The sequence below is a fragment of the Myxocyprinus asiaticus genome, chromosome 34 (assembly GCF_019703515.2).
Source record: "Myxocyprinus asiaticus isolate MX2 ecotype Aquarium Trade chromosome 34, UBuf_Myxa_2, whole genome shotgun sequence".
NCBI lineage: Eukaryota > Metazoa > Chordata > Actinopteri > Cypriniformes > Catostomidae > Myxocyprinus > Myxocyprinus asiaticus.
In genome coordinates, this window is record NC_059377.1 from 31661056 (window position 1) to 31722003 (window position 60948).

At 36.4% G+C, this 60948-nt stretch overlaps 1 protein-coding gene, 1 long non-coding RNA gene and 1 pseudogene across 4 annotated transcripts; 2 read left to right on the forward strand and 1 right to left on the reverse strand.

Moving 5' to 3' along the window:
- The first annotated feature begins 15635 nt into the window (after positions 1-15635).
- On the forward strand, positions 15636-16202 carry LOC127424976 (cytochrome c-like; annotated as a pseudogene).
- A 2733-nt stretch (positions 16203-18935) lies between these two features.
- Positions 18936-50839, forward strand: LOC127424896 (oxysterol-binding protein-related protein 3-like). 3 transcript variants are annotated; one of them, XM_051670431.1, is made up of 22 exons: positions 18936-19239; positions 35708-35848; positions 36361-36468; positions 36672-36725; positions 36852-36965; positions 37131-37259; positions 39365-39449; positions 40539-40642; positions 40728-40811; positions 40936-41086; positions 41206-41291; positions 42038-42175; positions 42360-42453; positions 42836-43077; positions 43342-43479; positions 46120-46183; positions 46286-46364; positions 46501-46651; positions 46894-47038; positions 47239-47365; positions 47497-47619; positions 47708-50839. In XM_051670431.1, the coding sequence occupies exons 2-22, from the start codon at positions 35723-35725 to the stop codon at positions 47802-47804; spliced, it is 2439 nt and encodes an 812-aa protein (XP_051526391.1). In that variant the 5' UTR covers positions 18936-19239; positions 35708-35722; the 3' UTR covers positions 47805-50839. The 3 variants fall into 3 exon arrangements, with proteins under 3 accessions (XP_051526391.1, XP_051526392.1, XP_051526393.1); XM_051670432.1 differs by having other exon boundaries at positions 18936-19134; XM_051670433.1 differs by having other exon boundaries at positions 18947-19056.
- Positions 21280-60433, reverse strand: LOC127424902 (uncharacterized). The gene is made up of 3 exons (XR_007894537.1): positions 59867-60433; positions 42013-42164; positions 21280-22021 (listed from the first exon to the last, which is right to left on the reverse strand). It is a non-coding gene; the product is annotated as an uncharacterized LOC127424902 (long non-coding RNA).
- Positions 60434-60948: the final 515 nt, after the last annotated feature.

The following is a 60948-nucleotide window of genomic DNA, read 5'->3' on the forward strand; positions in this document are numbered from 1 at the left end:
CTTGTACATTAAGCACACTTTGGCCTACATCTTTTAACAAGCGATGTAAAAGGCAATAGAATGTCCATGTTTAACACTGTTTATGGGGCATCTGAAAAAACATTGAGGCACATTGACGTGGGAAAAAAAAAAAAACACCAAGTGGAGCCTATATTGCGTGAGAGTTATGAATGAAAAAGCTTATTTTCAATAGGTAAACTCTCCATTCATTTCTATGTATAGTATAAAATTCGAAATGGTCTAGTAGTTCATACAAGGATAGTTTGTAGAAGGTAATGCCATTAGCCAAGCACAAAGATATGACCACACCCCAGGTATAAATTATCATATACATTTCTCCTGTTTTTTATTTATTTATTTTTATTTATTTTTTGTCTGTGGGCTGTGCTGTGCGTTTTACAGTTTAAATTAAACGTTTTTTTTTAAACATTCCAGCAAAATGTGTTGTAAATAATTAGACTAAATTAGTAAAAACTGAATTACCATAAACTTATGGTACTGCATATAAACACAATTCCAATTCTTATTGTAGTTTTGCCTGAGAGCGTTGTAATGTTGCACTGCCCCCTGGTGGCTAAGAAAGGCCTCACCATGACCTCACCCTATAACAAACATTATCAAGTGTGAATTGAATTAATTTATTTCTTATTATCATTGACTGGACTATCTATTACTATTCTAATATGCTTTATAGTTATATGCTGCCTAAATTAGAAACTTTGTATTGACTTTCACTATGTTGGTATCCATAAAGGCGATTTTAAGGCGATTTTACATGGGACACGGTCACCGCGCTTTCCCTATTTTCAATGAGAGAGGTGCAGCAGTCGAAGCGGTGTCGCTTTCCAAGCTCGTTCACGAGAAACCTGCCGCTTTGATGTGCAACACTGCTTGCGGCACACACCTCGTATACAAATATTTTATCTCTCTACCGCTTAATTTAACTGAATTTATTCTCAACCAATCAACGACATGTAACTTTTATGTAGTCAAACATAAAATGGAGAAGAATAAACGCGCTGTTGCTGAATTTCCTGAGCTATATAACGTTTCTTTGAGCGTTTATATAATTAGAATTAGAATTTTATTTATTTATCACACATTATACAGTTGCACATATACAGTGAAATGCTTTTTTTCACATATCCCAGCTACGCTGGGGTCAGAGTGCAGGGTGCAGGGTCACTTTATAACATTTATAACTCTATTATAGAGTTATAGAGTTATATAACTCTATTATAGAGTTATAAATAGGAAAACAGCCGATTCGGTGTATCCGTTGAAAACAGGCTACGGATACTTGAATAGTTTATGTTTGGAAGACAGACGACTGTGCGATATGTGCAAATGGACCATGGATCATCTACTTAAATGTTCTCTTCAGCAGCAGGTGTCTGAAACATCAAATTTAGATGAACAGAAAATACAATTGCCCAGGCGGTTTATTAGCAGAGTTTTTAATGTTCATTTGTTGTCCTCCCATTTTAATGACTGATGTTATTTATAGGCCTACTATATTAATTTGGCAATAGAAATATAAAGTAACGCAGTCTGTTTCTCTCGCCATTAAAAATGCGGAATTCATCAAATGTGGTAAGACGCCATCAATACTTAGAATTATATTATTTTGCTATTTAACCTTGATAATATTGTACATTATTAAAAATAAAAATAAAATAAAAAAATAGTTTTACAATATTTCTATTAGGCCTATAACAACTTATACTTATTTATTTTTATTTATTTATTTATTTATTTATTTATTTATTTTTGAGAAATAAGTGCCATTTTATTTATGTACAATAACTTGCATGAAAACTAATACAAAATTTACAGTAATCACCTCCAGACCCAGTATCTGAGCAGAAGCAGTAGGGCGCATTTCGTCCCGCTTCTCGTGTGAATGGAAAACGCCTGTACAAAGGAGAAGCTGCAAGCTCACAAGCAAATCCTGCTGCCCACCACGTCCCGTGTAAAACCGCCTCAAGAGTTATGAGAGCAATATGATAGGTGTGGATGAAAAACAGATCAATATTTAAGTCCTTTTTTTTTTTTTTTTTTTTTTTACTATAAATCTCCCCTTTCACTTTCTAAATGTGAAAGAACGTGAAAGGGAAAGTGGAGATTTATAGTAATAAAGGACTTAAATATTGATCTGTATGTCACCCACACTTATATTGCTTCTAAAGATATGAATTTAACCACTTAGTCGTATGGATTGCCTTTATATTGCCTTTATGTGCTTTTTGGAGCTTCAAAGTTTTGGCCACCATTCACTTGCACTCTGAGGAACTACATATCTGATATATTCTTCTAAAAATCTTTGTTTGTGTTCAGCAGAACATCTGGAATGGCATGAGGTTGAGTAGAATTTTCATTTTTTGATGAGCTGTACCTTTAAGTAACATGAAATTTGCTTCATCATGTAACATCTAAATTAACTGGTTTTATTCAATTTTAAATGTTATTTAGAATAACCAGGCTAAATGTGCAAAATAAATAAATAAATAAATAGGCTACACCAATGAAAGTAATTTTTTTGGTTAGATCAAAGAGAAATAAATAATTGAGGTAACAATTGCAGGTTAACATAATACTGTCAACTATATGACAGATGGTTAAAGTGCATGCTACATTATATGTTAGTATGATGCCAAGCATATGGCATCATAGTTTTTAAAATGATGTGCTATACTGTATGTTAATGTGCTGCTAATTATAACCTATAATCATTTTTTTTTTCATTTAACCCTTTCAGGAACAGTTTACTGTGCGAAACCACCTCTTCTTTATTCATTTATAGTTTTGCATTAGAGTTTAAAGTAGGAATCTTTCTATTTTATGAAAATATTTGATGTTGTTTAGCATAACAAAAAGAAAGTAGCACACAAGTGATGTAATAGCTGTAGTTTCTCTGCAAAGCTGGGTCCTCGTTGTTGATGCTGGTGTTCCTCAAATTCTGCCTACCACTTTAATCTGGGAAGTTTTTTTGTTGTTGTTGTTGTTGCTTTTTTTGTATTTGTTTTTTTTTCACAATCCTGTAAATTTTATTGAAGGTTACATATTACAGAATGAGAATTTGTAAAAAAATAAATAAATAAATAAATAAATAAATAATAATTAAAATAATCATAAAACTATACAATACATTAATATTATTAGGTAAAATGTGGTGGTTTTGCAGAGTAACATCTATGCATTTATGCAAAATAGACTGTCACATGAACAAAACATGGTGGTTCACAGTAACCACCATGCAAATACAGAAAACACAAAATCACATGGAAAAATGGTTCTGCTTTCTATTTTTAGAGAGCCATGCCATCAGGTTATTCAAGTAATGAGAGAGAGCGAGTGCAGTTAGGAAGATGATGAGGAAGAGCTGAATAGTGATGGAATGCAGGGAAATGAAGGCAGTGATGCTGTGTGTAGGGATGGAGATCAGAATACTGTTGAAGATCAGGAGAGTGAACATAGAGCTGGATTTGAAGGGTTGAAGAAAAACATACAATATGGCAGTGAAATAAAGATGCAGTGACCATTCTTATCACTGAATGGCAATCAACATACTCATGGGTGTTAAAAACTCACAGTTGTATGGAGACTACTGTTCCTCCCATGCAGAGATGCGAGACACATACATATCTTCTCTAATGTCATCTTTAGCCCTTTATTGCGCGGTGGTTACTTGCTGAAATCACCTAAAAAATTACCTTTGACCCAAACCATAAAAAATCTGACGCCATATTGGTTAAGTTTTGATAGTGTGTAACATGTTCATGACAACAACAACACATTTTTTTTTAAAGAATTTCTCTGTCTGAGCCTGAAAGGGTTAACCCTTAAATGCAAGGGAATTTCCCCAAACACTCTACCTGGCATTTATATCTATCACAAATGGATCTACAAAATGCCCAGATAGTGTCAAAAATAGTGTCAAAAAAAGACAATTAGAAAATAATTGAATAATATATTTGTATATATTTTATGTTTTATTTTTCATATATCAAAGAGAAAATGCAAAAAATCAGGACAAATCAAGAACATGATTACTTTTACACAGAAATGTCATGAGATGCAACTGGCTGTGAAAAAAAATATTGAGCTACACATAACACATATGATACACATACAGTTGTGCTCAAAAGTTTGCATACCCTGGCAGAAATTGTGAAATTTTGGCATTGATTTTGAAAATATGACTGATCAAGCAAATAAAAACTGCCTTTTATTTAAGGGTAGTGATCATATGAAGCCATTTATTATGACATAGTTGTTTGGCTCCTTTTTAAATCAATGATAACAGAAATCACCCAAATGGCCTTGATCAAAAGTTTACATACCCTTGAATGTCTGGCCTTGTTACAGACACACAAGGTGACACACACAGGTTTAAATGGCAATTAAAGGTTAATTTCCCACACCTGTGGCTTTTTAAATTGCAATTAGTGTCTGTGTATAAACAGTCATAAACAGTGTATAAAGAGTTTGTTATCTCTCATGTGGATGCACTGAGCAGGCTAGATACTGAGCCATGGGGAGCAGAAAAGAACTGTCAAAAGACCTGCGTAACAAGGTAATGGAACTTTATAAAGATGGAAAAGGATATAAAAAGATATCCAAAGCCTTGAAAATGCCAGTCAGTACTTTTCAATCACTTTTTAAGAAGTGGAAAATTCAGGGATCTCTTGATACCAAGCCAAGGTCAGGTAGACCAAGAAAGATTTCAGCCACAACTGCCAGAAGAATTGTTCAGGATACAAAGAAAAACCCACAGGTAACCTCAGGAGAAATACAGGCTGCTCTGGAAAAAGACGGTGTGGTTGTTTCAAGGAGCACACTACGACGATATTTGAACAAAAATGAGCTGCATGGTCGAGTTGCCAGAAAGAAGCCTTTACTGCGCCAGTGCCAAAAAAAAGCCTGGTTACAATATGCCCGACAACACCTTGACACGCCTCATAGCTTCTGGCACACTGTAATTTGGAGTGATGAGACCAAAATAGAGCTTTATGGTCACAACCATAAGTGCTATGTTTGGAGAGGGGTCAACAAGGCCTATAGTGAAAAGAATACCATCCCCACTATGAAGCATGGTGGTGGCTTTCTGATGTTTTGGGGGTGTGTGAGCTCTAAAGTCACAGGGAATCTTGTGAAAATTGATGGCAAGATGAATGCAACATGTTATCAGAAAATACTGGCAGACAATTTGCATTCTTCTGCACAAAAGCTGCGCATGGGACAATCTTGGACTTTCCAGCATGACAATGACCCTAAGCACAAGGCCAAGTTGACCCTCCAGTGGTTACAGCAGAAAAAGGTGAAGGTTCTGGAGTGGCAATCACAGTCTCCTGACCTTAATATCATCGAGCCACTCTAGGGAGATCTCAAATGTGCGGTTCATGCAAGACGACCAAAGCATTGCATGAGCTGGAGGCATTTTGCCAAGACGAATGGGCAGCTATACCACCTGCAAGAATTTGGGGCCTCATAGACAACTATTACAATGCACGCTGTCATTGATGCTAAAGGGGGCAATACACATTATTAAGAACTAAGGGTATGCAGACTTTTGAACAGGGGTCATTTCATTTTTTTCATTGTTGCCATGTTTTGTTTTATGATTGTCCCATTCTGTTATAACCTACAGTTGAATATGAATCCCATAAGAAATAAATGTGTTTTGCCTGCTCACTCATGTTTTCTTTAAAAATGGTACATATATTACCAATTCTCCAAGGGTATGCAAACTTTTGAGCACAACAACTGTAAGTTACACATAAGTGTTTTCTCAGGCACTTCTAAAAAATAGTCCAAATAGTACACCAAAATGACAATAGTCATAACATACTGTTCATGTGTTGTACTTGCTATAGTTTACATCCATGTTATTTCTTTATCAAATAGCAATGTCAAATGTAAATAAAGTCAATCACTGAAACAACAGTGCAACCTTGAGTAAGAAATAACATGTATAATATGTTCAGTATGTGTACACGTATATGGAATACTGATAATTCAGTATTGTTGCACAGAAAATCAACGTGATACAGTAGGCTATTTATTTGTATGAATATAGTACTTATTTCTCTAGTAATAAACAAAGAAATGTATATCATTTGATAGTAAATATAGATGTGAAACAATCAGAAAAATACAATTCATGAAAGTGCAAAAAAAAACCAAAAAAAACAACAAAAAAAAAAACAACGACACTCACATAGGGTCTCTAATGATCCTACACACTTTTGGTACTTAAACTATTCTATTTTGGCATTTAATTATTGTGTTTGTTACACTATTTATAAGAGAGAGATTGAGGAATACTAAAGAGTACAATACAATGTCACTGAAATGCCCTTAAAAAAAACCTGTATTTTAAACAGTATTCATGGAATATATATATTCATTATTAAATATAACATTAGTAAACTACACACACTAATAATTAGACTCATTTTCTAAATAGTACCAATTATAGATTTAAAATATCCCCACCACTCACTGCCATGGATGTCATCTGCATGACAGTAATGCAATTAAAATCCATCTTTGATTAAATAAAATACCAAGCCATTGATGAGGGCAACTCTGTGGTCTTCAACACCTCATCCAGACATTTCCTGCATGTCAACATCTTTCATCTTTTACGTGGAAAAGTGTCACACCTTGCTCACTTACAAAAAATGTCTGAGTGGTAACTGAGGTCTTAATGAGCTTCACAGTTAATTAATTTCAACTATTGCGGCATGGAATGCTTCTTCATCTAATGTGGAGTGAGCCCTATGGTTTTGTTTTTCATGTGAATGCACATAACAGACTGCTAATACAGAGTGGAATAGATCTTATCTATCAGTATTTATGTTTACAACTGTTGTTTGCTGTATGTTTGTTAGTGTTACACTAAATTTAGCATTATGAAGTGCACTTTTTTTGTGCGATTTTTTGACATCCTCATTGGTTGTCCTTTTTGCCTTCTCTGAATTTGTAAGACCACAAGGAGATACATTTTCAGTTGTTGTCAGCATCAATTTTCCACACGGAATAGTTATTATTTAAGGCATGGGCAGCAACTAAAATAAATCAAACACCAGCAGGAATTAAGAAAATATATGTTTTATCCAGAAGTGTAGAGTTATCAGATCATTGATGAAATTCACTTTTTGAAAATATCCTCTGAATCTTAATCTTCTGGACAATGTAGAGAGACCTTAAGCACCATTGGTAACCACTTTTGTTTCCTTTTCAGTTGGACCTGTCACTGTGTTGCTATGAAACATTAAAGAAGGTCATTAGTGAATGAATGAAGGTAGGCACTGTGTGTGTTATTAAGTATTCAATGCTGTGAGTGGAATGTCATTTTGTGGAATGTCATTGTGAGCATGCTACTTTGCACATGTCCACATGTATAAAATCCCTGTGATGCATGTGGACTTCAGTGAAAGACTGTAAGATGTCCTACTCCACTCTCCTCTCTTTAGCCCTTAGCATCCTGAGCAGCTTGATGGTGAGAGGGGTTACTGCTCTCAGACTGCCCCTTCCAAGTGACATTGATCCTAACAGATTTACATGGGGGGAGTCTCCAGGGGTAAGTGTTTTACTCTCTCTCTCTTTCTAACGTTTCTCAGGCCTTTATTGTCTGAGCAGTCAGGAAATGTTGGGTGGGAATTCACAGATGTGCCAAATGATGGGTCCAAAAGTCAAATGTAAAGCAAAGTTTATAGAAATGTGAACAAATGTTGTCAGCACAATCTGAGTGGGTTGTCTAAAGGAACATTTCTGGAGAAATTTAAATGACATATGATTCACTAAACCTTTTGACTAACATAGTGCTGGTTTTTCTTCTATGTAATAAATAATGTTTTTCAGGTAACCTAATAAATGTGCTTTATGTGGTAGGGTACAACAGGGCTAAAGGCCCCCCCAGGGTAAAAGGCTATTTTGATTTTATTTTCTCCCAAAACATTAAACAGTATCGAAAACTACCACTGAACTTTCCTTAACACCTGCTTAGTCATTCACTATAGACTGCAAAATATTCCAGATCCATGAGATCATTACATGCAATATCTAAAGTTTGATTTTGAGGTAATTCTGTCTAATATTTAATCATATTTCAAATGTTGCAAATTTATGTAGCTAATGAGAATGCCTGAAATGATCACATTTATTTTTAGACAAAATACATATTTATCATTTTCAAGGTTTTCCCATTTCCATTTTTGTTCAAGGTGATTAAATCAAAGGTTTTTTAATAACTGTACAATAAGTGAAAGGATAGTGTTTGGGGTAAAAAGCCCCCCTGTTGCAGGGGCTAAAGACCCATATAAAACACATTGTTTTTCTTAAGTGTAGGGAATAGATTTATTATGAAAAATGGCTCACATGACTGATCCAATCACAATGGAGATAAATTTGTTTATAGAATACTTGAGACTTGTTAAATAATATTTAATAATTGATATGTTTAAAAATTAACTGGCTTAATTAGGCCTATTCAAGTCAGATATATTGACTGAATCGACCTGTCTACGTTAAGTAACACAAGGGTCAGATCAGACAGAAATGGCACTGCAGGTTTACACCTTTTACAAGTACATTTTTATTTTTGTTTTCAAAGATCGCTCAAGATATTCCATGGAGTCTGGAGATTGTGGACTTTACTCTTAATGTTGCCCCAACCAGTGTTCGTGTGAGTTCTCCCACCATCTTCCGACTTCACCCAATAACTGTAAAACCAGCACATCTGCACGGCAATCTACCGCTTCGCTTCAGCCGTGATGCGCAGGCGGGCGCAGGTGACCGTGCACTCAAGTCCACCATCAACCTCCCTCAGCGGTTCGGCCGGTCCTGCACTATGTGTGCGCGCTCAGGGATGGGGCCCTCAGCAACACTCCCGCAAAGGTTCGGGAGGCGGAACGTATTCAGTGTAAACCCCTTTCGTGCCTTTACTTTGTACAGACGCACACCTGAATCACCATTTCGAAAAGAAAGGTAAATGTTTTGAAATTCAACATTGTATGGAATTACTGCAACCAATGCAAGGAATTATTAAGTGTAGTCTAACAATAAAATAATAAAAAGATAAAATAAAATAATTATAGCGTAGGCTACTTTTAAAATAATTCGAATTCCATTGGGACCCTTCAGTGCAAACGTGTTCTTGCGCTGAAAAGTTCAAGACGCAGCCCGACGAAAGACCAGGGGCTGGATTCACCAAATGTTCTTAAGAAGAAATTTCTTCTAACTACCATTCCCTTCTTAATGTGTAACTTAAGAAAAAACTTAAAGAAATATCAAATAACTTCAGAAATATCGATTGCCTGCCTCCTGCATATTAACGCCTGCAATCTTTGTTACGTTAATTGCTGTATTTTATTTCTCTCACAGGACTCAAGTCCGCGACTACTTGTTTGAAACAGAAGACTCAGAAGAAATGGTAAAGAGCACAGAATACACGGCTCTAGACTAATGTAGCCCACAGAAATGACAGCGGTTTATGGGAGATGTTTTGTTCGTCAGTATGATGAATTGATAAACTGATGTTTTTGCATCTGTACTCTGCCTGCTTGTAAATGGTTTGAATAAAGTAAATTGTGAATTAACCTGATATGCCTCCTGATTGCTGAATGAGCAAGCTATCAGTGCATCCATCTATCAACACTAGGAACAAGAACGCTACAGGTTAGGTAAAAGAGTAGGCACACTGAAAAAAACTGCTTTGAATTTACACGATTTAATCATGTACATCGGTTCCACACGAATCAATGAAGTAACATCAACATATTTTTTCTTCTTGGTTTAGATAATTATTTCTATGTCAGAAAATATCATTTGTTCACATAATTTCAACATAATTGAATAAAGTTATTTATAAAAGATCCAATTAAGAAGCCTCAAAATGATTTTGTGTCCCTAACATGATTCATTTCTTTAGTTTTACATTTTATTTTTGTCACATTACTGATTAATGTTGTAAGATTATGCTAGTTAGCTAACTTATCTAGCAATATCATACAATAGCATGTTAAATGCTAAGTACTAAATGCTCCTTGAATAATGCAACATACGTCTTGTGTACCCATCCCTATAAGCAAAAGCTCCAATCTTCTCCACAGTGATAACCCAGCATAACATTGTCGCTTCTAAATCCCAAAATAACAACAATAAAGGTACACTCAGCGATTCCTGAGAAACACTGTTGATATATGAACTCTACTGCCAAAACAAACACACCCCTCCCTTCAGTGCTCCTTTGGAAGCTCCGCCCCCCAAATTCATGCACGCGAGATGGTTTTACACACACCAGCTCCAGACACTCACAACTCTCCTGCTACTAAATCTAACATCACAACAACAGCAAATGTGGGATCTGTGAAACATAGCGAAATTTATTTTACCCACCTATCGAGAAGAAAAACAACAACTTCTGCATCATCTTCAAGCCTTCTATCTCTCGGAGGTCTCTCCACTGCTGAAAAGTGTCGCCGATGTCCATGCGGCTCCTAGCCATCAACTTATCGTAATCTTTCTTTTTTAGTTTATATTCGTCTGACCTTTTTCTTTTGGTTTGTTTCTCAACCATTTGCCCTCCTTGGAGTTTAGAAAGTTCACATCAGCCAGATTTGCCATCGCTCTACTCCTCTGGCTTTGCCCCCACCCCCCATCCTGTGAACGAGCAAGAACCACCCCCTGTTACTGACTGGCTGGAGAAGTGTTGTGTGGATCGGTCTGTTCCACTTTGTTTTTGTCTCATTTACAGAGCCAGGGCTGTGTACAAATACTAGATTTTTTTTCAGCCCACCCACAGAACAGACAGCTAGCAGACTGTGAGGAGATATTTGCAGAATTTGACAAAAATGTATTGGATTAGAATTACTGAGTGCACCTTTAAACACAATCAAGTCTCCCCTTTTTCTCATCCTTCTCAAAAATGCATAAAATAACTAATTTTTACTCTCTGCATCAAGTCCCGTACAAAGCATGCTGGGAACTACAAATCTGTTTGCCCGTGCTGAAGATACATGATTGGTGCACATTTTAGAGAATGACATTAATCGAAGAAAACAAGTTTAGAAGAGAAACACAGTTTTGTTGTGTAGATCACAAATAATATGATTTATTAAATTGGACAACCTGCTTTTTCCCATTTTTCCAGTGCATTTTGAAGTTGAGGCATGCAACACACAATTAGTGATGCCAATTCGTTTATTATTTAAAGAAATTATAAAATATTAAGAAATATGGATACAGCTCATTCTCAAAATAATTTAGACTTTCTGACTTACAAAATATTGACATTTTTAAATCAGTTCAGTTTGGCTGAAGGCAATTTTTTAAAAACATATTTACACTATTTTTATTTACAGGACAACTTGACTGTTGTTACTTATTTTTGTTTCACAAATTTAGCAAGAGTTGTAACACCAGTAATGATAACACCAGTGACAAATTGTCTTAAAATATTAATTTTCTAAGATGTTGTGAATAGCATTACAAAACATACATTAAATCAATCATATCATTAAATCATTTTTTTAAATAACAATCTTCACATGAACATTAAACAATGTAACACCAATGACCTTTTAATAAACCATGCATGTGACAAAATTGCAGTTAAAATGTAAATTAAATAACTTTTTCAAAATGGTGGGGGAACAATATACACTGTAAAAAAAAAACAAAAAAAAAACATACAAATAAAAAAGTGACTTCCGAAAACAAAAGACAAGGAAAGCACAGGGCCAAGATGGCGTTTCACCCTTGTGTCTTAGATTCTGTGCTAACCAGCTGGCCCATCTTCACATTGATTTTCAATATCAATTTTCTTGTCCCAAAGAAACCAAAAATCACAGGACTTAATGACTACAGACCTGTCGCCCTGACGTCTGTGGTCATGAAATCATTTGAGAGACTGGTGTTGGCCCACCTGAAGAACATCACTGGACCCTTTCTAGATCCCCTTCAATTTGCTTATCGAGCAAACAGGTCTGTGGATGATACAGTCAGCTTGGGATTGCATCATATCCTGCAACATCTGGACAGACCAGGGACATATGCAAGGATCCGTTTTTGTGTATTTCAGTTTGGCTTTCAACACCATCATCCCAGCTATACTCCAGAATAAATTACACCAACTCTCTGTTCCCATGTCTATCTGTTAGTGGATTACCAGCTTTCTGACAGACAGGCAGCAGCTTGAGAGACAGGGGAAATTCACTTCCAGCACCTGTACAATCAGCACTGGTGGCCCCAAGGGATGTGTGCTCTCCCCACTACTCTTCTCCCTCTACACCAATGACAGCATGGCCAAGGACCCCTCTGTCAAGCTCCTAAAGTTTGCAGACGACACCACTGTCATCGGCCTCATCCGAGATGAGTCTGCATACAGAAGGGTGGTTAAACAGCTGGCTGTCTGGTGCAGTCAAAACAACCTGGAGCTGAACACGCTCAAAACAGTGGAGATGATTGTGGACTTTAGGAGGAACACCCCAACACTGACCCCCCTCACCATTCTAAACAGCACTATGACAGCAGTGGAGTCATTCAGGTTCCTGGGCACTATCATCTCACAGGACCTGAAGTGGGAGACCCACATTGACTCTATTGTGAAAAAGGCCCAGCAGAGGTTGTACTTCCTTCACCAGCTGAGGAAATTCAACCTGCCACAGGCGCTGCTGATACAGTTCTACTCAGCTGTCATTGAGTCTGTCCTCTGCACTTCAATAACTGTCTGGTTTGGTTCAGCTACGAAATCAGATATCAGAAGACTACAAAGTAATGTTCGGACTGCTGAGAGGATTATTTGTTGCCCCCTGCCCTCCCTTCAAGAACTATACACTTCCAGAGTGAGGAAAAAGGCAAAATCACTCTGGACCCCACTCACCCTGCCCACTACCTTTTTGAACTGTTACCTTCTGGCCGACGCTTCAGAGCTCTGAGCACCAGAACCGTCAGGCACAGGAACAGTTTTTTTCTCTCAGGCTATCCATCTTATGAACAGTTAAAACTGCCTCACTGAACAATAATTAATGTGCAATTCACAGTCTAATCTTTTTTATACTTATCCAACACATCCAACCTCTTCTGCCATTACATTCCCTTGCACTGTATATAACAGATTTGTATTTAAATTTGCACTATGTATGTGTATGTGTGTGTGTATATTTGTATGTGTGTGTATATTGTCTTATTGTGTATTCTATATATACCTTATTTTCAATACAATTTTCTTTTTATTTATTTTTTATTTTTATTATTATCTATGTCTTGTTGCTGTTTTGTATTGTTGTGCACTGGAAGCTCCTGTCACCAAGACAAATTCCTTGTATGTGTAAGCATACTTGGCAATAAAGCTGATTCTGATTGTTAATCCAACTTTAGCATGACATTTTTTGTTGTGTCAACTCAAAAAATCTAGTTGATACAACTAAACCTTAAAATCAGTTTTTACAGTGTATGAACATTTGAGCAGCTTTTTCTTCCTCTGAACTTTGACTTTGGAAGTTCTTTTTCACAACTTTTTATATTTTAAGTTATTAAAATTAATTATTTTGTTTAGCTTTTTTTTTTTTTTTGTACACTTGTTAGGCCTTGCACTAATGCTTGACCTGAGAAAACAAAATGAGTAAAAAATAAACAGATAAATAACTGTAAATGTCATAGAAGTGGTGTACCAGCTGAAGGGGACAAAGTTTTTTTAGGATACTGAAATACATTCAAATACATTTTAAAATGTTTTATTGTAAAACAATAGTCACACCATTTCAAATGATTTAATTAAAGGTTAATAGAAGGATGCATTTTAAATTGGGTGGCTTCACAATTTTTAATCTTTTTCATGACTGAAAACTCAAGGGACACCATATTTTGATAATGATGCATAAATATAGGAAATGTTGAAACAAGCCAACTCGAATACATCACATTTGTTTTTTCTTTCCCTTTTCTTCATTAGTTTATCCGGTCTTTCCTCAATGTTAAATACGTTTAAAAAATAAAAATAAAAATAAAAGCAGACATGGCACTGACCTTCATCTACAATGCTGGTACATTAAACAAGAACCCCCAGGTAGCACAGAAAGAGTTAATCAGCATTTAAGCAAATACTATAAATGCTATTCACACAAATCTAGCTCTTATTGTCCTTTGCTCTCTGCCACCCACTCCTGTCATGACATTGGCCAGCAACAGGAGAGTTGACAATCAATTTGTCAGCTTTATAATGTCACAGCTCTGATTAGTTGGCCTACTAGTTCCAAAAATGCCCTTTGGACCAGGCTGAATACGGAAGGCCACTTAGCTTTCACCTGCAAATGCACTCAGCAGTACGATGCTGAATAAGACTGAGGGTGTGAGGAGGACAAATTAGGCTCTCTAATTAACTGGTATGTTTCATTTTGATCCATAAAATGGCCCGCTACAAGCTGCCAAGGAACCGAGGATGCCTCAACAATCACCAGAGCAACATAGTATTTTTCAAATTTTCTAAACACACACCCACACACAGGAAATATTATATAAAACCCTTTCTTTTCTTTAGAATCCATAGTTGATGCACAGAATGGAGGTGTGATTTATCCCCATTTCCTCTGCTTACTGTAAGAAAAAACACATGCAATCATTTGAGAAAGAATATTGTAATTAATGCAATACGTCAGAGTGATACAGTCACCCCCCTAAGACAAGCATTCCCCAAGGAACTAATCTCTTCCAGAAAATGTAGCCCCTCAAATCTAAACAAAATATGAAATTTCAGGTAGGCTATTCATACCCATGGTCAGGTTAGAAGTGCTTTTAAGATGTTATTTGTTAAATTCAAAACTCAGAGTTTGCTTTCAATTGAACAGAACTGAAAGCAGGTTCCCATGTGTCAAGTGTAAGGTGAGAGTTTAAACAGATCATAATGTCATGAGGTTACTGATTTGAGCTGTAGTAAAGACACCGCTCAAAACATTTGAGAAGGGCACCTTTAGATTTGTGAACAAAATGGCAGGGGCTCGCAGCCCTGTAGCCCCTGTTCTGTGCACGTCAGTGGCTCCCATCTTCGTTGAAGCAGCCGTTAACGGCAAGCATGTGACTTAAGTAAGCGACCTCGCATCATGGCTCTCTGGGTGTCGACATTGTTTCCGTCAGCATTTGAGCAAAGCCAGTGACCTTAACAGATATGAAATAAATTAGCTGCCAAATCAGCTTGGTATTACGTTGATGTTGTAATAAAAATAAATACATTTAAAAAAACAAAAATGATCATGTGAGACAACAAAAGTTGTTCCTGTCTGTACAGTAATGACTGATATGAATACAAGTGAATACAAACCTTAATTTTATTGAGGAAGATTCCCCTCAGGACATTTTCTCAGGACAGGAGGCAAAAATGACAGTTGAAAACTGGGTTGACCATGGTGAATTTTACTGTCGGTGACAATGACCCAGCCATTAATCCAGCAAAGTTGGGTTAAAAACTACCCAACACTGTGAATATAACCCAACAAAATGACCCAGCAGACTCAACCGAACAATATGGTTTAAAAAATAACCCAGCAAAATTTAGAGTGTACTATCCCTAATACATGCCCAATGTAATATCATATCTTTTTGCCAAGCCCATCTGTTGTATTTATGACATTAAAATGGAAGGAGACATAGCAAAAAGAAAGAAGATCTTTGTTCAGAAATGATCTAGGTTCCACTTGGTAAGCACAAGGTTGACCCAAACCTACACTGGCTCTTAGGTCACAAGAATGGCCAAGCTCCTGGCTACTCCTACATACAGGCCAACATGGAGAAGAGTGAGTGTGGGCGAGAGAGAGAGAGAGATCTAACTGTGATGAACATTCTTTCAATTTTGTTCAAGCTGTCTGTATTGCAATTCTTGACAAACAGGTATAGTTGCATAGAAAGAATACTTTCAATGATATTCTTTCAGTTTAACCTAAGTTATATTTGTAACCTCACATTAAAGCATATCCATTCTGCATAATGAAGTAATAGTGTGCATTCAGTTAAAATATATAAAAAGCATTGGTGTGGTTAGTTTAGGTATTATCTGGGATGAAGACACACTTATGGAGTAGTTATAGAATCTAAAGTAGTACATTCCTGGAACAAAGTTGATATTTGCTGGAATCCAAGAGGAGGAGGACAGGGCTGATCTTATAGCATATTTGAAGAAATCTAGCTCAGCCACGTCAACTTAAAACATGTTTTCTGTAACACAGTTTAAACACACATACAGACAACTGGGTAATATTTATTTAAGAAACTCACACCCAATTACACTTGAACTGTGATTAGATTCACTAAACACAGATACAAACATGCATAGTGACGCTTCTGCACCTAACAATTCTCCATTTCACCACCAGAGTTCACCATCTCCCTGTTGTAATGGTTCATCACTACGGTTACAGTTAACACCTGTTCAATGTTTGTTCGCCTAGTCACATGTTCATTTAATGTAAGTGTATGTTTCCAGTTGCTTTCATGCTCATATTTTGGAACGTTCTATTAAATACTTTACATATTTCTAGAAACAGTTTACGTGTTCTGTGCTTCTGTGGTATTATAATCCCATATATATTTGTTGCCTGTTGAAACAGCACGTAGGATGCCACTAATTTGCTTTTGTAAAGCAGGCTGCTATCCTATGTTGCTGATGCATTGTGTGAGTTTAATATTACATTTAATAGATACAACTCTGTGTTTTAGACCTTTTTAAATAGGGTGACCAGATTCCTGCTTGTGGAAAACAGGACAGCCCCCTCCCAGCAAAAATGAAATTGACAAATCCTTACCTAGGCGTAGATCAATACGAATTAGAGGGTGCATCCGCATCTGTAACTGCTGTCACCTTTTACTTTTCGCTGGCAGCAGTTTATCTCAGTGTGCACTTCTCTTTCGAGAGTTTATCATAAAATGCAGAGCAGTCCAGTCCAAAATTAAGACGTACGAAAAGCATTGCCTTCATGACTGTTACACTGAGTCGAGATTTATCCACTGTCCATGCTGCGTTCGTTAAAGGAATAGTTCACACAAAAATGAAAATTTGCTGATAATTTACTCACCCTCAGGCCATCCAAGATGTATCCGAGTTTCTTTCTTCATCAAAACAGAATTTAAGACTTTTAGGATTTCATTTCAGGCCTCCTCCTGTAAACAATGCAAGTGAATGTCCTCCATTTTTTTGACGGTCCAAAATGCATATTTAGGGTGCACCAAAATAATCCACATGACTCCAGTCGCCAAATAAAGTTCTTCTGAACGCAAACGATTGATTATTTTGAGAAATAAAACAATACTTATATACTTTTTAACTACAAATGTTCGCTTCCGTACATCTCTGTGATGTGCGCTCATGAGAGGGATGACTTAAGCTCGTTTGTAAGGTCACGCGTCACGTGGAGGAGGAGTCAGGAAGCGCATCATTTTTTTATTATTATTATTATTATTTGGAAATTATTTTTTAGTTTATTCTATATTGTTTTGAAATTGTTTTGGACTGTTTTGGTTTGTGAACGGCGCTTGGTCTGTGTTCTGTGCAAGTTTCTATTGTAAACAATGACGTGCTTCCTCATTTATACAGCCCTATACAAGTCTATTTCAAAGCTACTTGAGATGTGGCACATACCTACACACAATAGCTTCTGTAATGCTGCTAAACTACCAGCAGGTAGAGCCTCTCTGGAAGTATTACAAAAGATGTGCCAACTTTGAGGAATGTGCCCGGAGTTGGTTAGAAGTCGTTAGAACTTCCCAGGTTCTGTTTAAATAGTCTATCTTATAGTATCTTTTAGACAGTCTTTTCAGTGAAAATGTCTAAACTGCTTCTACATAGACATTATGATTAATTTGACAAACTTTAATCAGCAGATGAGGGGGAAATGGCATTTGAAATTCTAATGCCAGGGATTTGATTTAGACATTTTGCATACATGCTGCACTTGTTGCCCATTGTTATGGGAAAACCATTTGCTTTACTCTGTACTCAGACTCTGAGACTTCCCCCAAAGCTGACAACATGACATACTAATCTCCATCATGCAAAGCAGCACACACTACTGTGTTGAAAGTGCTGCACTTTAGTGCACTGGCGCGTGAATGTGTCTAAAGTGACTCCCTTTTAAAACATACGTGAGTCAGGCTCAGTGGTTTAGTGCATACCACTGATGGGAGGATTCTCTAGAAGAAGGGTGTTGGCAACGTACTAAAGTCTCTTTTGTTAGGGCAACACTGGGATGACATGCAAAGTAGATTTGTAGATTTGCATTTAGGTATAAAATTGAGATGATCTTAGGTTTTTATACCAAAATCTACCTTTAGGGTATGGTTTTAGTGTTTACGGCTTTACGTTGTCATGGTAACGAAGTCGTAAATTTGGATATAACTTAACACATAAAAGGTTAGCAAGCGATTTTCTGACGTATTGTTTACGTCTTGTTGCTATACTTTTGAAACAATGAGTATTTTAACGTTAACATTTACAGATTGGCCCCATTCATTTCCACTGTAAGTGCCTCACTGTAACCTCGATTTTTGCTTCTTCTTCAAAAAGAAAAGAAAGGACGACTAGAAACTAATTTTTGAAGTAATCAATATTATTAGATGGATGGACAGACAGACAGACAGATAGATAGATAGACAGATAGATTGGTTACTATTATTATAAGTGTTGTATAAACTTCTAACTTCTATACCTTATTGTATATGTTTTTATAGATGTATTCAATTAATTCATTAATTCTGTTTAAATAATTCATTTTGAACTCCTTTCCTAGATTTCCCTGAACTACGTAGCATTTGCGTGGTCTATCTGTTGCGTGTAAAATTGCTGTCTTTCGATAGGCTACATGTCACTCTTCACAGAATTTCATTGGCTGTCTAAACGTCAATCAAAGTGAATCCCCGCCCTGACCTTGTTCACCTCACCGCGGAACTCAAAACACTACACGAGAGAATACGAGTTTGAAGCTGTAAACTAAAACCTGTATCTACTACTTTCCGCTTCACTCTCGGATTACAGCGACGGTTGTAATCATGGATACTTCGGTCTAGGTAACCTTCCTCGAAGCGAAGTTACCGAATATCAGTCCTCGGCAGGTAGAGGAAGAGGGACGGTGAGCCCGGTGACAGGTACAAAGTGTAAATGTGCTGAAAAGGCGTTTTAATAAGTAGACCATCAGTGACACGACGACAGACCAGACTCGCCACGCTGTCACTCTGAACTTGGCGACTGTGGTAGGAACTGAGTTTGTGTTCATTTTACGCACGGAAAAGTTTAAGTATGTTTTTTTTTAATGATCAAAAAGCGCTAGCATGTTGTACTTTAAGGGAAGGTGATAAGGTTTGGAAGATCGTATTGTATCTGTGATTCATAGTCACTTTAACTCTGCCCCGTAACCATGAGAAACCGTCTTAAGACACATTCCATGTATTCTCATTCTAATATACGGATATGAAAGTGTGTTTTGTCCATAATTTCCAAGCCACGATCTGACGATCACCAGTCAACGTTTGTTGTCTGATTAACCTCCATTGTGTACTGTGTCTCCTTAGAAACCCTAAATAAATAATTTCTTCCAACGTCTACAGGATGGATAGACTGACTCATGTGACCCTGTTTATCCTTCACTGAATCTATTTCTCTCTCTGTGTGAGTGCTTCCAGGCAGCTTTGCGTTTGGTCTGTTTTGAGAGGTTTAAGGTTTTGTGTTGTATGGTGTGTCATATGAGTTGCAGCGGATGTGGTAGGTCAGAGACTCATTGGCGCATCGCGTTGCTGCGGGAACGGAAATCATTCGGATCCACACAGCACCAGCAGACTTTCATATCGCGCCACAAATGCAAATATTGTTGTGTTGCATGATCATTTGTCAGCTCGTTGTATGTAGCTTTGGTTACAACCTTAGCAGCTTTTGTTGTTGTTTTTATTTATTTAGTTCTGAACAATGGGGAATATCGTCAAACATGGTTTCTTATTTGTACTGTCGTCATTATTGTTGAGGTTTAGTGGGACTTTCATGGTATTAAGCTGAAGACTTTGTGGTTTTAAATGGTTCTGAATTGACTTAAGTGGCTTGTCAAATGCCATGTACTCATGTACAATCCATAGATTAATACAAATTCTTGCTTTATGGCTAACAGACTCTATACTCCAGTGTTCATAAATGTAATCAGTTTTATTTTATATATATATATATATATATATATATATATATATATATATATATATATATGAATGTGCCCTTTTGTGCAACAATGTGCAACTCTGCTCAGAGAATTGTATGTCAAGTGCCACTTGATAAAGATAATGCATTTTAAGGAGACTTTAAAGGAATATTCTGGGTTTAATACAAGTTAAGCTCAATCGACAGCATTTGTGGAATAATTCTGATTACCATAAAAAAGTATTTTGACTTGTCCATCCTTTTCTTTAAAAAAAAAAAAAAAAAAAAAATCTGGGTTCCAGTGAGACACTTACAATGGAAGTGAATGGGGCCAATCAATAAACATTAGAATACTCACTGTTTTAAAAGTATATCAACAAGATGTAAACAATATGTGTGTTAATATGATTTTAGTGTGATAAAATCACTTACTAGCCTTTCTATGTAAAGTTATAACCAATTTTACAACTCCGTTGCATTTACATTTACATTTATTCATTTGGCTGATGCTTTTATCCAAAGCGACTTACAAAAGAGGAATACATTATAAGCAAATCATCAAAGTGCTGTATTACAAAGTTTCACTAGCATCAGAATAATAGTATTCAAGACAAATTAAAGTGCAACAAGAATTATTTTTTTGCGAGTGTGACTGGATAAGTGCTCATGGAAAAGATATTTTTAGCCGTTTTTTGAAGACAGAAAGTGAGTCAGCTTCACAGATGGAGTTGGGAAGGTCATTCCACCAATGTGGTACGATGAAACCGAAAGTCCGGGAAAGTGTTTTGGTGCCTCTTTGTGTTGGTACAAAAAGGCGCCGTTCCTTAGCCGACCGCAGGTTTCTGGTGGGAACGTAGCTCTGCAGAAATGATTTTAGGTACACTAAAAAAAATGAAATGTTGTATTTACTTAAAAAAACTTCAGCAAGTGGGTTCCACATAGCTTTGTTAAGTAATCTCAACAAAACAATGTATGTTGTATTTACAAAAAGGTTTATGTAAAGTTGACAAATATTCCTTAAATTTAAATTAGTTGTATGAACTAAAGAAATCCTAGTAAAGTCACTGTTACATACTATAAATATACATTTACAGTTTACTTAATGTTATGTTGAATTTTTAGTATGCAATAAATATTTGTTATGGATTTCAGTTACATTGTAATTATAATACATTGCCATACAAGTGTACAAGAAAACCATTAAATAATCAGACATATTTTGCAGAAACAAACAGCTTTTTATTTGCAATACAGCCAAGCCTTATAATAAATCTTTTTTTTTTTTTCTTAAAAGAAATACTAGAAATGAACATGACATCAACTCAATATTGGCAGCATACCCCAAAATGCTACAGAACTCGACAGGTTTTTTTAGCCCTTATTAAAAGGAACATTTATGGCTGACATATATTTTTGATCAATAAAATAAAAGCAAAAAAATAAAATTTCACAGTTCTGAGAAAAAAAACATAATAAATTGAACAACAATATAAACCGCAGCATTGCACTGGAATAAGAAACTGAACATGCAATGATTTATTCCATAAGTTTGTTTTTAAGTACCTGTATTTTGTGTGAAAGTTTGTTTGCATCAAGTTCCATTAACACCTTCTGAAGAAACTCAAAGGTGTACTTGAGATCAGATGGATAGCTCAGAATCAAGCTATATATTACTGCCAAGAGCAGAGCACAAGCCTTGGTGACATCTCCAAGCTCCTGAAGCACTTTCACTCCTTCAACAATGATCCCAACATACAATGGTGGTTCTTCAGGTCCTGCACCTTCGGCTCGGACAATGAAAATTCCAATGACTGTATTAGCCATGTCTCTCTCAGCTTTCTCAAAGTCGATGTCCTAAAACAAGGAGAAAAACAACAACAGTTAAACAGTTTTCATTTTATTGATAGAGTTAGTAATTAATCTACTATTGCACATAATTTCTTCTTGTTTTTGTACCGTCTATCATGATGTGTATTCCGAGTGTATAGTGTTTTGTCCTATAGTATATTTTCTTACAGTCCTTACATTGCCACATGGTCTTGAAAATGTCACATAACTGATTAAATTTGAAAAAAGACTACAGAAAAAAAAAAAAAAAATCAAGATGCATGTCCAGACTCCGACAAAAACTCATAACCTGAAGTACAAAAACTATTTGGTCTTCTACATCAGTTTATTATTTTTTTGGCAGTATTTGTCAGGCTGTCAAAGGATTTCAAAATATTAATACCTTACAAAGTTTCATTTACATTTATGCATTTGGCAGACACTTTTATCCAAAGCAACTTACAGTGCCCTGATTACAGGGACAATCCCCCTGGAGCAACCTGGAGTTAAGTGCCTTGCTCAAGGACACAATGTGGTGGCTGTGGGGATCAAACCAGCAACCTTCCACTTATCAGTTCAGTGCTTTAGTCCACTACACCACTACCACAAGTTGCCGAAATAATCTCTTCAATCTGGTTCGTCTGCCTTAAACAGCTCATCTACAATGAAAGAACACGTATATTGTAATAGAAAATCAGAGCCAGACTATGACATAAACGTACATCCTGAAGTAATAAAACTATATAGTGTACTATATAGTGTACACTACTATATAGTGTATATACTTTTATTGGCAGTATTTTTCAGGATGGCAAAATATTCATACCTTACAAAGTCACCAATATAATCTCCTCAGTGTGTTTCACGCTGCTGCATTTACATACGGTGTGCACAAAGGGACATCCCGTTTTGGTTTTCTTGTATTTGTGCGTTTCACTAAACATTGATTTGTTGACTGAACAGAAACGCCTAAAGTAAAGGTGACAAGACACGTTTTTTGTTGAAATAACTAAGTTAAACACATTTTATGCAGTTGCTTGTGTTTGTTTAGTAATGTGAACAAGAAATTATTCAGTAAACTGACTCCAACTAAGTTCATTTTTTTGAGTGATGCTGGAGCAGACCCAGTGACTGTTCTGTATGCCAGCATCAGAGCCTTGAATTTGATACGTGCATCAACCGGTAGCCAGTGATGAGAGACAAGGAGTGGTGTAACATGCACTCTCTTTGGTTCATTAAAGACCAGATGTGCTGCTGCATTCTGCATCATTTGCAGGGGTGTAATTGCGCATGCAGGAAGGCCTGCAATGAGAGCGTTACAGTAGTCCAGTCTAGTTATGACAAGTGACTGAACAAGAAGTTGTGTGGCATCATTGCCATAATGTAATGTCAACAAACCCTAAAATAACTGTAAAAATGACTTAAAACTAAAATTTACAATACATGAGTTTTAATAGAAGGTTTAATGTAAGTGCTTTTATAAAATGATAAAGAAAAGGAGGGACAATTTGAAATTATTTTTTGCTGTAATCAATATTATACCACAAATGCTGTCGATTGAGCTTTATTTTTGTTGAACCTGGAATATTCCTTTAAGCTCAATCGACAGCATTTTTGGCATAATATTGATTATCACAAAAAAAATAATTTTGAATTGTCCCTCCTTTTCTTTAAAAAAGCAATAATCGAGGTTGCAGTGAGGCACTTAAAATGGAAGTGAATGGGGCCAAATTTGGGATGGATTAAAGGCAGAAATGTGAAGTTTATAATTTTATAGAAGCACTTGCATTAATTGTTCTGTTAAAACTTGTGTATTATTTGAGCTGTAAAGTTGTTTAAAGCATAATTTTACAGTCGTTTTAGGGTTTGTTAACATTACATTATGACAATGAAGTTGTAAAATTGGTTATAACTTTACATAGAAAAGGCTAGTAAGTGATTTTATCACACTAAAATCATGTTAACACGCATATTGTTTATGTCTTGTTGCTATACTTTTGAAACAGTGAGTATTTTAACGTTAATGGATTGGCCCCATTCACTTCCATTGTAAGTGCGAAAATCAATATTATGCCGTTTAACTTGTGTTGAACCCGGAATATTGCTTTAAAGGATTAATTCACCCAAAAATGAAACTTCTGTTATAATTTACTCACCCTCATGTCGTTCCAAACCCATATGACTTCCTTTATTCTGTGGACCACAGAAGTAAAAAATTTAATCAATATTGTGATCCGTCTTCTCAATACAATGGCAGGAGATAGTGCCCCACGTTAAAGATAAAAAACCAACTAAAGGTATCATAAAAGTAGTTCATGTAGCACTTGCATCATGTTGTAGGTCTTAAGGCAGAAACTAACCGATATTCTTTGTGTTCATAAGTGCTATGAGAGAAGCGTTCACCGTAGTACTTGCATTACTTAGCGCTAAAAACTATGCAAGTTTTTGTGTGAAAATGCACGCCACCATGAACAGACGTCAAGATTTTTACTGAAAAAGTTCAGGTTGTTTTTGTTATGCCTTCAGAAGGCTCACAATATGAGGCACAAGCCGCAAGGACTACTTTCATGATCCTTTTTGTTGATATTTATGACATTTTCCCCCTTTGTGTTCCACATAAGAACGACATTCATATGGGGTTTGGGACAACATGAGGGTGAGTAAATTATGACAGAATTTTTATTTTGGGGTGAATTTTACTTTCAAGGGTGTTGTTTTTGCTTTCTTACATTTTCATGTAGATTCTCATGATGCAGTGACATGAGGTCGTGCAGTCCCTGTCTAACCAATACACTTGAATTTGTAAGCTTAAATTGCCCCTGTGAGATCATGCTTACAAAATCAAAGGATGTGGCTAAATGTTCCACTGACCTAAAGCATCTTTTGAAGACCTCAAAGGTTACATTGATTTTTTTTTCCCCCTTTAATGACATCATTGACTTCCTCTATAACAACTCTAGAAGGAACTTCCCCCAGTTCATTATCCATCAAGGACAAGTCAAACAACCTTTACTCCTTTTACTCTGTCCCTGTATTTGTTATTAATGCAGCTTCTTTAAAGCATTAGTGCCCTTGGTCCCACTGTACAGCCCTCACCCTACAGCTCATTAATTATGACAAAGTTATGTGGTGTTAATGATTGACTGGCATTATTCAGGGCCAGTTCTGATATTTTGTGCATACATACACCCACATTCTATGTGTGTTTTCAAATGCCATAAAAGTCAGGGTCAGAAATGTCAGTAGTCATTGAAGTGAGCAGGTTTCCTTTTCTTTTTTTGGCCCTACAGCTTATTCTGGTCATATTGTGTTGGCCTTCACCCTGTTTACATTATAGGTTATTCACCCTCATCATCAGACAAGGCACTCTTTGCTCAATGTCAGACATTCACAGTTTACCATTCTATAATCTTGCTCAAACTAGCATTAGTAGACGGATAGTTCCGACTCTAAAATCTGGATGAGCCCCATTCAAAGCTGTTGCACACACCTGTGACCATACATCCACTGCATTCTACATTAATAAGCCAAGTCGATACAAACCATTAAAAATCGAGTTGTGATTATTATTGTCATCAGCAAATCTAATAATATCTTGAATATCTGTCTTTTATTATAGTTCTGTTGTTGCTGTTTTAAAAAAAACAATAAGTCACTCAAGACACTCAGTCATTTTAGCAACCTGGTCTCATAGAATCACATTACTATATCTACATTTTTGATGTGGCTCGTTGTACGTATCACAGCAGTTTTCTGGTGAAATATACACTAGCGGCATTACAACAACTTTGACTTTTATTCACTTTCACACAAATCACGAGTAAAACGGCAGATTATCAGTTTATAAACGTACTTTTCGTCCTGTCCTTCATACAATGCTGTCTTATAACATCCAAAGACTTTTGGCATTAAAATGCTAACTGTATCTGGATGTTGTCCACAAACTGCACATACGTATTGAAATAACAAGTGTAAACACGTTTATGATCGGAATGTGTTCTGATCTGCTTGTCCTGATCCAGAGGTAGTCGGGGACGCATTGTGATCGGATATCAGTGTAATCTAAACGCATCATAGGGCTACTGTCTAAAGTTTCTCCTGTTTGTAAGTGCTCTTCTGTTGCAGTCTTGGCTCTTTATTAAAATATTTGTATCTCTTGTACATTACACCTGTGTAAATTCTGAATGACAATAAATGTAATATTGAACTTGCAACACTAGCATTCTGTACTTTGCTTACATAAACCAGTCAGGACCCGGGACAGTTAGCATCAGCATGTAAACTCGTTTTCATATCGTGTGTGTGTAGGTAGATATTATAGGCTCTTATTTATTAAATATTCCGATATCATTAAGTGTTTGACCATGTCTCATTTATTATGTTTATTTTGAGGTAGATCATGTTACATTCAAGGTAATACAAAACTTGTCTGGAGGAAACACAGTTGTTATGAATAAAGATGATGAATATTGAAACGATGGCATGCAAAGAAAAATGCAACTATATGGAAACGTCCCTCTGCCCCGCATGCTTCAATATCTAAATCAAACACTGTTTAACAGACCTTTCAGCTACTTTACGACTTATAAATAGGATAAAATCTTATACTAGGCCTGCATTTAAATACATATGTCAGCATTTTGAACACATATATGGGCAAACAAATTACATTATTACCAGTCTAGTAAATGGATCTGTGTTTTTAAGTGGATGAATATTTAGGTGGGGCTCAGCCCTACCTGCCTATATAGACAAGCCATGTCTGGAGAAGAAGGTTTTGTTTATTTAAAACTCGCTAGAGCATTAACCTTCATAATTCCAATTGTTTGTGAGAATTGGAACATTTAGCTCGTGATACATGTAATGAAGCACGTAATAAATGTAGCAAATATGTCACCACAGTCGCGTAATTTCAAGAAATCAGCCTGGATTTTACCCCAATTGTGTCAAGCCTAACTCCCTAACAACACCCCTTAACCAGATTAAAATCATGGATATGGAGAACCTCTGGTGTCTTATTGCTTTAGTTGTATTCTGTGACTGTGTCTATTAGCATTCTGTTAGGAAAGAAAAGGGTTAAAAAGGTAATTTATTCAAATCAAATTGGAATCGTATAATAAAATAGGGAAATAAGTTTTCCTTTAAGGCTTTAAACACTTATGAATGACATGAAATATAATGTTTTAAATATCAAAATATTTCCAAATACTTAAAATACAGTATGTCTCTCTTTTTGGTCAAGTTTAGTCTCGTACATTTAACATTTACACTGTTGTTTTTGGAACCCTGCCAACCTGAATTTATATATTATATTGTATTATAGTAACATTTTTTTTAATATAAATTCTTCACTCTCACGTTACTTTAACACTCTCCGATTACACTCACAAGCCCTTATTTCTCATGAAGGAAGACCTTTGAGATTCTGTGTCTTATTTTAAAATAGTTCTCTTTAGTCTATCATCTCCACTGAAATAGAGTAAGCAGCCTTCTCCTCCTCTGTGTCACTGCATGTCATTAACACTGCATGTATGAATCTGCATTGACCAAGATCATTTCCCATTGCGTGAATGTTAAATTAAAACACAAAAACGATATTTGTGGACTTTATATTTGAGCAAAATGTGATCAGAATTTGAATTGCACAATAATTTGATTAGATCAAATAACTGCGATCAGACGATTATTTGATAATCGCGACAGGTCTACTGCATACTCACTCTGGAGGGCAGACCCAGTTGCAAGAAACTTAGCCTGATCTCATGAAAATTATGTGGCTGTGGTGACATTTTTGCAAAATTACATTACATGATTTATTATACTCAAGTTCCGAGGTGAAATGTCCACTCTGTGGCACTAAAAGCGAGTTAAATATTCACCCAAACAAATGAGGTTGGAAGTTAATGCTCTTATCATGTTTTAAATCAACAAAACCTACCTACCTCCCTACCTTAACAGCCTGATCTCACATAAAATTCAGCAGGTGTGTGTTAGCCGAAATCGATATACGTTGACCGAATTTGAAAACACTGCCTCCAGAGGCTAAAGCGGTAAGTGTTTCAGAGCATATAAACAAGTGTGACATCCATTTATATCCAGGACAGGTCACCAGAAGCCGGTTGTAAAAAGAATTATTTTCTGCTGAACAGGGTGTAAAACAGTGAAGCGAAATGTTTATTTTATTTAATCTACCCCCCAACCAAAACCCAAATCTAAACATAATCATTAGTAGAGACAAAATGCAATGTTATGGATAAAAATGCAACCTTCATATCACACTTTGAAAGCACACTTTGATTGTTTATACAAACATGATTACTTCCCCATTTGAATGGGGATTGAACTGTGGTCTCCCATGCAACTGACGCAATGCACTAACAGTCGTGCCACAAGGGAAAGTAATTGTTGTTGAGCTGTTCCAAATATGTCCGATGGGAGATAGGGCATGTCAGTGAGTCGGCATACTGTTGCCAATCGTAGGGTACCGGAACTTTCGGAAACAGTATGCCGACTTCCCGTGTGATCATGTTGACCCTAAACCTGCAACCTAAACCTAACTGATAATGTCATAGAAAGCAAATGTGAGATGAAAAGTGCAAATTGCTGAAGCAACCATGTCTATTTTCTGGTGCTCTTCAGGACTCTTCGCCCAAGCCTTTGCATCACAAGTGCAAAGTTCTGTTAGTTGAGCTGCTGCGCAAATTGATTGCAATCGAACAACTTTATCACATTTGAATAAGCTTGTAAATGTAGTTGGTTATGTAATGTAGAGCTGTCATGATTACTTGATTTAATTCGATTACTCGATTAAAAAAATTCCTCGATTACAAAATTGCCGAATTGACAAATCGAAAATAAGGAGGAAGTGGTGCAGTCCACGGACTAGGGTCCATACACATAACAACAAAACAACAAGAGGTGTCAGCTGTGGGAGAGCACTTCACTTTAGATTTGAAAAACAATGCAGGACCTGAAACACCATAACATCACTTCAGCAATGCAACAGAACTCAAAAAGAAAACATCCAGTTTCCACAGACCCGCTGGACACACGCGGTAAGCGATTTGCGGTTATGCGTGTCTAGATGCTAGATGCTGTGTAAATTAATTACAATTTAAATGTTAATGCGATCTTCCTCCTCATGTAAATTAGATTTCATGATGATTAAGTTTGTAATAGATCGCAATGCCCCACTTCCGATAAATATTTTGGACTTGGGTACTCGGACGTGGCAGCAATGATCGATCATGAAAACGATGATCGATAGTGATCACGCATGATGTGACTTTTCACTTAATTCGAAATCCAGTGACAATTACCTGACAACTAAACACAAACGTGTCAAAGAGGGAGCCTTATTTTTAATTTTGAGATTGATTACATTGTGACTTTTAGGGGTACATTGATTATTAGAGACTTCTCATGGCAAACAAACTGATACGATGCTACAATGCTATCGTTACCATAATCAAAACAAAGAGAGTGTAATTAACCGTGTTTTGAAAACCTGTCTCTGTAAAACGTTTGCTAAACACGCTTTATTATCATTTAATGTAAGAACTTTGACTCGTTAATGGATATTATATAATAAAATTGAATGATTGTCACTGACTAAACCTCCCTGCCCTGTGTGACGTAACACACACCTGTATCTCGACGATAAATAAATGAAGATTTCCGCTCGAGTTTCCAAGTTAGATATCAGATATAAATTGTCATTCCGTTGCACTTTCCTCAGTTGAAAGGTAGAAATTCAGACTCTCCGAGTTGAATGGAATGCTTCATGAATCACAGCAACAACAATACAGAGCATCGCGGCTTTCCTCACAAGAGCGAACATTTGGGGACACACACACACACACACACACACACACACCAGGCACGTGTGGCAGTGTACAGCAGGCGAGTGTTTCAAATAGCTAGACAGAGCGCAGTTAAATTGAACACAATGCAGCATCTTCAAAACTGAACTTCAACTTAACACGCATATTAAAACGCAATGGTTATGGCGTCTCCTGTAATTTGAAAATAGACGGTTCAGACAGTCACTAAAAATCTGGTGCACACTTACTAAGATTACTACAGTAACCTGAAGGAAGAACAGACTGACGTGCGTTGTGCACATTCTTTCAGAGTTGGGCAGCAAATCTTCACATAATGCAAAATATGATGCATTATATTTTGATTATGCAATCTTTTGTACATTTTGTAACATTTTATTTTATAACAGCCTATAATAATGAATAGATGATACACTAGAACAACAAGACGCAATGCAGCAGCCATAGATGTTTGTCAGACATATTATTATATATACAGTTATGAACATGTAATTGCCCCTTGAGTACTCAACTTGAGTAATTAGTCTGAGTACTCGAGTAGACAAAATGACCAAAATGCCCATCCCTAGTCTCTCAATGAAGCAATTATTGTTTTTATTGTATTCTGTGTTGCATGTAAGTTATAGTTAAAAAAAAAAACAACAACAAACAAATACAATGTCTTTTATATCTCCATAAAATAGTTCAAACATGAATATAACTCATCCTCATTAAACAAGATTGGTAGGCAGACACTGTTTCCGAAAAGATAAAATATTTTATTTCTATAGCCTGTTTTCCCATATTTGAGTTTTAAACTGAAATATCTCGATCATGTTGAACTATTTAAAGAAAAAGCAGATCTTACAAATTTTTTTTTTTTTTTTTTTTTACAAAAAAAAAAGGTGTGCGCACCTGGAGTAGCCAATCTCTATCACCTTGAATTATATAAATTTTTTATATTATAGGTCTGGTTTGGGTGTAGTTTTGTGGTTGTTATTCAATTGTAAAGTGCATCAAAACTTCGGCTAATGAACGCATTTTAGCCAAACATGATTCACAACTTATGCAATCTGAGTTGTTAAATATTTTTTCGATTAATCGTCAGAATAATCGCTAGATTACTCGATTACCAAAATAAATGATAGTGACAGCCCTGATGTAATGCAAACGTTAAAATGTCAGGCACTATAGTCAAATAATTTTATTGTCATCAGATAGCATTGTGTGAGTAACAGTGTGAAAAGTGTTTATTAACTGATAATCAGCCATTTTATTTGTGATTTGTTTGAAAGTGAATAAAAATCATAGTTGTTGTAATCACTCTAGTGTTTCTTTCACCAGGAAACTGCCGCGAAATGTACAACAAGCCACGTAAAAATCATTCAGCAAAAATAAAGGTATAGTAATGTGATTCTATGAGACAGTAAGTTAAGTAAACCCTTACAAAGAAGCTTTTATCAACTAGGCCCAGAGCAGTAGGCAAAGAGTCACTATTCTCTCATATGTGTGCGTTTGGAACACTCTACACCAGGGTTCCTCAATAGGCGGCCTGCGGGCCACATCCGGCCCGCAAGAGACAAATATTTGGCCCGCGCTAAAGACCTGTTCACACCAAATCTGTGACGATTATGTGAGAATGTGATCTGTGTTTTTTTTTGCGAGTGAGATGAGTAAAGAGCGCTGTTGTATAAATATACGTCCTATTTTTATTTGCGCTTGTATTTTGCTACGAGTATATTCCAAATGGACTCCCGAAGCCAAGTACTCTTTTTGTAATGTCTGGATTAATGCCTGTATAATATAACACAAGATACTGTGATACAAATACACGTGGAATAGTGCACATTAAGAATAACACTGTACAGAAAAAAATTTGATGCATAACCTAATATTAAAAATAATTTATAAGAAAACATTGGCTCACGGGCTTTTCTTTATTGAAATTAATGCAATACTTCGTTATATTATTCTTAAGAACAATAACAATATTAATGCTAATAGGTCTAATAATTGAACCTGCAATTATGGAAAGTGCAGTAGATCCCGTTTGTAGATGAGCAGGAACAGCTGACTCGCATGGAGGACATGGAGATCTAGATTGTTCATTAAAGTTGTTTTTTTTTTTTTCAGGAACCTTGCCCTACACAAACCAACAAGTCACTGCCACTTTATAATCAGAATGTTACCTTGATATCAGAGCAGTAAAATGCGCATGCGTATAGCTGTTAAGATTGTGACAAATTGTTTTTTGTTTGTTTGTTTTTTTTTTTTTGTTTTTGCATTGAATATTGCCTCTTTGTGCCTATTTAATTCAAAAGTATTTAACCCTTATATTGTGTTGGGGTCATTTTTGACCCGGTACTGGAAAACAATGCATAATTTTTGGTATTGGAACCAAACGTTGTGATTGTCAAGACCATCAAAACAAACTAAATGAAAACTGAAATGATTTGTGTATGTAATTGTTTAAGATGAATATCAGTGGAAATTGTCCCTTCCATTTGTCTTAATAGGTCAATTTTAACCTGTATGGGGAAAAAACCAGTTGTGGCCTTTGACCTGTTTACTTTCTGGATGTTATGCAGCTTTAAATAGTTTTTTGCACATCAATGAATCAAATTTGGCCCTTAAAATAATTACATTTTTCTCACATTTAGCCCCTAGCCCCATTCTGGGCACTGCATCTTTCTCACAAATTGCATACTTTCCTCTCAAATGAGGTTTGTGCACACATGCACATGTCCACACACTCAGAGAGAGTATTTTTTCTACAGTTTGAACAGATAATATGTTCGTAAATAAGGTTAATAACATGATGTGGCAATGGGGCCATGGCCGAGCGGTGTCTGGGCAGAGTGGGGCCGGGGGAGATGAGTGGTGAATGAGTTCCACCTGTGCTCCACACCTGTCTCGTGTTCCAGTGAGGAGTTACGGGAGTATTTAAGGAGAGGAGACAGTGGCAGACGGAGGAGAGAGATGCACGAAGCCGAGTGTGTGTGTGTCAGCAGGCTGAAAAGCAATGCTTTTGTGTATGTGTGTGTATTTATTAGGCTGAAAAGCCGACCATGTTTGTTGTGCTGAAAAGTGTGATTAAAAGTGACTAAAGTTGGATTGTTCACCCGGCTCCCGCTTCCTCCTCCCCAACAAGAGCAAGAAAGATTTGTCACACATGATTTTAGGTGATGGGGTATAATGGGGCTAAAGGCCCCCAAGTGGTAAACAAGCTATTAGATGTTATTTCTCCTAAAACACTAGATGGCAGACGAAGAAAAAAAAATAACATCACAGCACCTTCCTAAACCCCTGTAACACTGCAACAGCTTTTTTTTAACAGTAGTGGGAAGGAATGGATTTGTTGTAATGGACCTGCAAAGTGGGCACATTCTGACTGCTGGAAAAGGCAATAGAGATTAATTTGTGATTAAAATGTACACTGTTGATTTTCTATAAACAGAATTAATCAGAAATTGTTGTAATATTGTTGCGATATTATAAAATGCCAAAAGTGATTGAAATAAACATAACACAAGACATCATATGCTAATGTTTGCCAAGTTTGTAAGCTTTTTTTTTTAATCTTGAAAATGTATGTTACTCCATTATTATTCAATATATTTATTTTTTCCCCCATCATTATACACTTTTGGACCACATTAAAAAAGATTGTCATTAAGGGGTGTCTTTAGTGCTGTTGTACACGAATCAGCAACTTATGCATTTTATGTGGTTTTCAATGCAGGTCAGAAATGACCCAAAGGACAAAAGGAGGGTGCATTTTCTAAGATATTAGGAGGGTTAAATTGTGTACCATCTCCCCATGTGACACTGGTAAAAACAAAAATTAAAGTATGTATTCTGCTTATAGTCATTGGGTACATGAGAGCAATTGAGCACTTTAAAATCCCAGGGAAGATCTTAAATAAATAAGTGCCACCAAGCATAACATGATTTTAAACAACAACATTTCTTTCTTTAATTGACCACTGTCTGTACACATTGTCTGCTAACAGTCTTGTAGAAGGCTCTTAGTGAAGTTACTTTTGTTTTGAGCAACCCCTTCCCACAGTGCCCTTCAAGTACACAAAAATGGCATTTTAAATTATTCGTCCTATGTCTTTTCAATCTCCCTATTCCCTCTTCATACACTATATGGCCAAAAGTTTGTGGACACCATATGTGCTTGATGAACATTTGATTTCAAAAGCTTAGGCATCAATTTCCCCCTTTGCTGTAATAACAGCTTCCACTCTTTTGGGAAGGCTTTCCACTATACTGTATGTAGTAACATGGATGCAGGGATTTGCTCTCATTCAGACACAAGGCTATCAGTGAGGTCAGGAACTGATGTTGGTCGATGGGGCCTGACTTACAGTTGCTGTTCAAGTTCACCCCAAAAGTGATCAGTGGGGTTCAGGTCTGGGCTTTGTGCAGGCCAGTCAATTTCTTCCACACTAGATACAGTAAACCATTTCTTTATGGACCTCACTTTGTTCACAGGGGCATTGTCATGCTGGATCAGAAAAGGGCTATCCCCAAACAGTTGCCACAAATTTGGAAGCACACAAAGCCCAAGCCATTACATAAAGAAACATTAAGATTTTTCTTTACTGGATTTAATGGAGTAACCAAATTCGTTAATTAGAAGGGGGTGTCCTCAAACTTGTGGCCATATAGTGTAATTTTTACAAGCTTTAACCTATGTTAAATGTAAACACAAAGCTTACATACATGTGTGTCTGTGTGTGGTTGGGTGTGCACGCTTCATAAATTTGTTTTAAAAGTTTGTGGTCACTTTGAAGTAGTTTACGGGTTGTGTTTGCCTGAAAAGATTTGCTTGAGTTTGATAAGTGTATATACTGGATGTTAGAGGGACAGTCTGCCCTTGACTTGTTTGTCAAAAGCAAAGTTAGATTAAGAAAGATTGTCGCCATATTTGATTTTTGTATTTGTACAGTTTGGGATTTTGCCAATTTGATGGGGGCACACTGAGATTGAGAAGGAAAGATGAGGCAAGTAAAATTAAACAGTTTGCTGTTTTTTTGTTTTTTTTTTCACGTACATAAGCATACATGTGTACACTGAAATAAGGAAGGGTAAGAGCAAAAGAACAGTGTGTCCCAAGTTTAGGACATGCATGCCTGTGCATTCAAAACAGTGTGTTCTGACTACACTCTGTCTCTCTCTCTCTTTCTCTCTCTCGCTCTCTATCTCTCTCTGTCTCTTTCTATTCTGTCACACTATCACAGATTTTCAAATTTTATGGCATTCCAGCTTCGTTCAAACTGAAGGTTCCTTTGTAATTTTTCCGGAAAATTCCCGGAATCGAAGCCCAGTGTGAATGCTGTTTAAAACTGTATATATCTAGTTAGATAAACTATATATCTAAATGAGGCCATGCCATAGACTTCTATTGTTTTTTATAAAGCTAATTATAATTAGGCTAATACAGAATAACCCAAACCCCTAGTAGCATTTAAGTGTAAAGTGTAGGCAAAACCTGACCCACACATGAGTGAATAGAATTTCATAAGCAAATACAAGGATGTAGGTTCCAGGGGGGATGGGGGGGAGGTAACCCCCAATAATCAAAACAAGCAAGTACAACCCCCCACCCCCAACATTTATACCATGATCAATGGAAACATGTAAATGCAACCCCCCCATGTTCAAGCCAAATCTACGCCATTGAGCAAATATTACATGCAATAAAACATATATGTAATGCACTAAAGTGCTGCCTTTTACTTTCCCCATCTTTTTCCTTGACCTGGAAGCTCTATTGCACTTTATTTGTCTGTCTCTTTCGCCCTCTGCTGGCCACCTGATGTATAGTAATTTGGGAACTGTGGTAATATTTTGTTGAGTGAGTTGCCTGTTTTTGTCTCCATAGTAAGTTAATGTCAAGATGAGTTCAGAAGAGCAAAATGGAGTGGTGTCTCCAAAGATGACATCACCCATGTCCACCTCACCAACCATGACATCATTCCCTCAAAGGAAAGAGAGTAACTCCTCAGGTGAAGACAACAGACAGGTAAGACAAATGGTTTCAATTCTCCTTTAAAGTGACCTAAGAGAACTTTATTGATGGGTGCTACAAATATGGTAATGCGTGGAGTCAAATATTTTACAAAATACAGTGCAAAAGACATATTATCTTAATTTTGAACAGCATATCTTTTGTTTTTTCATTTAAACCCTAACAAACGCTTTTGTAAAATTTTAGCTTGTGCTATCTGTCTTAACTTGATATTTCATTATCTAATGCAATAACATTAATACATTTTAAAGTGTGCAAATGTACACGCAGTTGCTTTTGTCATTTCTCTGTTTGTATTGATTTAACATCTACATCAGCAGTTTTTATATGTTGTTCTACTGAAAAGTCTAATTTTATAAGTATCCCCATGCAAAGCACAAAAAAAAAAAAATGTGTTTATTTTTTAACCTCATGACTTGTCAGGGGTATTTTCCAATATTTTTTCCTTATGCTCTGAGACAGCTTTTTAAATGTTACACCTCTTCCCCTTTGTCTCATTTCTTTAGGACAACTGGGAGTTGGTTGAGGACTTACGGGCCTTGACAGGAAATATTCAGAAGCAGGAGGGCTTGCTGTTGAAAAAGAGGAAGTGGCCAATGAAAGGCTGGCATAAAGTGATCACATGACAGAAGCATTCACAAAACCAAATCTATTGCATGTTGCTTTGGAAATGTGCTTTTAACTTGCTGTAAAACAGTCAAGCCAATATGAATAATTTTGTCATGTAAAGGGATAGCTTCCCAAAAATGTAAATTCTGTCACTATTTACTCACCCTCATGTTGTTTTAAACCTGTATGACTCTTCCGTGTTTAACAGAGATATTTCGTGCTTGAAAGGGGTATCCTTACTTATGCCAAAACAGGGACTGATGTGAGTGCACATACTACATACACACTTTCTTTGATGCTTATGTGCATTTACCAAAACTTGCTTAAATCAGCTGAGACACTGCCAGAGATTGCCTTTTCATCCCTTACTGTGTGATTGATTGCTCAGTTGAAAAAGGGGAGGTTACGAGGTCGCATTGATGTTGGTCTCTCTGTCATGGCCATGAAGAAAAAGTCAATGTGCATTGACTTGGACACAGAGGAGAGTATCTATCACCTCAAGGTATTTACAGCACATTAGGGATGTTTAAAACTACATATTTTCACATTCCCCCCACCTACATATGCTGGGCCACAAAATGTAGTTAGTCATACTCGTATCTCACACTTATACACACACACACACACACACACACTCATTTGATGTGTTTTGCCATTACATTCACAGGTGAAATCTCAAGATCTGTTTGAACAGTGGGTAACGCAGCTTCGTCATCATCGAACGTTCCGTCAGAACGAGATCGCAATGGAGCCACACGAGCAACAGCTGCAATCTGATCACACCTCCATCACAAGAGTATTTACCCTCTGTATTTAGTATCCATTCACAATGTTCCCTAATAATCAGGCTTTTAGACCCCACATTCCATCAACCGATTTTGTAATGCTAATAGATTTAAAACTAGGGTTTTATTTCAATTAATGACCCAATTAAATCCATCGGCATATTGAATATGAAAAAAACGATGGTTTGTAAAAACTCTGTGAATTCAAATGCACAATCCAGAAATAATAATAGCTAAGATTGGCACTCCTAAGAACATGTAATATTACATTTTTATTTCTCGTTCTCACATCATTGCAGAAAAAAGCTATAAACGGACATGACAGTTGTGAAAACAGCGCTAACCTATAGGCTTTTTGTTGAGGGAAACCAACCAAAATGCTTTGAAACAGCAGACTTTGACTTCTGAGACATCGGTATGATATCCATTAATGTTGCATGATTGATTGTATTAAGATTTAAATCACAATATGGCCTTGCATGATTACTTAATCTTAAAGGGATAGTTCACCCAAAGATGAAAATTCTCTCATCATTTATTCACCCTCATGCTATCCCAGATTTGTATGACTTTCTTCTGCTGAACACAAATGAAGAATATCTCAGCTATGTAGGTCCCTTAATGCAAGTGAATGGTGACCAAAACTTTGAAGCTCCAAAAAGCGCATAAAAGCAGCATAAAAGTAATCCATAAGACTCAGCGGTTAAATCCATATTTTCAGAAACAATATGATAGGTGTGGGTTTTAAAATATAGTCTGCATTTCAGTGCTGTATGGGCAAGCGGTGCTTTCTAGTGGTCTGGACAGCATTATACATTATCCATTACACCTTTATAATACAGAATTTAAAAGGGGGGTTTGTTCCCTTTGGTTAAAACCTTTTGTTTTTCCATGATTTTGTTGACATTTCTGTGGAATTACCCAAAATATGGATAGTTTGAATTTGTAAATTTCGTATACAGCACATACATGTAAAATGTGAGTTCTGTTGTTTTGCAAAAACAAAAACTGCACACAAAAAAAGAAGTGCAAAAATGTTTTAGAAGTACAAAATAACTTTTTTTCCATATCAATCATCATGTTATCATATTTAGTTATTTTTTGTATCTTTTTACCTTCTGTTTATCTTTCATTATGGTTCTCTTTAACATTCATGTGTTAAACAGATTCAGTTCATGTTCAATGGAAATTATTTATTGTTAGAATAGCTTTCGTACCTCTTTGCTCATTTTTAAAGCATAATTTATATGCTTTAATATGCAAAAAGTAAAACAGTGATCTGATGACAAAAAAAGGTAAGCAGCAAAATATCTGTATCGGCCTATAGTTTTTTTGGATAGCACTTTACAATAAGGTTCCATTTGTAACATTATTTAACAACATTGGTTAACATGAACTAACAATGTACAATACTTTTACAGAATTTACTAATCTTGGTTAATGTTAGTTTCAACATACTAATACGTTTTTAAAATCAAAAGTTGCATAGTTAACATTAGTTATAGCACTATAAACTATCATTGAACAATTGTTTTTATTAACTAACATTAACTAAGATTAATAAATGTTGTAAAAAAATACATATTGTTCAGTGTTTGTTCATGATACCTAAAACATTAATTAATGTTACGAATGGAACCTTATAGTAAAGTGTTATTGTTTTTTGTTAAAATTGGTTTCGACCAAACATTTTCATATCGGTGCATCCCTAAGTAAAACTGAAGCTATTAAGAAAATAACAATAATAACTAGGGATGCACCTGATCATTACTTTTCCATTATGATAGATACAGTATAATGGCTGATATTGTACATTTACTGTTCTGCCTGTTTTTTAAATGGCAATAACACTAAAGCTCAAATCTGTTGTTTTACGTGCCTCAAAATTTATATCAAACATCAAAACATTTGAATGTGCAGTATAAAAGATGAAAAGCTATTTAGTACTTTTGAAACCCTGCTTAGAAAAAGAGTGTACCATTTGAATTTGAAGAAACAATCCTTGTAATTAATGAATATTAATAATCCCAGTATTATCAGTAGTTTCAAATAAATGCTGTAAAAATGCACAGATCATATATTTTGCTTTTTCTCTCTCTACTTTTTTTATTCTTAGCGCTCCATTGTCTTCAAGCAGCCTTCAGCCCTACTAAGGAACAGCTGGCGCCAAAACTCAAAAGACATGGAGAAGTGCAGTAAAGGTAACTAAAAAAAACCCACACGCACAGACACACCTACAGCATTCTCAGATTCCTTGCTCTGCAGTTTCATTTGTCTGACTGAACTGTGTCTGCCTCATATGGATGTTCAGGGTGTTCTTTGTATTAGTGACGCATCATGATGTTTGTTGGTAAACTGTCTGCTGCATGACTCTCAGGTGTATTAATCAGGGCCAAAATACTGTTCATGTTTCAGAGATGGGGATGGAAATTGTGAGGAATTTACAATTCCGGTTCAGATTCTGATTCCTTTTAACGATTTTGCTTTCATTAACAATAATTTCAGTGCTTTCGAGAAAGAAATATTTGGAAATAAGACAAGCAATTCTTATTGGATTTACTGCCCTCAGCAGCCTGTTGCCATATGTCACCAGACTTTTTAATAAAGATTTTATTTATTCATTCATTTTCATATAATAGCACTATTACAAAAATGTCTTTAACTACACTTTGTCATATCAACAATCATCCCGTAATTACTCTGATGTAAGTCTCCATAAGCCTTAAGCATAGCACAGGAACAGTTCTTTGTTCATTTTGAGGCATACATGACAAAAATAAATGACTCGTGGTTCAGTAAATTTTTCATTTTCTAAAAAGAACCCGCTGATAAAATTCTAAATGCACTAAATGTTTTGCTGTGTAGACTCAAAAGAATCGGCTCATAAGAGTCATTTGTTCGGCAATCAGACTACACTGAATGTATATCTGCATGTTTGGCACTGCTGATTCAATAGTGGTGTTGCAGTGCCGCTGAATGGTAACACAAGAACACTGTCAAAGTATTTTAGCACCATGTTCCGTCTGCATTGGCAGAAGAATACACATTTCGAGAACCGTTAAAAGAACCAAAAGTCACAAAAATCATTCGGTTCTGGTATTTTTTAAAAATTGAACCATTTCTGAATAAAAGCCGTTTCACGGTTCCTAACCCTACTCGAAAAACATACAGAGAATGTTGTAGAAAAGCAGAAAATGTTCACTGAGCCCTCAAAAAAAAAAGTTAAACTGTGTTTAATCACAGAATGGGAGATGGAGCTTTGATTTGTTTTCGTAACTTTCTTTTGTTAGATCTGACAGAGTGCGAGTCCTCCTTGCTGGAATTAAATCTGCTGCTAAAAAATATGGAAGTTCTGCACAGAGCGTTCTCAGCACCTGCCATCAACTCACTACAGGTATTGGCGTGTGCATGTGTGTGATTGCATGAATTTTTATCGTATGTAATCAACATGTGTTTGTGTTTGGTGTATGTGACCCCAGACCGAAGGCTCCAAAAAAGAGAATCGAGGACACCGAAAATGGCGATCCAAGAAACATAACAAGGATTCTAAGATCACGATGCAGGTACAATACCTCTAAACCTTAATCTGTTTGCATATATACATTGTTCTCTTACACAGAACTGCACTCTACCTCATACACACTCTCTCATCCACTTGCTCTCTGATCTGTGCTCTTTTACGCACAGATTCCTGACACTTCATCTTCTCGCCTGCATGTGTCACATCCAAACCTGGTGTATTCAGAGCCAGTTTCTCCAGAGCTGTGCCTGGAAAGTCCAGACTCACCCACAGAAGCCTCGCGAATGCAGGAGGAGTTCTGTAGGCTTGCTGGCACTGGTGAGTATATCAAAGCCCAATACATTCTCCCTCCAGCATTTTATATTGAGGATTCAGACAACTATATAGACGATGCTATGGATTGATGCTCACTCTTGACATTCTCTCTCTCTTATTAGTTAATTCCACTCTTCGGTCAGCGTACACATCTCTTTTGGCAGAGAGAGACCGAGTCAGAAATACATTGGAAAGTATCAGTGAGAAGGTATGAGTGTGTGTCTGTGTCTTTGACCTCGTTTACACCAGGTATTATGATGTGTCTCAGGTGATTCGATCACGTGGTTAGGTGATACTCATCGCTGTTTACACCTGGTCACTTAAAAGTGCACTCAGTACTTTTTTCCTTATTAAAAAAGTTTAAAGCCAAAGGCATTAATTATGATTTTGCAATATATGTAAGAAATCATCACCACTCACATTAAAATGAAGACTCCAGTCATATCAGTAACCTTATAAAAGCTGTTTTATTCTACATGGAGAGGGTCCGCACATGGGGGCTGCCCAAGGTGCACTGTCTTTCCCAGATGCGGTTGGGTCCGTGAAGCTCTCATTATTGTGTATGTATTCGCTTTTTTACATTTTCCGATCGGATGGTTATTTCCTTTTAAAGCCGCTCGTAACTGTCACATTAAACAGTAGACTCTTGGTTTAGTGCAGCGGTTGATTGAGAGGTGAGGGGTGGTGCTTCACTGATGCCAGAACGCATACAGGACAGATTAGCGTTTACACCTCAAAAGCGATGTGGTCACATGCGTTTTTGACCTCATTCGTATGTGGTTTTTGTAATTCGATCACAAAACGTTTTAGACCCATTTATGCCTGTTGTTAGGGCTGACCACATGTGATCGGATCACCCGAAACGCATCTTAATACCAGGTGTCATATATATTAATAAACAATTAGCAACAAGCTCTTTATGGCCTTACCTTTTCGTTCTTTTCCTCCAATCAGGATGTCTTTGATGGGCCACGGCCACTACTACAGCAAGTGTCCAGTGAGAGTCGAGGGTCAATCCCAGAGTCCCTTCAATCCTCAGAGTTCTTCGATGCTAAAGAGTATCTGCTGTCTGGCAGCTCGTCTGAGAATGAGGTCAGATCATAGAGTCAAAAGGGTAATTTTCAGGGTCCTACAGTGCCGATTTGCATTTTTGCATTACATTTTGTGCTAAACTTGAACGAAAATGCATTTATTAATGAAATGAGAATACAGTGTGAGACAATGTGGACTAAATTGCAGCGTGATTTTATAATGTTACACATGAACTTGCTACCAGGTGTCGGATGATGACTCGTACATCAGTGATGTCAGTGACAGCACATCAGTGGAGTTTTGCAGAAATGAGACTGGCAGCGTGCACAAGATATTAGGTGAGGCACTCACAAACCCACACTTTTATTCAAATTTTAAATTTAAAGGATTTGACACTACTTTTGCCTTTCCCAGTTTAATATGCAGAGACAACTACAAGTGTAAATTCCGTGGCACTATCGAAACATGGCAATGTTTAGACTAGTCACAGAAACATTGTTACATGAGCTTGGGGTGGGACTCTCTATTTGAATGAACTATGGAAGACAGGGGGAATACTCTGGGAAAGTATTTGAAAAAAGTTATTTTTGCAATTTCGTTTGGTGACCCAAGTGCTGCAGAAATTACACACTTGTTAAATTTGTTAATACAGTTCAACAGAACAGTTTGGTAAACTTTTACCTTTTAACAACCGTAGTTATTGCTTTGTTTGCATTTCAGGCAACAGCAATGGTAACGAGAGTACTGTGACACGGCGAGAACGGTTGCCGAGTTCACGTATGAACGAGACTGTGAATCTGTGGAGTATTCTGCGCAGTAACATTGGTAAAGACCTATCGAAAGTGGCCATGCCTGTCCAACTCAATGAGCCAATCAACACCCTGCAGAGACTATGTGAGGAAAATGAATACTGCCACCTGCTGGACACTGCTGCAAACACACCTGACCCACACATGCGCATGGTGAGATCACACAGATAGTCTCAATACAGCTTCCCATAACTGAAATTTTAACTAATGTTACATATATATCTAATCTATATATCTTTCTAAGGCAACACTCTCAGAATATTTGACTCCTCGTCAAATCGCGTGCATTTTAAAACACACATGACCACCTTTATCTTTACTATTTATAATGCATTTTTATAGTATTTTGTAATTAATCATATATGCTATACTTTTGTGTGTGTGTGTGTGTGTGTGTGTGTGTGTGTGTGTTTGTAGGTGTATATAGCAGCATTTGCTGTGTCTGCATATGCATGTTCGTTCACTAGAGCTGGAGGAAAACCCTTTAACCCTATACTAGGAGAAACATACGAGTGTGTCCGACCAGATAAAGGCTTCCGCTTCATTTCTGAACAGGTAAACACACTTTTTTTTTTTTCTTTAACCCACCTCAGAACCACCACTCACAATTGGACTCTTACTCATAATTCGATACACCATTGTGGTGGTGTTGTTTTTTTTTGTAATTTATGGCAACAGATTCAACATGGATGATAAATGGATGCAACCAGTATGGTAACACTTTATATGAAGTCCATATTTATAATGCATTGTAAAGGCATTATATATGCATTATACTGCATTCATAATTTCTCATAATACACTTTTAATAAGTAATAACTTCTCATAAATAATTATAACTACAGTTATAATATATTATAAGACTTCCCCTATTCATAGTTATACTTTAGAGTATAATGCATTATAAGAGAAGCAACATCCAATTTTAATGCAGCAGAAGTTAATAAATTAATACATTTAATGGTATAAGTGCTGTCATGCAAAAGCAGCATAGTGTAAACAGACAAAGGGCTTTATGACATGATCATATTATAAGTGGTCTTTACCTGTAAAGTCTGTAAAGTTACAAAAGCAATATCTTATAAACAGCCATAATATAAAATTGTAACATACAAAATATTACAAGTCAAACGTATATGGTGGAAGTAATTTATAAAATAAATTTCCAAATAAGATGCACAAACATTAAAGTTGATTGAATAGAGTCCAGTATAGAATCAGTTTGTTTTTTTTAAATTCTTGGATGTGTTTACATCCAAGAAGATTGGCTACATGTGTGATCAACATAACATATTTAGAGTTTTTGATATATTTTAACCATATGTTCTGTATATAACTTCCAGCATACTTGTAATGTCTTATAACCACTTAAAAATTTATTATGGATTTTTATAAGAAGAAATTACTTTTGTCACTTTACTTAAAGCACACCTATATTACATATATATATATATATATATATATATATATATATATATATATATATATATATATATATATATATATATATAATACACAGGGTTGGGGAGTAACGGAATACATGTAACGGGATTATGTATTTAAAATACAAAATATAAGTAACTGTATTCCACTACAGTTACAATTTAAATCATTGGTAATTAGAATACAGTTACATTCAAAAAGTATTCTGATTACTGAAGAGATTACTTTGCATTTTATTGTCATTTGTTTCATTTATTATTTAGTCCTTTCAGATGGAAAACATTTATACATATAAATGATGCGATCCAAAGTGCATTTGAACAGCGGTGAAACACTTTCTTATGAAGTGTTACATTCATACGAGCAGACAGAGAAGTAAGTTTGAAGTAAGTTTGGAGCAGAAGAAATAGAAAAAAACTTGTGTAAATTGTCAGCTTTACGCTAAGCTAAAATGCTATTTCTAGCCATTTTACATGCACATGTTACCAGGCACAATCATATTTTTTATCAAGAAAATTCACGTTGGATCATAATTTCTTTTTTTCTAGTAAGACCTTTGATCTTAGGGCAAAAATCATATTCTTGATAATAATTTTTGTATTGTTTTCCTGTAAAAATATCTAAAAATCCTTAAAACAAGATCAATTTGATTTATCTTGTTTTAGAAACAACACTGCATAAGCTATTTAGGTTTTTCAGAGAATGTATTTTTAATATGTGTATTTTGTCTTACTGTACTGGCAGAGTTTTTATAGTCAAAACAAGTGAAAAAATCTACCAGTGCTGAAGAAGTAATCCAAAGTATTTAGAATATGTTACTGATCTTGAGTAATCTAACGGAATATGTTACAAATGACATTTTACAGCATGTATTCTGTAATCTGTAGTGGAATACATTTCAAAAGTAACCCTCCCAACACTGATAATACATTATAACTCATTTTGCAGATAAAATGAAATGTTGCTTGTTTTATAATGCATTATACTCTAAGGTATAACTATGAATAGGTAATTATTATAATGCATTATAATTGTGGTAACAATTATTTATGAGATGTTGTAGCATATTATAAGGTGTATTATGAGACATTACTAATGTATTTATAATGCCTTTACAATGCATTATAAATATGGGCTTCATAGAAAGTGTCACCACAAGTATTTCTGGAATATTTAACATCATCTTCTATTGCAATGGACAGATGTGTAACTCTCAAAATATATAATTTGGGGAAAAAAGATTTTTAAAAAAAGGTTTATATTCTATTTTTTTAAAGTAAAAATAAACATTTCAATAATTATATAAAAACTATTACAAAATATAAATAAAAGATATAGTTTTTTCATATGATATAATTTAATAATTAATGCATCAGATGTAGTGGTCAATCTATATGGGTTTTATTATGGCCGATGCCAATACCAATATCTGTAGAGCAGAATGGCCCATGTAAATGCAGATAAACAATACAGTTTAACAACAGCAAATCAGATGTACACAAAATTTCTATAGTGAAACAAACACTTATTTCAATGCAATATTTACACAAATTTGCATTAACTTTGAAAACAGAAAGTTAATCGGCCAAGCGAACACGGTTATTGGCCAGTGCCGATAATCGCAAATTGGACAAATATCAGTCGATATATCGGTCCATCACTAATCTGATGGTTGATATCTACCAAACCAAAGTCTTGGGCTTTATTTACACCTCTACATTCACATACACACTCACCTGCTCTGTTTCTCAGGTCAGTCACCACCCACCTGTGTCTGCTTGTCATTGCGAGTCCAAGAACTTCACCCTTTGGCAAGGTGAGTAAAATGCACACACCAAGTGCCAAACTTAGCTGCTTTCTAACATTTCAATATGATTTTGATTGGGTAAACTTAACATCCTTTATATTTGCTTGTCAGATATGCGATGGAAGAATAAGTTTTGGGGGAAATCTATGGAGATTGTTCCCATGGGAATCACCCACTTAGAGTTGCCAGGGTAATTCCACATTATTTTTGTTTTATTTTTTTAACCATTTTACATTCCTTTCATTTGTCATTTCATCCCACTGTCTTCTCCACTCCAACGTCTTTTCTCATATCTCTCTTTTTCACGCTCTCTCACTCATTCTTAGTTTTGGGGATCATTATGAATGGAGTAAGGTCACTTCCTGCATTCATAACATTCTGAGTGGCCAGCGCTGGATAGAGCACTATGGGGAAATGTCAGTCAAGCACACTACCACCAAGGGAGATGTCAGTCATTGCAAAGTCAATTTCTTTAAGGTGGGACCATCAAAAACTCTAAAATAAATGTGAAATCAGGCATGGTACCCACAGCTTTCATTCAACATACTGTATATGTGTACATCTGTGTTTGTCTTGCCTACATCTTCCATTTTTTGGAATACAGCCAGAATATTCGCCCAGAATTTACACAATAAACCTTTTCATTTTTATTTTATCTTACTAAATGATTTTTTACCCTTATTTTTTATTATTTGTTTTTTCATATTCTGCATGTTCAGTCAAGATCTGGAGGTGTCAGTGCTAATGAGGTGGAGGGTGTGGTCACAGACTCAAAAGGGCGTGTCATTCACTCACTGTTTGGCAAATGGAATGAGGCCTTGTACTTGGGGAAACCGCCCTCAGCCACCTGCATTTGGAGAGCAAGTGAGTTAGAGACCAGTTCAGAACGAGATGTATAACTATATTGAAAATATTCAGACACGTTCATACAGTATTCAGCTGTTTTCATCTCAGATGGGTTTGTTTATAATGATTTTAGGGGGCACAAAAACAGCACCATTATTGTCAATTACAGTAAATATGTGTGCGTGCGTGTGTGCGTGCGTGTGTGCGTGTGCATATAGATCCCATGCCTGAGGACTATGAGGAGTACTATGGGTTCACCCAGTTTGCAATTGAGTTGAATGAATTGGAGGAGAGTCTTAGACTCATCTTACCCCCAACGGACACACGCTTTAGACCAGACCAAAGGTACTCGCACACTTATTGACTTTTGAACAATGAATTTTACATAAAATGCACAACTGCTACACAAAGTGAAGACTTTCCATTATTAAGACCGGTGATTTGCTGTTGGCTAATTAGTGTCCCTTTTATGTTAGATTACTGGAAGAGGGTGATATTGCTGGAGCTGAAGAACATAAAGAAAGGATTGAAGTGCTTCAAAGAGAGAGGAGAAGAGTCCTACAAGAAAACAACATGACACACTCGCCGCGATTCTTCAAGTAAGTGGCTCTTCCAAACACAAAGCTCTAGTTGTGTAGGGCCTGTCACGAGATTCTGTCCATAACACTATTTCGTTCATTCAATCAGGCGTTCTGAAGACGACTCATGGGTGAGCAATGGTACATACTGGGAGCTCAGGAAGGACCCTGGATTCAGCAAACTGAATTTCACAATGCTTTGGTGACCACCAATGGATTTGTTTCATTGGCTTTTAAGTTTCTGCTCTGGCTGTATGGAACCCTGCTATTTTGTTATACAAAATCCTTAAATCCCAATTCGCAATATAGACTTTTAATGCCCGACGGTGCCATGGTCCTCTTGATAAACATATTTATACCTTACTTAGCAAACTGCCTTGCTGCTGTCAAGATTTAAATGCACTGATAAATGACTCTTGTCATTTAGTGCCTGGCTATATTTAGTTTATACAGTTGTGCTCAAAAGTTTGCATACCCTGGCAAAAACAAATATATTTTGGCATTGATTTTAAAAATATGACTGATCATGCAAAAAACTGTCTTTTATTTAAGGATAGTGATCATATGAAGCCATTTATTATCACATAGTTGTTTGGCTCCTTTTTAAATCATAATGATAACAGAAATCACCCAAATGGCCCTGATCAAAAGTTTACATACCCTTGAATGTTTGGCCTTGTTACAGACACACAAGGTGACACACACAGGTTTAAATGGCAATTAAAGGTTAATTTCCCACACCTGTGGCTTTTTAAATTGCAATTAGTGCCTGTGTATAAATAGTCAATGAGTTTGTTAGCTCTCACGTGGATGCACTGAGCAGGCTAGATACTGAGCCATGGGAAGCAGAAAAGAACTGTCAAAAGACCTGCGTAACAAGGTAATGGAACTTTATAAAGATGGAAAAGGATATAAAAAGATATCCAAAGCCTTGAAAATGCCAGAAGATATCAGTACTTTTCAATCACTTATTAAGAAGTGGAAAATTTGGGGATCTCTTGATACCAAGCCAAGGTCAGGTAGACCAAGAAAGATTTCAGCCACAACTGCCAGAAGAATTGTTCGGGATACAAAAAAACCCACAGGTAACCTCAGGAGAAATACGGGCTGCTCTGGAAAAAGACGGTGTGGTTGTTTCAAGGAGCACAATACGACGATACTTGAACAAAAATGAGCTGCATGGTCGAGTTGCAAGAAAGAAGCCTTTACTGCGCCAATGCCACAAAAAAGCCCGGTTACAATATGGCTGACAGCACCTTGACACGCCTCACAGCTTATGGCACACTGTAATTTGGAGTGACGAGACCAAAATAGAGCTTTATGGTCACAACCGTAAGTGCTATGTTTGGAGAGGGGTCAACAAGGCCTATAGTGAAAAGACCACTGTGAAGCATGGTGGTGGCTCACTGATGTTTTGGGGGTGTGTGAGCTCTAAAGGCACAGCGAATCTTGTGAATATTGATGGCAAGATGAATGCAGCATGTTATCAGAAAATACTGGCAGACAATTTGCATTCTTCTGCACGAAAGCGGCGCATGGGACACTCTTGGACTTTCCAGCACGACAATGACCCTAAGCTTAAGGCCAAGTTGACCCTCCAGTGGTTACAGCAGAAAAAGGTGAAGGTTCTGGAGTGGCCATCACAGTCTTCTGACCTTAATATCATCAAGTCACTCTGGGGAGATCTCAAATGTGTGGTTCATGCAAGACCACCAAAGACTTTGCATGACCTGGAGGCATTTTGCCAAGACGAATGGGCAGCTATACCACCTGCAAGAATTTAGGGCCTCATAGACAGCTATTACAAAAGACTGCATGCTGTCATTGATGCTAAAGGGGGCAATACACAGTATTAAGAACTAAGGGTATGCAGACTTTTGAACAGGGGTCATTTCATTTTTTTCTTTGTTGCCATGTTTTGTTTTATGATTGTGCCATTCTGTTATAACCTACAGTTGAATATGAATCCCATAAGAAATAAAATAAATGTGTTTTGCCTGCTCACTCATGTTTTCTTTAAAAATGGTACATATATTACTAATTCTCCAAGGGTATGCAAACTTTTGAGCACAACTGTATATATTCAATAAGCAAAGTATGAAAAATCAATTTAATCATTTAAATCAATGAATTAATATTAAGACTAAAATGCAGTGGTGTAAACTTTAAGAACAAACACTTAATTGATAGCTCCAGAGGGTTAATCTCATGAAACTTGTCAATAATATGTCATATTTCACCCCAAAATAAATAATTTGTTTAAAGAAAATCAAGCCTATTTTTAGGACCAAGAAAAACCTCATTCTCATTACTGTAATGTAAAACATTAATGGATGTTTTTTCATTTTTTTTTTTTCATTTTTTTTTTTTTAGTTAAATTATTTATACAGAAAGTTTATGTTTAAGAAGTTTATGCTTATGTTTAAGAAGAGTATATTGCCATTAATTATGCTATGCTGATTCATATAAAAAAATCATATATCCAAAACAACTTTTTCATCATAATAATTTAGATATTTAATTATTATGATCCCAAAAATCTTAATGGCCCTAAAAATAGACTAAATGTTCTTAAAAAAAATTATTTTTATTTTGGGGCGAAATATGACCTAAACTGAATGTTTTTGTGAGATTCACTTCAAAAGAGCTTTTACTCTATTAAAAGTTTGAAAGCTACACTTAGAAATACTGAGTGACTCAAACTATCCACTTCGATATTATCAGGGTATAATTTAGAAATAAAGATTAATCTGTACATTTTCTTGCACATTCTGCTCTGATGATTATGTAATCTTCATTGAAAGGACATTATGTAAAATATATGTTAAAAAGAAATATTGTTTAAATTCATTTTTTGATTGTATACTCAATATTAATCTTGTGTTGTGTACATGCCTGGGCTACTTTTTTGTGTTTATGTATGAAACTGAGAGAGCAATAGTCTATATGTGCTCATGTGGTATGCCTGTTACACTTGATAACTGTTGTCCTGTTTCTGTGAGGTGTGGGTGTGGGTGTGGTGTTTTAGATGTGATAAACAACTTTTTTATTCTTTAGGCCATGACATACTTACAAAGACTTTAAACAGATCTGGAACTGCTTTCAGAGGTTTAGGAATGGATTGCATAAGTGTATGACAACTGACCACATGTTTGCTTTGTGCAGTAAATGCAATGAGCATCCAAGGAGCTTTCCCTGTTTTAATTAAAGTGATGCTTGTGGATATTCTCCTATTGCTTAACTCTGATTTCAGTGTTTTTTTTTTTGCTTATTATTTAGCTAAAATGTTTAATTAAATAGGAAAAGTTATTTTATTTCTGAAGGGGTATCATTTAAATATTAGGCTACTGGTAGGGCATCCCTAACAGGTGCTTTGATTCATTCATCACTGAATGGCTAGTGGAATTGTGTAACAATAAGGAAATCCCCCTACTTTCCTGAAGAGTCATTGTCATACTATGTGAATGTGCTCGCCAATTTAAACTGAATGAATCCAGGACAGAAGGCACCTTCTTTGTCTCAAATGGCTGAATGTACAAGTAACAGACCTGAAGCTTTCTTTGTTAGCATGAGAAGAATTTCTTCGAAGTTGCTGTTTGAAATGTTGACACACATTACTTTATTTGCTGGTAGTGGTATTGTACAGAAGTGTGGACTCTGTAGTTTAATATTCATGTATTGTAGATAAATATGAATAGAGAAGTGAATGTGTTCAGATAATGCAGTTGGGAGAAGTGTGGGGTCTACACAGTGAGTGAAAACAACACCCTGACCGCAGCTTCCATTCAGAAAACTGAGATTGTGGAAGTTCTCACTCCCACAATCTCTTTTTTTTTGTTTTTCCGAATGTCACAATGCTGTTACTTCCAGGTGTTAAAAAACTTCTCCATAATTGCTCTTAATTTGCAGATACACGTGACACTAGCTCTTCTGTTAACTAAACAAGAAACTCTTCTCTAACTCATCTCTCTTGGCTCACCTCTTAACTCACGGACAGAAAATAGTTAATTACTGTAAAGACATATAAATTTGCCACAGGTCCGCTCACACAAGGTGTTCCCCAGGGTTCAGTCCTTGGACTATTACTGATTATTATCTATATGCTCCCACGTGGTAAGATCATCCATAAACATGACCTTAATTTTTTTGTGCTATGCTGATAACGTTAAAATTTACCTTACCACCAGCTCTGACTCACATTCTCCTGCTGCTGCACTCGTTGCATGTATGAGTGTCATCAAACAATGGATGTTTTTGAATTTAGTGGAAATCAATACCAAAAAAAAAAACGTAAATATTGTTAATTTGATCTACTGCTCAGGAAAAAAGGTTGGACCTCATATTGTTGTCAAGCCCCACCACACTGTCCGCAATCTTGTTGTCTACTTGTTATCTCTTTCATTTTTATACTCGCATTTCCACTGTTATAAAAAAAATCTTTTCTCAACTTGGCTAATGCTGAAACCTTTTAACATGCACTGTAAACCCTAATGCTCAAAATAATTATTAAATCATACAAATTAGTTAAAATAAATTGACCTTGATGAGTATTTAGATCTTTCTTTTGTGTTCACGAAACTGACACCTTTTAAGGAACCTGAAATGTTTCATATTTGAAGTGCTATCAAAATTTATTAGTTCGCTTTTTCAATATTTCAAGTTAAGAGCAATTAACACGCATGTTATGGATGTGCCCGAAGCTGAATACCTTATTCGGAAAGGTACAAATAATGACTTAAAAAAGAATAACGAGTTCATCCGAATAATAATAAAAATAGTTATTACTGATTACCCAAAAAGCTCAAGACTAAAGTGATATTTTAAATAAACATATTCAAAATTCCAACAAAATTACGTGTCTGTAAATATTATTAAAGTGTAAACCTTAAATGAAAATGCACATGGAGTGATTTCAAATCTGATGGCCATGGTCTCGCATCCTTTTGCATTTATTGTCTCCATTTATTATGCTTATTGTTAAATCTGATCTTGTCAGGAGTAGCATTAACTAAAATATTATATATTATATACATTTTCCACTTCTTGGAATGTCTGTGTTATTGTTTCACAAGATTCACTCATAATGATTCCCATGCATGCATTCATAAAACAACCTGAGCACAATGTTGAATTCTTGACCTGGGACCCGTTTCCCAATAACTAATCTTAGTTGTTAAGAGTGTTTTCTATTAGCAATTTTATGAATGTTCATAATTTTTGGAGTAATACTGAAAAATACATTAAAAAGCTTCAAGCTGATTGGCTGTGAAAATGGGGTATGACAGTGAAGCCTTGAAAAAGTCAAAGGCAGTCCTTAAGTGTGACACCTTCCCTTTGTTTTTAACTGGTAAGTGTGACAGGCTCACTGACTAGGCTGGAAAGATCAGCAACAACAGTCACTAAATGTGACACCCCCCACCCAAACCAAGTTGTTCTGAAATGTGAGTGTTGTGTTGCTTGTCATTGCAGACGGCACGTTCAGAGGTACGCAGACGAGGTGTTCAGTGAGATTCAGACGACGAGTTCAGTGTGATGCAGACGACGAGTTCAGTGAGCCTTAGACAAGGCATTCACTGTGATGCAGACGGTGCATTCAGAGAGACACATACGACGAGTACAGTGAGACGCAGACGACAAGTTCAGTGAGACGCAGACGACGAGTTCAGTGAGCCTTAGATGAGGCGTTAAGTGTGACGCAGACTCCGCGTTCAGAGAGATGCAGACGATGCGTTCAGAGGGACGCAGATTAGGTGTTCAGTGAGACGCAGACGAGGTGCTCAATGAGACTCAGACAAGGCGTTCAGTGTGACGCAGACGGCGCGTTCAGAGAGACGCGGACGGCGTGTTCGGTGGGATTTAATCATAAAAATGTTATAGTAATAAAAATAACATGTTATTGGTAGGAATAAAACGTCTTCCATTTCCAAAGTTTCCATTTTCCGTCCATAAAAATATGCGTTGTCTCTTCCCGTGTCCCGTATTCACTTGACAAAAAGTTGGCAACCACTGGTACATGTCAATAACAAGCATATATTGAATATGAGGTACACTGTGATGCCAGTATTGCAGAGTACAAAACATGAAGGTGGAAGCTATGCAAGCGGTGACACACATAAAACAGTGTAGGTAGGCTACTTTATTAATTAAATAATTCATTTGCAAAACTAAGATGAATCATAAGATGGATCCTACGATCTACTTAGGCTCACAATGCTTTTGGGAAACGAGGTCCATGACAGCTGAGATCGTCTGTCCATGATCCATCTCTTAACATTGACCACATTTACAGTTGCAGTCAGAAGTTTATATACACCTTAGCCAAATACATTTAAACTCAGGTTTTCACAATTCCTGACATATAATTGTAGAAAACATTCCCTGACTTAGGTCAGTTAGGATAACTACTTTATTTTAAAAATGTAAAATTGTATTTAAAAAAAAATTTATGATAAAAATGTATTTATTTAAGTTCCCAGTGGGTCAGAAGTTTACATTCAATTTGTTAGTATTTGGTAGCATTGCCTTTAAATTGTTTAACTTGGGTCAAACGTTTTGGGTAGCCTTCCACAAGCTTCTCACAATAAGTTGCTGGAATTTTGGCCCATTCCTCCAGACAGAACTGGTGTAACTGTGTCATGTTTGTAGGCCTCCTTGCTCACACACATTTTTTCAGTTCTGCCCACTAAAGTTTCTATTGGATTGAAGTCAGGGCTTTGTGATGGCCACTCCAGTACCTTGACTTTGTTGTCCTTAAGCCATTTTGCCACAACTTTGGAGGTATGCTTGGGGTCATTGTCCATTTGGAAGACCCATTTGTGACCAAGCTTTAACTTCCTGGCTGATGTCTTGAGATGTTGCTTCAATATATCCACATAATTTTCCTTCCTCATGATGCCATCTATTTTGTGAAGTGCACCAGTCCCTACTGCAGCAAAGCACCCCCACAACATGTTGTTGCCACCCCCGTGCTTCATGGTTGGGATGGGGTTCTTCAGCTTGCAAGCCTCACCCTTTTTCCTCCAAACATAACGATGGTCATTATGGCCAAACAGTTTAATTTTTGTTTCATCAGACCAGAGGACATTTCTCCAAAAAGTAAGTTCTTTGAACCCATGTGCACTTGCAAACTGTAGTCTGATTTTTTTATGGCGGTTTTGGAGCAGTGGCTTCTTCCTTGCTGAGCAGCCTTTCAGGTTATGTCAATATAGGTCTCGTTTTACTGTGGATATAGATACTTGTCTACCTGTTTCCTCCAGCATCTTCACAAGGTCCTTTGCTGTTGTTCTGGGATTGATTTGCACTTTTTCCACCAAACTATGTTCATCTCTAAGAGACAGAATGCATCTCCTTCCTGAGCGGTATGATGGCTGCGTGGTCCCATGGTGTTTATACTTGCATACTATTGTTTGTACAGATGAATGTGGTACCTTCAGGTGTTTGAAAATTACTCCCATGGATGAACCAGACATGTGGAGGTCCACTTTTTTTTCTGAGGTTTTTGCTGATTTATTTTGACTTCCCCATGATGTCAAGCAAAGATTCACTGAGTTTGAAGGTAGGCCTTAAAATACATCCACAGGTACACCTCCAGTTAACTCCAATTACCCTATCAGAAGCTAATTGGCTAATTGCCTAAAGTCTTGACATCATTTTCTGGACTTTTCCAAGCTGCTTATAGGCACAGTTAACTTAGTGTATGTAAACTTCTGACCCACTGGAACTATGATATAGTTAATTAAATGTGAAACAATCTGTCTGTAAACAATTGTTGGAAAAATTACTCATGTCATACACAAAGTAGATGTCCTAAATGACCAGAACTATAGTTTGCTAATATTAAATCTGTGGAGTGGTTAAAAAATTAGTTTAAATGACTTCAACCTAAGTGTATGTAAACTTCTGACTTCAACTGTATATCCACATCACCGATTAAGGTAATTATCTTGTTAGGCCTTTATTCTAAAAGTATTAATGCTCCATAGAGTTAACATCTATTCAGAATATTCCTGCACACGTGATACGGAGAAAATAAAACATGATTGTTCTTCTACATTTTTCTACTTAAACATGATGTCCTTTACATTAAAATATGTGCGCACAAAATCAGCCTCCAGTGTATCATAAAACTTACTGATAGACTTGCGGGGCTTTCACCTGTTTGTAGGCTAGCTATTGATTTATTATTATTTCTTTTTAATGTTTGTGGTTGTATTTGTATTTAATATTCACTGCAAAATACATGCTTGACATTTCACTATTCCTTGTCAACTTGTGCCTCCAGAATAATGTTATTATTCATGCAAAGATGAAAAATGAAAAAGAACAAATGAAAATTCTGTATCAGCAGAAATTACTGTCAGAAATACGAGGAGAAAGTAGTTAACAACATATTACAGAATTAATGTAGCCTACATATTCAGCTTCAACTGGTAAGAAAAAAAAAAGAATAACATAATTATATAATTAAATCACAATAATAATTATTATTAGTTGTAGTAGTAGTGTTAATTTATGAATAGGCATATACAAGGCATATTTTATTTATAATAAGCTATAAATGTAATAGAGATAGACTACCTTTCATGTAATTTTTATTTTATAATGTATTATTGTATATATGTTGCACTTAAATGTACAGTGCATCCGGAAAGTGCATATTCACAGCGCTTCACTTTTTCCACATTTTGTTATGTTACAGCCTTATTCCAAAATGGATTAAATTCATTATTTTTCTCAAAATTCGACAAACAATACCCCATAATGACAACATGAAAGAAGTTTGTTTGAAATCTTTGCAAATTTATAAAAAATAAAAAACGAAAAAAATCACTTGTACATAAGTATTCATAGCCTTTGCCATGACACTCAAAATTGAGCTCAGGTGCATCCTGTTTCCACTGATCATCCTTGAGATGTTTCTACAACTTGATTGGAGTCCACCTGTGGTAAATTCAGTTGATTGGACATGATTTGGAAAGGCACACACCTGTCTATATAAGGTCCCACAGTTAACAGTGCATGTCAGAGCACAAACCAAGCCATGAAGTCCAAGGAATTGTCTGTAGACCTCCAAGACAGGATTGTATCAAAGCACAGATCTGGGGAAGGGTACAGAAAAATTTCTGCAGCATTGAAGGTCCCAATGAGCACATTGGCCTCCATCATCCATAAATGGAAGAAGTTTGGAACCACCAGGACTCTTCCTAGAGCTGGCCACCAGCCAAACTGAGCGATCGGGGGAGTAGGGCCTTAGTCAGGGAGGTGACCAAGAACCCGATGGTCACTCTGACAGAGCTCCAGCATTTCTCTGTGGAGAGAGGAGAACCTTCCAGAAGAACAACCATCTCTGCAGCACTCCACCGATCAGGCCTGTATGGTAGAGTGGCCAGATGGAAGCCACTCCTCAGTAAAAGGCACATGACAGCCCGCCTAGAGTTTGCCAAAAGGCACCTGAAGGACTCGCAGACCATGAGAAACAAAGATTGAACTCTTTGGCCTGAATGGCAAGCGTCATGCCTGGAGGAAACCAGGCACCGCTCATCACCTGGCCAATACCATCCCTACAGTGAAGCATAGTGGTGGCAGCATCATGCTGTGGGGATGTTTTTCAGTGGCAGGAACTGGGAGACTAGTCAGGATAGAGGGAAAAATGAATGCAGCAATGTACAGAGATATCCTTGATGAAAACCTGCTCCAGAGCGCTCTGGACCTCAGACTGGGGCGAAGGTTCATCTTCCAACAGGACAACAACCCTAAGCACACAGCCAAAATAACAAAGGAGTGGCTCCGGGACAACTCTGTGAATGTCCTTGAGTGGCCCAGCCAGAGCCCAGACTTGAACCCGATTGAACATCTCTGGAGAGATCTGAAAATGGCTGTGCACCGACGCTCCCCATCCAACCTGATGGAGCTTGAGAGGTCCTGCAAAGAAGAATGGGAGAAACTGCCCAAAAATAGGTGTGCCAAGCTTGTAGCATCATACTCAAAAAGACTTGAGGCTGCAATTGGTGCCAAAGGTGCTTCAAAGTATTAAGCAAAATTTTTTATTTTTTATAAATTTGCAAAGATTTCAAACAAACTTCTTTCACGTTGTCATTATGGGGTATTGTTTGTAGAATTTTGAGGAAAATAATGAATTCAATCCATTTTAGAATAAGGCTGTAATATAACAAAATGTGGAAAAAGTGAAGCGCTGTGAATACTTTCCGGATGCATTGTATCAGTGAAGCTCTTTGTAAAGCAACCTTGAGCTTGGGAAAGGCACTACATAAATAAAACAACTTCATCTCACTAACAAAACTCACACTTGCAACTATACACTGTAAATTCTAAAATAGTCAGGTTTTTTTTTTTTTGTTTTTTTGTTTTTTTGTTTTTTTTGCCTTAGATTTAGATTGCCTTATTTTTGCAAAGCAAACCTAAAGGTAAAATTTAAGTCAAGTTACTAATCAGCTAAAAGTAAAGTGAACATGCTATTCCTGAGTAAGTTAAGAAATAAATATCAAGTTAGCTGAATATGTCGATTTTCAGTTAATATACACAAGAATGTGTACTAATCTTACTTGAGACTTAGTAGTAAATAGTAATATTACATTTAAAGCTGTGGTGACTAGAAAAACGTAGTGCAATCGGTTTTCTGCCTATCTTCAAGTAAAGTGAACATCTTTTTTTAGTAAAACTAATACAGAAGGCACATAACACATGTTTGAAATTCTTTTTATAAATAAAAAGGGGAAGAAGCTGTCATGAAGTCGGCTGGTGCGGGTCCTGTCATATGGCCTACTTTTATGGTGCCTTTTGGCGCTTGAGAGCTCCAGGTCAGCATCTACTTTATTGTTATGGAAAAGAGCAGCAAGAACATTTTTCCATGAAAGAAATACACCCTCATGTTGTTCCCAATCCATATGACCTTATTTTGTACGTGGAAACGTACAATAACATACTGGCAACACTGTTGCCACCTTGTTAATGTGAAAATCTCTTTACAGAAAGCTACTGCAATTGCTGTGTACAGTAATTTACAGATTACTGTAATTGGTAGCTGAGGTACTGTATATTACTGAAAAAATATAAATTGTACAGTAACTAGCTGTAATTATGTCATGTATTATCACTTTTTTAGGGTTTTTATTAAGTACATATAATTTATTATTAATAATAAAAAACGACATTAATCTTTTGTTGTTGTTTTTTTTTTTTTTTTTTTCATTGGAGCATGGCAAGAATAGAGGAACTAGAGCATAACAATTTGTGACATATTGAAGAAGTAGTCATCGTCAGGCAGCGCAGGGCCACCAGGATCAAGTGAACACTGAAAGAAAATAATACTTGAACACACTCTCAGGGTGAAATCGTCAGTATGACTTTTCTAAATTTGGCTAATCCGTATGATATGGAATTAGCACATTCCAACACTCATTTGAATTCCTACGACTTTCACTACAGCCAATGATGTCGCTGGACATCGTTTCCATCTAATATATGTGACAATTACTTGCTTCTGTCACACAAAACAGCTTCCTATCATGTTTACACACGCTACTGATTGGTTAAGTTTAGATAAGGGGTTTGGATAAGGGCATAATATTAATAAGTATGTCCTTAACGCCTCACGCGCATCCAGGAATTTGCACGAGATGAAGTTGTATGAGTTCATGCGAACAACATCGTACGAGACCATACGAAATAACCAAATCGTAAATGATGTATGACTTTTCATGAGATCGGGTTGGCAGGGCCACCAGGATCAAGTGAATACCGAAAATAATACTTGATTAGTGTTGATGGTAAAGTCCTGAACGAAGTCATCACACCCAATACTTCCCTAAATCACCTTTAACTGTGTGATCGGTCACAGCAAGACGGAACAACATAATATTCAACGCGCAGTTCTCAAGACACATTTTTATAAGTTGAACTGCTTTCAACTTGACACACCGTCTTAAAAACGTAACACACACGGCACGAGAAAAAGCAGCAAGACGTGATGCAACGACCAAAGACGGACACAATAGATCAACGCTTAAAAAATAACGCAAAAGGAACACGTCTCGAGATCCGTGCATTCACTATTCCGCTGTGCTCCGTCTTGCTGTTTTGGGCACAAGAACCTGTTATGTGAACGGCCACACAATAAAGGACACTTTTGGGGCAATGTGAACAAGCCCAAAGTAATATTTTATTGCATCATTTCAATAACATCCACATTTTTCTTATTTCTCTACAAAAAAAATTCTTCAATTATAGTCTTATTAATGCTTGTACTTACTTAATTTGATGTTTTCCACTGGAAAACTGTGAGAATTTGCTCTGCTTAAATGCAGCTTCCCTCAGTCAGCTGCGCCGGGCATCAGGGCTTGTACCAGAGGTAAAGTTCATCTCACCGTCGGGGGTGGTGGGGGGCAGAGAGAGAGGGGGAAAAGAGCCAAGATTAGCATTTATTATCATTACCATCTAACGAACAATACCAAATGTTAGAATTTAGAATACAATATAGATGCAAGTTTCTAGTGTTGGGTTCGAGTCCACCTTAGTCGAGTCCGAGTCAAGTCCGTGTCTTTAAACAACTGAGTCCAAGTTGAGTCCGAGTCCAAAAAAGGGGCCGAGTCGGACTCAAGACCGAGTCCATAATAGGCCGAGTCCGAGTCCGAATGAATCTGTTCATGAATCTGAATTAAAATTGTAACTGTAAACTCAACATCAATATATTTTAAGCTTATTTTAAACTTCACAACTAAGAAAAACAGTTTGTCAATATAAATGTAACAAAAACACCTCTGTTGCATTTATATATACATTTTATGATTAGTATCCTGCTGAACAGATTTCAAAGTGGTTTCAAAATGAAAACAAATGCTTTAGGTGTATGAAGACAAAACTGTCCTTCAACACAATTCTTATTGCATGTTGACATTTCAGTTATTTGTTGTTTTTTCCCCTCTACTCAGACATAGACTAAATAAAGTGAAAGCTGTTTTAGGCATTACATCCAAGGTTAATATGTTTCGAATTTTAATTTAGTTTTTATTTCTACTTCATTTTCAATTTGTCAATTCAATTTAATTTAGTTTTATTTAAAATGATCCCCATTTACAGAAATAATAGTCTATACTCTGATTTCTTTCTGAATCTTTTTTCTCTATCTGCCGACTGATTTGGAAAAATACAGTACATACAAATGAGTCAACACCGTAGAAATTAGCACTCACTGAGAAGTTATGTCTCACGATTTGACCGCAAATACATCAAACACTGGACAAGCCCACTGATAACATTAGAGCCATGTCGTCACAGACATGATTTTCTAGTTAATTTGTGGGAAACTGCACAATGCATTTTTTATTGATTCAA

Excerpts from the sequence above, each read along its gene's own strand:
- LOC127424896 (XM_051670431.1), top strand. The coding sequence starts at position 35,723 with ATGAGTTCAGAAGAGCAAAATGGAGTGGTGTCTCCAAAGATGACATCA. Across the intron at positions 37,260-39,364 it reads ATCACACCTCCATCACAAGA|CGCTCCATTGTCTTCAAGCA; the intron begins GTATTTACCCTC and ends TTTTATTCTTAG. Across the intron at positions 42,176-42,359 it reads GCAGCTCGTCTGAGAATGAG|GTGTCGGATGATGACTCGTA; the intron begins GTCAGATCATAG and ends ACTTGCTACCAG.